Source organism: Natrix helvetica, assembly GCF_964273705.1.
Source record: "Natrix helvetica genome assembly, chromosome: 9".
Lineage (NCBI taxonomy): Eukaryota > Metazoa > Chordata > Lepidosauria > Squamata > Natricidae > Natrix > Natrix helvetica.
In genome coordinates this window covers 19,784,494-19,856,582 of record NC_138560.1, presented here as the reverse complement: position 1 = coordinate 19,856,582, position 72,089 = coordinate 19,784,494, and the positions used below count along the sequence as shown (strand labels likewise).

The 72,089-nt window shown below is 44.0% G+C and overlaps 2 protein-coding genes across 3 annotated transcripts in view; both read left to right on the top strand.

Annotated features, from left to right (window-relative positions):
- The first annotated feature begins 21,081 nt into the window (after window positions 1–21,081).
- Window positions 21,082–50,244, top strand: GJB3 (gap junction protein beta 3). The gene is made up of 2 exons (XM_081962800.1): window positions 21,082–21,273; window positions 47,178–50,244. Exon 2 carries the CDS (start codon window positions 47,212–47,214, stop codon window positions 48,013–48,015), a length of 804 nt encoding a protein of 267 aa, XP_081818926.1. The 5' UTR covers window positions 21,082–21,273; window positions 47,178–47,211; the 3' UTR covers window positions 48,016–50,244.
- A 20,354-nt stretch (window positions 50,245–70,598) lies between these two features.
- GJA4 (gap junction protein alpha 4) overlaps window positions 70,599–72,089 on the top strand; it is a 9,052-nt gene continuing 7,561 nt past the window's right edge. Inside the window, exons 1-2 of one of the 2 annotated variants that reach the window (XR_014176116.1) lie at window positions 70,599–70,836; window positions 70,941–71,013. The gene's annotated coding sequence lies outside the window, so the exon portion shown is untranslated. Of the gene's footprint in view, window positions 70,837–70,940; window positions 71,014–72,089 lie in introns of those variants that run through there. The other variant, XM_081961583.1, reaches the window with a different exon arrangement.

Genomic DNA, 72,089 nt, shown 5'->3' with positions numbered 1-72,089 from the left:
ACACCCCCCCCCCATGGTGTAAGAGGCTGAGTAGGCCATGCCCACCATGGCCACGCCCACTCAGCAACCGGGCAGAGAACTGGCTGCTAACATTTTTGAATCCCATCCCTGGTTTTAAAATATGTGAAACCAGCCTGTTTGTGGTTTGGAGGTTTGTGTAATTTTAGAAAATTGGTTAATTCAGTAACCAGGTTGAATACAGATGCCTGTTATTAAAACTGTTGTTGAAGTTTTGAAATAATACAGACAAACTCGCTGAAGCAAACCATCATATTAAGGTGAATCCAAGTCAGCTTCTGCACAGGAGTCTATTTTTAACATCGTAAAATAAAAAAAGAACCCTAGAAGTTATTTAGAACATGACCAGGAGGCAGCTGCAACTTCAATAAAAACGGTGTCTCATAACTTTTCATCCTTGCTAAAGCTTAATCCACCTCAAATGAACAGCATCTTTAAGAAAGAATGGTGCAAATAAATAATAAATAAATACCCTTTGTTTTAGGGTAAAGTTAGGTGAGATGTTAGGTTTTTAATATTGAAAATGTGCATTCATGCCAGTAAAGATGAGGTAAATGAGTTCAGGAAGACAAGTTGCAATGTCAGCCATCTGGAATATCAAAATCCAAATGTTGAATTTCTTAAGGGCCAAGTAAGGTCAAGCAAGGGAGGAATCTCAATGTCATAATTATAATCCACAGCAATCAAATCGTGTGATCTCTGAATTGATGCTAGCCAGCTCTGTCAATAACAATAATGATTAAAGATTTGTTCAGTTGCGTTAATCCATTTCTTCCTTCCTTTCCTTTTCGCCTTGCCCAGAAAACCAGATAGGAATCACATCCAGAAGAGCTCATTTCACTTTGTTGACAGAAATTTGCAAGTCTGAAAATACAAATCCCTCTCCATTTCCTTTACAGCTGAGAAACTAATGAGGGGGCATATCTTCTAAGTTTCTTGCCTTACCTACCATCCAGCTATGGGCTATGCCAGGGGTGTCCAAACTTTTTGCAAGAAGGGCCAGATTTGGTGAGGTGAAAATGTGTGGGGCCGATCATTCAGCCTGACATTCTTTGAACCCTTAACATTAAATGCGAATTAACTACCGTATTTTTCGGAGTATAAGACGCACCAAGATTTTGAAGAGGCAAATTTTTTAAAAAAAATGCACTCTCCCCAAAACGGCCCATTTTTCGTGAAAACGGGCCTTTTTTTTAAAGGGCATGAATAGCCCTTAAGAGGCTTCTAGAGTGCTCCTGGGGGCTGGGGGGGGGGGGGAAGTTGAGCAAAAAATGGCCCGTTTTTTGCTCATTTATGCCCTCCACAGCCCCCAGGAGCACTCTGAAAACCTCCTAAAGGCTATGCACAGCCATTTTGGTGAAGGGGGCAGAGTTTTGGGAGGCAAAAAATGCTGTATTCAGTGTATAAGATGCACCTAGATTTTTAGCCTCTTTTTTGAGGGGAAAAAGATGCATCTTTATACTCCGAAAATTACGGTATTTTATGAAAGACTAAACAAATAACTCGGTGGGGAGAAGAGGCTGCGGGCCGCTTGCAATTTGAAAAAGGGCCACATTTGGCCCCCGGGCCGCACTTTGGACATGCCTGGGCTATGCGGTCTTTTATCTCTTGGCCATGTCTTTCTCCAGTCTCCATGATCTGTCCCACTTCCCTTTCCTTCCTTTCCCTTCCCTTCCATTTCCTTTCCTTTCCATTCCATTCCATTCCTTTCCATTCCTCTCCTCTTCTTCCTTCCTTTCCTTTCCTCTCCGCTCTTCTCCTTTCCTTCCCTCCCTCTCCTTCCCTTTTCTACTTTATTTCATTTAATTTCAGATATCCCGATAGCTACCAAATTGAAAAATAGGCAATTCGCCTGGAGAGATTTTATAGCACCCTGAATTACTGCATGAAAGAGAACCAACCAAAGTGCATATTTTTTTTTAGGAAAAGAGGCCATACATTCTTGAACACAAGCAAGCTAAATTTGAAAATCAATATATGCTTCTAAAAATGGTAGTCAGAAAGATACAGTTATTTAAGAGGAAAGAAAGAAATGTACGTGAAAAAGGTGTACATCAAGGAAATGTTATATACATATATTTATATACTGTAAAGATGTTGATAGGGATTTTGACAGTTAGATATTAGTTCAGTACAGAATAACAGAGTTGGAAGGGATCTTGGAGGTCTTCTAGTCCAACCCTCTGCTCTAGCAGGAAACCCTATACCATTTCAGACAAATGGTTGTCCAATCTCTTCTTAAAAACCTTCAGTGTTGGAGCATTTACAACTTCTTGAGGCAAGCTGTTCCACTGATTAATTGTTTTGACTGTCAGGAAATTTCTCCTTAGTTCTAGGTAGGATCTCTCATTGATTAGTTCCCATCCATTGCCTTTTGTCCTGCCTTAAGGTGCTTTGGAGAATAGATTGATGCCCTCTTCTTTGTGGCAGTCCCTCAAATACTGGAACACTGCTATCATATCACCCCAGTCCTTCTTTTCATTAAACTAAAAGGTAAAGGTTCCCCTCGCACATCTGTGCTAGTCATTCCCGACTCTAAGGGGTGGTGCTCATCTCCATTTCAAAGCTGAAGAGCCAGTGCTGTCCAAAGACGTCTCCATGGTCATGTGGCCGGCATGACTAAATGCCGAAGGTGCACGGAACGCTGTTACTTTCCCACCAAAGGTGGTTCCTATTTTTCTACTTGCATTTTTACATGCTTTTGAACTGCTAGGTTGGCAGAAGCTGGGACAAGTAAAGGGAGCTCACTCCATTATGCGGCGCTAGGGATTCAACCCGCCGACCTGCCAACCTTTCTGATCGATAAGCTCAGGATCTTAGCCACTGAGCCACCGCATCCCTTTTCAATAAACTAAACATATCTAATTCCTGCAAGCTACAGAGGCTGATTACATTAGAAAACATCATGAACAAAAAGAACCATAGAAAATTAAGGCAAAATACTTCCTACTGCAGCAATGAAGCTTCATTTCAGAGGTTCATTTAGTAAGCCATCTCAGCAAATGTTTAGATCCAACCGATTAAGGTCCAGGCTTAATCAACAATTCAGATTGAATCTCAGAATCAGAAGCTTCCCATTTAATTCAATGATATGAATCAATTCAATGATTCAAACTGGAACCAATTCACCCCACCCTGATGACTAGTAATCTCAGCAGCCCAAAACATTATTGTTTTCCATGATGTATACTTGATTGATCTAGCGTAGACCTTGGTAAACATAATGCCTTTGGTTAATAAAGACTAGGTGTTCTTTTCTGGTATAATAATGAACCTAACCTGGAATTTATGGCTAGCGAAATTTTGTCTGAAACATTGCTAAGGTATTTAGGCCACCCATCCTTGTCCAATAGAAGAAGTTCTGGATCTCCAGAGGTAGGTATCAGTGAACTTTGTTTCCAGATGGTAATAGAGAAGGATGCCTAATACAAAGGCAAGCATTCACTCCTTCCTATAGCTTGTCCCTTCTTGCATCACACAGCTTCATGATCAAGTGCCTCCTACAGCTAACTTCTTTGCCAACTAATTTGACTACTGAATTTCCTTTGACATTTTTATTACATGACTTCAGCTTCATCTCTCGCTTTAATTGAGGTCAGTAAAGCATATACAGTCCTGCAAAGCAGCAGAAGGATTTGGGCTAACTGAGAAGCTGAGCTTGTCAATCAGAAAGGTGGGCAGGTCAGCGGTTCAAATCCCTAGCACCACGTAACGGAGTGAGCTCCCGTTAGTTGTCCCAGCTTCTGCCAACCTAGCAGTTCAAAAGCATGTAAAAATGCAAGTAGAAAAATAGGGACCACCTTTGGTGGGAAGGTAACAGCCTTCCGTGCACTTTTGGTGTTTAGTCATGCCGGCCACATGACCACGGAGACATCTTCGGACAACGCTGGCTTGTCAGCTTTGAAACGGAGATGAACACCGCCCCTAGAGTTGGGAATGACTAGCACGCATGTACGAGGGGAACCTTTACCTTTACCTATAAAAGATTTCCTATGCCAAATGCTAACATGACACTCCTTTTCATACTATTTTTGTGCTTCAGTCAAACGTCAGACGAAGAATGCCAGGTGAAATCCCAACTGGAAGAATATAGCTGAAGAAAACATATGCTAGACCAGTGTTACTCAACCTTGCCCATATGGGTGGACTTCAACTCTCAGAATTCTGGGAATTAGAAGTCCACCCATCTTAACATAGGCAAGGTTGAAAAACTGTATTCAGACAACCAACTCTAGAATACTGTCCCATCGTTTGGAAGGCTTATCATATATCAGACATTAGTACGAGCAAGCGAGTTCAGAAGGACTTTACAAGAAACATTTTGCATTCTCCTGTCCATCATAGAATAATACCCTAGGCTGTTAGGCTTCAAATTTTTGATTTGGAATAGCTTAGAACTATGACACTTGTGGTTACAATTAGGTATTGCATGCAATATTATGCATAGTAATGATTTGCCGGAAAATATATATTTTTTTTAGTTTTAACTGTAATGCCTGCGAATAATCGCTTTAAACTTAATGAAAACAGTTTTAAATGTGATTGTCAAAAATTCCATTTTTGTAATAGAGTTGTCAAAGTTTGCAATATTCTATCTGATTCAGTTGTCTCAGCTACTAACCTCATAGTTTTAACTCCAACTTAACTCCATCTGTGGACCTCACCCAGGGGTGGGTTCCTGCCAGTTCTAACCTCTTCTATAGAAGAGGTTCCACAAATCTACCGTGCCGTTTAGAGCCAGTTCCAGCTCCCCCCCCCCGCCCATCCGCACCATGCAATCCCCGCCTGCTGCTCACTGATTGGTTGGCTCACCAATCGCCCTGCCCGCCTCTAAGAGTCCTATCTAAACCTTAAAGTCTTAAAGCTGTCAAGTTTGAACATCCCTGGGGTTTTTTTTCTAAAGGGTTAGGGGTGCAAGGGTCTTGTAACTTGACAGCTTTAAGACTTGCACACTTCAATGCCAGAGTTCCTGAGCCAACATTTTGGTTGCTAAGCAAGAGCATTGTTAAATGAGTTTCACCATTTTACAAGTTGGCCACGCCCACCCAGTCACATGGCTGGTAAGCCACTCCCACCCAGTCACGTGGCCAGCAAGCCACTCCCACAAAGCAGGCCACACCTACAGAAGAGGTTCTAAAAAAAATTGAAACCCACCACTGACCTTACCCCATATCTAAGAGGTCTTTAACGGAGTAAGTGTGTAAGTGTACTAACATTCCTATCATCCCTGTCACATTTTGATTTCTTTCATTTTGCTTGTTCGAATTTGTAATTTTCATTTGACGATTAAACAATAATTTAAAGTGAATAAAATAAAATAATAAAAAATAAAATAAAATAATAAAAATAAAAATAAAATAATAAAAATAAAAAATAAAATAAAAAATAAAAAATAAAATAAATAAAATAAAATAAATAATAATAATAAAATAATAAAAAATAAAATAAAATAATAATAATAAAATAAATAAAATAAAATAAATAAAATAAAATAAAATAAAATAAATAATAATAATAATAATAATAAAATAAAATAAATAATAATAATAATAAAATAAAATATAATAAAATAAAAAATAATAAATAAAATAAAATAAAATAATAATAATAAAATAAATAAAATAAAATAAAATAAACTCCACTCTGAAGAATATTGTCCATAACTGATTGGTTCAAGGCTAATCATGGATTGTAGAATCATAAAATTGTTGAAAAGGCCTACTGTAAAGCCAATTGTCTTAATTTTTCAAAAAGCATCTAAGTTTAGCCTTCACAAAGAAAATACAGTGTTTTTCCATATGGATTTAATGACTAGGCCTTAGTTGAACTATCCTATGAACAATCACTTCTCCATGCCCTGAAAGCAGCTGTAGCAACTTTCCAGTAGGGTTTGCTTTCGAGGGCACTCAACCAGCTTTCTTTAAGGTAAAGGTTCCCCTCGCACATATGTGCTAGTCATTCCTGACTCTAGGGGGCGGTGCTCATTTCTGTTTCAAAGCCAAAGAGCCAACACTGTCCGAAGACGTCTCTGTGGTCATGTGGCCAGCATGACTAAACGCTGAAGGCGCAGGGAATGCTGTTACCTTCCCAACAAAGGTGGTTCCTATTTTCCTACTTGCATGCTTTCGAATTGCTAGGTTGGCAGAAGCTGGGACAAGTAACAGGAGCTCATTCCGTTATACAGAGCTAGGGATTTGAATCGTTGAACTGTCGACCTTTCTGATCGACAAGCTCAGTGTCTTAGCCACTGAGCCACTGCGTCCATGTGTTTATCTACTATCAAATTTCAATCAAGTTATTTCATGACTCCTTTCCCTTGAACTTCTTCTAAGGAAATGTTTGTCTTACAAAATCACACCGTTTTCAATTCTTCTACAAGTTCTCAGCAATTGATTTCCATTTCCTTGAAATTAATTTGCTCAGGCATTTAACGGATGATGTTTTATCTCCACCCTCCCTGCGATTAGCCATGAAAACTCTTGTTGTATCTTGAAGCCTTCTATTCATTGCCAAAAAGCTTATGTGGGACCCAGTAAATACCAAGATGCCAAGAAGAAAATAATTGTCCTCCAAATAGACCAGTTGCTGATTAGTTGCCCAGTCTGCAAGCCATCCAGCATTTTCTATGGACAGAACTGAACAGTATGTGACGAGATGAATGCCACAACAGCCACAAAAGTAATGGACGATCCAATGCATAATTGGAGTGTATGATAATTGGAGTGTATGATAACAGGGATTCGAACCGCCGAACTGCCAACCTTTTTGATCGACAAGCTCAGCATCTTAGCCACTGAGCGACCGCATCCCCTTTTGGTCTCATCCATTTTAGTGCATTATTTTTAGTTGGCAAGGATTGCATTTTTTTGTTGTGTGTGTGTGTGTGTTTTAACATATGGGAGAGCCAAGGGATTCTTTCCACCTTTTCCACCTTTTAAAAAGCACTAATAACTAACTTGGTGATTCCTTCAACTACCACAGAACTGGTTGGAAAGCTGTAGCCTCAGCAGAGAAAAGCATCGAATTAGTCTTTTGTTGTCTTTTGTTGTTTTGTTAGAAGCAAACATAGTTAGGCCTGGCTAGTAGTACCTAGATAAGAGGCAAGAGATTTTAGAACTGCAGACAAGATAGGGAAGGTTTTTTTCAGAAAAAGGATGGAAGGAAACCATGGACCCCCAAGTTTAATTTGCATCGCTTTATAAGGATAAAGTCACCTGGCAGCTACATTTCTGGAGGGAGATGGTCACACTTGTGAAGAAGGGTAGATGGAGAGTGTAGGACCCTGATGGTGAACTTATTGGACACGTGCCTGAAGTGCCATGCAGAGCCATGTCACCTGGCACACATGGCATTGCCCGTTCCCCTTCTGGGTTTCTGGTGTGCATGCATGTGCGATGATTAGCTTGCCTTTGTGCATGCGGCAGTGCCGGAAACTGGAAGAGCTGGTCTTCTGTTTTCTGGCATGAGCATGCACTCCGGCCAGCTGATCATCATGTGTGCATGCGCACCAGTAACCAAAGGACTGTCTGGCTGGGCCGCATGCAGATGCTGGAAACCAGATGTTCATTTTCCAGCATGTGCATGCCCCCCGAGCAGCTCCTCTTCCAGGTGGCAGCCCAAAAGTGGACGAGAAAATTCACCAACACTGGTGTAAGGTGAATGCTCTCCCTCTTTTGAACATGCTTGTGGCACCAAGAGCCAGTTTGGTGTTGCGATTAAGGCACAAGACTAGACATTAGGAGGTTGTGAGTTCTAGTCCTGCCTTTGACAGGACGCCAGCTGGGAGACCTTGGGCCAGTCCCCCCCCCCTCTCTCTCTCTCAGCTGGGAAGCAACCAAGGGCAAGCCATTTCTGAAAGACCTTGCCAAGGAAACTGAAGGGACTAATCCAGGCCAAGAGGCGAGGATGACTCAAAGACACCAAAATGGATAAGATGGCATCAACTTGCAGCGCAACACTTCACCTGTCACCTTGCTGACGTTGATATCCACCCACCTCAGATGCTGCTGTCACTGGGTGTCAAGCTGGATTGGGAGGTTGAGCTTCTTATCCTTCCGCAACTGGATAGTTTGCCAACGTTTAATAAATAACCTCTTCATAAGACAGTACCTATCAGTCATCCCTACCTTTTAAACAATCCTGTTTTAGCAACAACTTCAAGAATGGTTAGCTAGGTTACAGGTAAGATGGTGAAGACTCTCCCCCCCGCCCCATTCTCTTGGTGGAACCTCAGAATAGCATCATGCTTGTAGCAGTTTCTGCCATATACAGGTAGTCCTCGACTTACGACCACAATGGAGCCCAAATTTTCTGTTGCTAAGTGAAATATATGTTAAGTGAGGGTGCCCCATTTTACGACCTTTCTTGCCACAGTTGTTAAGTGAATCACTGTAGCTGTTAAATTAGTCATTGTTGTTAAGTAAGTCTGGCTTCCCCATTGACTTCGCTTGTCAGAAGGTCACGAAAGATGATCACGTGGTCCCAGGACACTGCAATACCATCATAAATATGAGTCAATTGCTCAGCATCTGAATTTTGGTCACATGATCATGGGGATGCTACAACGATCGTAAGTGTGAAAAGTGGTCATAAATCTCTTTTTTAAAGTGTCGTTATACCTTTGAATGATCACTAAGCGAACTGGTGTAAGTTAAGGACTACCTGTATATCAGTGGCAAAATTCTTTTTTTTTTTTTACTACCAGTGCTGTGGGCATGGCTTGGTGGGCGTGGCAGGGGAAGGATACTGCAAAATCTCCATTCCAGGGGAAGGATACTGCAAAATCCCCATTCCTGGGGAAAGGATACTGCAAAATCCCCATTCCTGGGGAAAGGATACTGCAAAATCCCCATTCCTGGGGGAAGAATACTGCAAAATCCCCATTCCTGGGGAAAGGATACTGCCAAATCCCCATTCCTGGGGAAAGGATACTGCCAAATCCCCATTCCTGGGGGAAGGATACTGCAAAATCTCCATTCCCACCCCACTCTGGGGCCAGCCAGATGTGGTACTTTCCGTTTCTCCGAACTGCTCAAAATTTCCGCTACCGGTTCTCCAGAACCTGCTGGATTTTACCCCTGCTCTGGACTATTGTGAAATCTGGTGCGGTCTGTTTCTACCTTGAATCAAAATCCATCTCACTGAAGTTTATTCTCTGCAGAGGTCCAATGAATTGACAAAGCATCGTAAGTAATATTGGCCACCATTTCTGGGTTCCGTGGCCATCTAAGTACAGCATTTAACAGCAAAACACTCATATTTTTAGCAATCTCTGTTCACAAGTATATGTTACTCACCTACATGCTCTGTAACCTGGGAAACTATTTCTACTTTAGGAAATGAATATCTCAAAGGCTCATTAAGGCTCAAAATTGTCAGAGAATAGCTCAAGCAAAGAAAATGAGTGAACCCAGACATCAATAGACGGTACTTACATAATTCAGATTTATAGGATTTGTTTATTTTTCACAAGGGCAAAGAGCTGCATTCCTCCATCTCACAAAAGCAGCCACAGAGAGGGTTGATTCATCTGTGGGCAGGTATGTTATTTCAAACAACAGAAATTGAAAAGACAGAGAAAAAAGAAAATAAAACATTTAACAAATGTAGAGTGAGTGGGAGGATATCTAAGGAAATAAGAGAGGACTTGACTCTGGACCAGCCGAATCTCAGTTGCTGATGGGAACAGGGAATTGTGGCAAGAAATACTGAACATTTTAAAGATGCAAAGAAGAAAAAAAGGTGGAAAAAGATAAGGCAGAAGCTCAAAAGGGATGGAATTGTAGCACTGAGAATTCCTAGCTAATATTCTTGAGGCGACTGGATGTTCTGTGGAGAGATGCTAAAAATTCTTTTGAACTGACTGGGTTAAGAGAAGAAAAGGAGTATTTGCTCTGATAGAAGAGACTATTTGTTAATTTTCATCAGGCTGCCAAGCAGTATTGATGCCAGGTAGAAAGAATGAAAAATAGCCTTTGATACCTGTGTATACCTTCTTATCCAAGAAGCTTCCTCAGTTATAATTCATTAATTATAATTTAAGACAAATATGACCTGGATTGCTGAGAACCAGTGTTTCTCACCCTTGGCAGCTTGAAGATGGGTCAATTCCCAGAATTCCCTAGCCGGCATACTGGTTGGGGAATTCTGGGAGTTGAAGTCTACCCATCTTCAAGCTGCCAAGGTTGAGAAACACTGCCGCAGACACATAACATTGGATAATTTCTCATCATTCCAAGGAAATCTCAGGTTGACCTCATCCTTAATCAAAGATCTGGGGGAAAAAGCAGGACAAGGAAGACAAAAACTGAAATCTGGATTCCAGGACACTTGCAAGTAGTTCTCAACTTACCACAACTTATTCAACTTATAACTTACCTCGCGCTAAATCAAAGATCTAGGTACAATGGGGAAAAAAAGCAGGACAAGGAAGACGAAAACTGAAATCTGGATTCCAGGACACTTGCAAGTAGTTCTCAACTTACCACAACTTATTCAACTTATAACTTACCTCGCGCTAAATCAAAGATCTAGGTACAATGGGGAAAAAAAGCAGGACAAGGAAGACGAAAACTGAAATCTGGATTCCAGGACACTTGCAAGTAGTTCTCAACTTACCACAACTTATTCAACTTATAACTTACCTCGCGCTAAATCAAAGATCTAGGTACAATGGGGAAAAAAAGCAGGACAAGGAAGACGAAAACTGAAATCTGGATTCCAGGACACTTGCAAGTAGTTCTCAACTTACCACAACTTATTCAACTTATAACTTACCTCGCGCTAAATCAAAGATCTAGGTACAATGGGGAAAAAAAGCAGGACAAGGAAGACGAAAACTGAAATCTGGATTCCAGGACACTTGCAAGTAGTTCTCAACTTACCACAACTTATTCAACTTATAACTTACCTCGCGCTAAATCAAAGATCTAGGTACAATGGGGAAAAAAAGCAGGACAAGGAAGACGAAAACTGAAATCTGGATTCCAGGACACTTGCAAGTAGTTCTCAACTTACCACAACTTATTCAACTTATAACTTGCCTCGCGCTAAATCAAAGATCTAGGTACAATGGGGGAAAAAAGCAGGACAAGGAAGACGAAAACTGAAATCTGGATTCCAGGACACTTGCAAGTAGTTCTCAACTTACCACAACTTATTCAACTTATAACTTGCCTCGCGCTAAATCAAAGATCTAGGTACAATGGGGAAAAAAAGCAGGACAAGGAAGACGAAAACTGAAATCTGGATTCCAGGACACTTGCAAGTAGTTCTCAACTTACCACAACTTACTCAACTTATAATTTACCACTTATAAATCCAGTTGTAAAAACTTAAGGTCAGAAGTCAAGGTGCCCATGAGACCAGAAGAGGTTTTATGATCTTTTTTTGTAGAGGTCATTAAATGAATGTGGGGATTGCTACTGCAAATCCATTCATTTGACTGGGGTTATTTTTTTCCAGAAACCGGCCAAAAAAATATTGCAGATCGTGGTCACATGACTGCAGAATGCTGCAACGGGTTGTAAAGGTGACTGGTTGCCAAGCACCCAACATGTAGTCTTGTAACCACGGAAGGGGTATGAAACCATTTATGATTGCCATAAGCTGTAAAACTCTCATTCCATGACCTTTCTAAATGCAAACGGTCATTAAGCAACTTGCATAAAGTTTTGACAAATTGTTCGGATGATACAGGCGTTCAGAGTTCGGCACAGGATAAAAAAAAACAAAAGATGGAAATGCAAAGAACTTTCAAAGAAAGTTCAGGCTACTCAACTCCATGTAGATGGATTTATTAAGACATGACTGGCAGCCAAAGTCATACTAAAGTCAAGCTATTCTCTGATTAAATCTAATAAATCAAATAAATAGTACCCCTGTGCCATCAAGATCCCTTTTCTCACTTTTGAAAGACTTTCTCTTGTGTGTTTGTAAACAAGGCAAAACCTGGCAACAGATAGGCATTGTCAGAAACTGGCATGTTTCTAAGAAATTCCATTTTAATTTCATTCATAGAGGGAATAAGTCAACAACAACAACAATGCCATCGTCATACCCAAAGGCTCTCCAAGATTTTTAGCTCACCTGGGTTGTTGTTTCTTTTCCTCCTTCCTTTTATTTTTCTTTTTTTTTTTTTTTGCAAACCTAAATAAATGTTCTCACCGAAGACATCTGGGCGACATCCAAGAAAAATAGCAGGTAAATACTACCCTGGAGCAGCAAAAAAACCCACATAACAAGTAATGTTATGAAACTAAAATGCAGCATGTTGTTTGAGAGTATTGTTTTCTGCTTCACCACACTTTTGAAACAGTTGGTTGGGTCTGCCAAGATGAAAGGAGTGGATTCAACTTTTAAAAAAATACTGTACTACTACTAATAATAATAAATTAATAAATTTGAATTTATTAGCCGCTCCCTTTCCAGGCAGGACTCAGGGCGGCGTACAATAGAACATATAAAACATATAAAACATAACACATGTGTACAAACACATAAACATACATATATACAAAGACATACATGCACGGAGGAGGTAACAAATTACAACATTTAGACAATTATAAAACCATTAACATACCCCAATAGTAAAAACCCAATGTACAATTAAAATTTAAAATTTAAAAAAGACAGTCAGGAGGAATATGAAAAAATTACGGTTGAGCCAGGCCAGATAATTGAAAGAGGTGGGTCTTCAACTGTGCACGGAAGGAGCGGAGATCGGAAATAATCCTGATGTCACGGGGGAGGTCATTCCACAGGGCTGGGCCCATCACAGAGAAGGCTCTGCTCCTGGGTGTCGCCCCCCGACACTGTTTGGCGGACGGCACCCGGAGAAGTCCCTCTCTGTGTGAGCGGATTGGTCGTAGGGATGTGTGGGGCAGGATGCGATCCTGCATGTAACTAGGTCCTGTGCCATGAAGCGCTTTAAAGATCATAATCAAAACCTTGAAACGCACTCGGTAGACCACAGGAAGCCAGTGCAGCTCGCGCAGGAGAGGTGTTACAGGGGAGTATCTAGTCCTCCCCATAATCACCCGTGCGGCCGCGTTCTGGACCAACTGCAGTCTCCGAGTGCATCTCAAGGGAAGCCCCATGTAGAGTATCATGTTTTGTTTTGCAGAGTAAACCTTTGTTTACTTTGTTTCATGTTAAGGAGTAAATGTCAGCACTTCCAAGTCATCCCCAATTTATCTTTGGTCTTTCACTGTTTGAATGATTCAGAATTTCTTTGCCATCTCAGCTTCTCAGCTGACTCTTTCATTATTGGTGATTTGCACAAGGGGGTACAAAGCCCACACTTGTAGCTTTGGATTGCAACTTTTTTTTTCCAAGAAGATTTGGAGCCTTAGTATTCTTTTTTACACACCTCTACAACCCCAAAGTGCATCTTGGGCAATGCATTACTAGTAATGTATTCTGTTTGCCCCAGGTGTTCAGGTCATCATCATACAATAATCCTTTATCTGTTCGTACGTCTGCTTTGTACTAATTCAACATGGACTTACAAGTAGAGGCAGAAACTTCAAAAGAGCAGAGAAAAACAATGACTCAAGTGAAAGGTGTTTTCTGGGGCGGGGGGAGACACCCAGCTTTTGATAATCTTGGAAAGACTTCTAGAAGAAGATAGAATAAGGAAAGGAAAGGTCCACATAGCTTCTTTTAAGATTTCTGGAACTGTTTGTGTTCCTATGTACAGGACAGGGGTGGGTTGCTGCCGGTTTTACTATTGGTTCACAACCCACATGCGCTGTTCAATGTAAATTGTTCTTTGTGCATGCGCAGAACAATTTAGAGTGAACTATGTATGTGCAGTCACTAAAAACCAAAATGGCAGTGGCCCAGTGGCAGTGAGAGAACTGGCTCAGGGGCGTGGCAGGCCTGAGTCGCTGCTGGTTCTGCGACTGCATGCACAGTCACTAAAAACCCAAATGGTGGCGGCCCAGTGGCAGCGAGGGAACCGACTCAGGGGCATGGCAGGCCTGGGTCGATGCTGATTCTGCGACTGCATGCACATTCACTAAAAACCCAAATGGTGGCGGCCCAGTGGCAGCGAGGGAACCGACTCAGGAGCATGGCAGGCCTGGGTCGATGCTGATTCTGCGACTGCATGCACATTCACTAAAAACGCAAATGGTGGCGGCCCAGTGGCAGCGAGGGAACCGACTCAGGAGCATGGCAGGCCTGGGTCGATGCTGATTCTGCAACTGCATGCACATTCACTAAAAACCCAAATGGTGGCAGCCCAGTGGCAGCGAGGGAACCGACTCAAGGGCATGGCAGGCCTGGGTTGCCGCCGGTTCTGCGACTGCATGCACATTCACTAAAAACCCAAATGGCAGCAGCCCAGTGGCAGCGAGGGAACCGACTCAGGGGCATGGCAGGCCTGGGTCGATGCTGATTCTGCGACTGCATGCACATTCACTAAAAACCCAAATGGTGGCAGCCCAGTGGCAGCGAGGGAACCAGCTCAGAGGTGTGGCAGGCCTGGGTCGCCGCCGGTTCTGCGACTGCATGCACATTCACTAAAAACCCAAATGGCAGTGGCCCAGCAGCAGCGAGGGAACCGGTTCGGGGGTGTGGCAGGCTGGTTCTGTGACCCAGGCTTGAATTACACTACCAGTTCAGCCAAACCAAGAGCAACCCACCTCTGATAGAGAAGTTGTGTCTCTACCTAGGGAGATATTGTAGGCCTTTGGTTTTTGCACAGATCTCTAGAAAGCCAGCAGGAAGATGCTTTTAGATTTCACTCCTTGACAGAGAAGAGAAAAGTAAAGAATAATGAGTGGAAGTTTGTTAAACAGAGATCCGATCTAGAAGTAAGGAGAGATTTTCTGACAGTGAGAACAAGTGATCAATGGAAAACATGCCTCCCAGAGTTGTGGGTGCTTCACAGTGGTGGGTTTCAAAAAAATTTAAAATCTATTCTGTAGGTGCGGCCTGTTTGTGGGAGTGGCTTGGCGGTCATGTGAGTGGGTGGGAGTGGCTTGGTGGTCATGTGACCAGGTAGAAGTGACTTGTCAGTCTTGTGACTGAGTGGGCATGACCAACTTGTAAAATATGGTGAAACTCACTTAACAACGCTCTTGCTTAGAAACCAAAATGTTGGCTCAGGAACTCTGGCATTGAAGTGTGCAAGTCTTAAAGCTGTCAAGTTACAAGACCCTTGCACCCCTAACCCTTTAGAAAAAAACCAGGGGTGTTCAAACTTGACAGCTTTAAGATTTGTGGACTTCAACTCCCAGAATTCCTCCTTCCCTCGCTCAGCTGCTATTGCCGGGGTGCCATCAGGACAAGTGAGGTTTTGGGTGGGACCTTCCCTCAACCTCCAGAGAGCCCGTGCTGGGAGAGAGGAAGTCTCAAGTAAAGGAGGCAGGCGTAGAAAGAAAGGAGGTGCGTGTAGCCAAGGGCAAAGGAGTCTGCAGCTTGCCTCCTTCACATATTCGGGCAATGGATGTGCTTTCTCGCACGCCTCCTTCACTGCTGCCCGCCCGCATTCAAACCAGGCCACCTCCTATCTCCCCATATGGATGCTCTGAAGGGGGAGGGAAGGTCTTTCCCAAGACCTGCTTCCCTTACCTCGTGGCACAGTTTTGGGATGGCGGGAATGGGATATTCTTTTTTTTTTCACCGGTACGGGGGCATAGCCTCAACTCCTGCCTTCCTGCCGCCTCCAGTCCAGCCCCTGCCAACCCACTGACCTTAGAACACTCTGCTGGATGGCCTCTTCTTTGTGTCCTGTTGCTGGCTGCAGCTGCATCCGGGCAGGTGCTGCGCCCCCAGAGTGGTCACATGGCAGTAATGCACGGGCTGCTGACCATCCCACGGCCCACCCGGTTTCTTCTGGAGGGGGCAGGAAGATGGGAAGCATTCCCCCCCACCTCCCCAGCTGCCTGCAGCCTCAGAACCTTGGCTGGGCAAGCAAAGGAAGTGGGTGGACGGGGCAAGCATGGTGTGGACAGGCAGGGCAAGTGAGCGGCAACCAGGTGGGCAGGGGGAATGAGCGAGGGGCAGGCTAAGGGAGGGAGCATTCTGGTACGGGGCCTCTGGGAGAAGGGCTATGGGAAGGCATGCTAAATTTCACCAACCAGTACCCCCATACCGGTATGTACCAGCTAAAACCCACCCCTGGTGCTTCATCACTGGAGGTTTTCAAAATAGCCTGGACAACCATTTGATTGATATGGTAAAAGGTCTCCTGTCTTGAGCAGAGGGTTGGACTAGAAGACCTCTGAGGTCCTTTCTTTAATTCTATGTTTTAAGAGCCCAAGAGACCACACCATGACCCAGCCATAAATTATAGCAAAACTGCCTATATATAATTGGCAATTAAATGCTGCAGAATCCACACGAAAGGATCAATAACAATAGCAACAGCACTTAGATTTATATACCGCTTCACAATGTTTTACAGCCCACTGTAAGCAGTTTACAGAGTCAGCCTATTGCCCCCCAACAATCTGGGTCCTCATTTTACCCACCATGGAAAGATGGAAGGCTGAGTCAACCCTGGGCCATGCCAGGATCGAACTGCTGGCAGTCCTCAGAATTAGCAGAATGCAACATGGCATTCTAAACACAGCACCACCATGGTAAGCAAAGTAGGTAGGCCCTTAGTTCATTATGTGTGTGGCAGGGACGTGCGGTCAGGGGAGGCAGGGGAGGCAGAGCCTCACCTCTCTTCATGAAATAATAGTATATTATTTAAAATAATATTTTAAGCCCACATTGCTTGAAGATGGCAGGTGAGATCCTGCCGAAACGTTGCAAAGACAATCTCAACCTTACACGGGAAAAGACCCGAATACAACAAAACCAGCATACCTACACCCGTGAAAATCTACGAAAACAAATATTATAATATTATATACATCCGTCCGGCCGCACCCGGGAGCTGCGGAGGCAGAAATGTTGTCGGCGCTCCCGGATGACGAAGGCACGAAAGCGACTGGGGAACGACGAGAACCTTCCTGCCTCTGCTGGATTTCGCGCGCTCTTCGCGACTGCAATATGCAGTCGCGAGGAGCGCGCAAAGTCCAGCAGAGGCAGGAAGGTTCTCGTCGTTCCCCAGTCGCTTTCGGGGACTGTGGAGCGCGAGCCGACGGAGCACGCTCAGGAAGGCGGGGAATGGGATCACGTGTGCTGGAGGCTGAGGCAGCCTGAGCCTCCAGCACACGTGGTCCCATTCCCCGCCTTCCTGATGAAGTCACCAGCCTCACCAGCCATAAACCTCACCGCACGTCACTGGTGTGTGGAGTTTAGACTGGCTTATTTGTGTGCTTGTTATTACTGGACTTCTACACAACCTCTCTGTTATAAGTAACCCTTAATGTTCCAGAAAGCCTTTAAGACCTGTTATTATCTTTAGGCACTGGGGTTGGGATGTTCTAGGACTGTGATGGTGAATCTACCAAGCAGAGCCCTCTCTGTGGGCACATGTACTATTGCCAGCTGCTCTTCTGGTTTCCAGCACACACATGCACACCAACCAGCTAATCTTTATGGGTGCCAGAGCACCAGAAAATGGCCTGAAAACAGCCAAAAACCAGACCATTTTTCAAGTCGTTTTCGGGACATTTTTCAGGCTGTTTTTCCAGCCTGAAAATGGCCCAGAAAACAGCCTGAAAACAACCTGAAAAACAGACAAAAATGGCCAAAACAAAAGCATGCACATGCCACTTGGGTTTCAGGTGCTCCAGGGGTACACACTTGCACACATGCACGCAGGTTCCAGTTTGGGCACTAGATACCGAAAAGGTTCACCATCACTGTTCTAGGAGCATCACAGATGTTTGCAAATTTGTGTTATAGTTCCTCAGTTGTCTTTGGTATTGGGTTAACTCTATGTTGAGATGGATAGGTGTACAACTTTCCATGTAAATGAATACAGGTAGTCCTCGATTTACAACAGTTCATTTAGTGACCGTTCAAGGAAAAGAAATGAGTATTTTTCACACTTACGACCATTGTAGCATCCCCATGGCCATATAATCAAAATTCAGATGTTTGACAACTGTTTCACATTTATGACAGCTGCAGTGTCTCTGGTCTCATGTTGCGACCTTCTGGTAAGTGAAGTCAACAGGGAAGTCAGATTCACTTAACAACCACGTTACCCGCTTAACAACTGTGGCAAGAAAGGTGACAAAAGGGGGCAACGCTCACTTAACGAATCGTGCTTAGCGACAAAAATGTTGGGCTCAATTGTGGTGTTAAGTCATCGATTACCTGGACAAGATTATACTTGAGGGTTTGCTATCCAACCCAACCCAGATAAATAATGGTAAATATTGCTGACTTGCTTCCTCATCAAAGAGAAACACAATGATCAAAAGTGGAATGTTGGGTCTGAATTAAAACTATCTTTAGCTGCATTCACACGCAAGATTTCACCTCATTAGTGATTGAACCCATTTTCTGGCATTGTAAAAAGAAGGGGGGGGTCATAATGTGGCCCAAAGTGCTAGGCTACCAAACACAACATCAACAACAAAAGAAAAACAAACTGCTTAAACTTCTCATGTTGGACTAATCAAGTTACTACTTCTATGTTTTTGATTTGGTGAGATGTGCTGTGTGAGCCCAGACATGCCCTACAGAGTGGGGCCAATTTGGTTGGGCAATGAGATTGTTTCAATGTTATCAAATATTTGCTCTTTTTAATCCCTTCTTTAAACTTACTCCTTTACTCACCTCCCTTGACCTTTCTCCGTCTCTGCTCATATTGGAAGACAACTTTTTCATTCATTGATTAGCTTCCTTGCAAGTTATATAACCTCCTTCTGTCCCCACCCCTCCCCACCTGAAGAGTTTAAGATGGCAAGTATTGTACCTTCTCTTCCCATCCTTTCACAAGAGCAATCCCTGGAAGTAGGTTGGGCTGAGGGAAAGAGACTGGCTTAAAGTCCTGTAGGAACGTTCAATGTTTGAAGGAAGACTAGACCCTAGTTTATATATTGCTGTTCCAGCTCTTCGCTACTTGACCAAATGAACTATTGGGCTGAGAAGGAAGGACTGGCCTAGAGTCACCCCAAGACCATCTACGGCTAAGGTGAGCTGGAAACTGGGTCTCCTCAGTTCTACTCCAAATCCTTTACCACTGCATCAGATTGGTAGCCGGTTCCACTAGATGTTCTGACCTAGACTTTCCTAGAAGCACGAAGCCAAGTCCTCGTCCCCATAAACCCCTTTTATTAAATTTACAGTGAATTCCTCTCCAGCAAAGTCCTGGCCCACAGTCTTTCAAGACAGTTCACAATTACCGCCCTTTATCAGGCTTGGAGAGTGGCCAGGCCAATATCATTCAGACGCCGCAATACTTGGCAAGAATGCAGGAATGAACTAACTGTCTCCTGCAAACTCCACTCCCCTTTTGCTCCTCTTTTATTCCCTATGGGAGGGGCCATTTACCATCCACCTGTGGCCTTACTCCCAAGTCAACCCTTGCTCCTTAGCTGTTCCCTTCATCTGGCAACTCTGCGCATGCGCACACTGGGAACAGGCCAGAGGTGGGTTGTTGCCGGGCCCTGCCCATCTACCCAGATACTTCTGGTGCATGGGCAAAAGCTCCTGCACATGCACAGAAGTGTCACATGTGTGAGAGAGCGAGAGAGCAGGAGCACGCCCAAACCTTTAGTAAAAAAATTAGCAACCAACCTTTGGAACAGGCTCCAGCTGTCTTCTGCCCCACTGATCTCTGACTCTGAAGGCAGCTGATAACCCCTCTCTGCCTCCGACACAGAGCCCTCATCAGAGCCTTCCCCAGACTCCAGGACTGGCCCAGTTTCCTCCCCAAGCTCCTCACTGTTTGACTCTGCTGCCAGCTCTGCCAGCCACTGGTGGACCACAACACTACCCTCCACTCCAGGTAGTCCTTGACTTATGACCAGTGCAAATGTTTTGTTGCTAAGTGCGACAATTGTTAAGTGAATTTTGCCACAGTTCTTCCCATAGTTGTTCAGTGAATGAGTGTAGTTGTCATATTGCTAACACGGTTGCTAAGTGAATCTGGCTTCCCCATTGACTTTACTTATCAGAAGATTGCAAAAGGGGATCACATGATCCCAGGACATGGCAACTGTCATAAATGCATGTCAATTGTCAAGTATCCACATTTTGATCAGATCACCAGGAGGGTGCTACAAGGGTTGAAAAGTGTGAAAAACCTGTCACGTCACTTTTTTCAGTGGCTTATTAACTTGGAAGGGTCCCTAAATGAATGGTTATCAGTCAAGCACTACCTATAATTCATTCTTTTCACATTGCGCCACAGCTGCCCAAGACCCGTTGATTTTGCTCCCTGTTTGTGTCATGGACTGAGAGATTTGCTTGGCGTGTACCAAATTTGAACAGGAAATTCAAATGGATTGAAGGAGCATTGATCTGGGGGGATCTGGGGGGGGGGGGGAAAGAAGGAGTTCTTGCTGGGCTCCCTTATGGCAATCAACCTCTGTGTCAAGCCAGCCTCCCTCAGCAACCAAGAAAGAAACCACTTAACTCCATTTTGCAGAATTAAGAGTACTTTTACTGGTTATGAAAAGATAGCAGCTAAGCAAAGCAAGATCTGAGGCAAAAGCGCGCGAAATCATGCATATCAATACGTGACCAAACACCCTCCCCCTAGTAACCCTCATCCCAGTGTGTCCAATCTGCAAATCCCTTAGGTGTCAAGTGAGTTCCATCTTCAAGGAGCATCATCATGTTGTTATGCAGGACAGTTGGCCTTGACCAACACCAAGCACTAATCTCCAGCATGTGCAGTAGACAGTGAGACCAAAACTCCCTTTTTACAATCTCTCCTGTACTTAAACTTCCCCTCCCAAATACCAGCCCCCTCCCATTCCTGTTTCAATGGCAGCCGAAAGCAAATAGCGAAACAGAGGCTGACACTCTGCCCAATATCTAAGACAGATAGAATCAGATTGGTTGTAAAACCAGCCAAATAAAAACATCTGACTTACCCCCCCCCCCACTTCACCACACAGAGAGAATTCCTTTCTCCTTGCACAACTCTAGAAAATTGAGACCACACCCTTATTGCTCACACAAAATAAGGCATCTCATTACAGTGCCCTGTGAGCTGGATTCCTCTGGTGCTTTTTTTTCATGCAGGACAAGGAGAAAGTTTCATGGCTTAAACTCTTCAGATTTCAGGAGAGCTGCCACAAAGAAGAAGAAATCTCTTCTTTTCTCCGGTGGTGGTGGGGAGGCTGGCCAACCTGAGGAAAGGCCAAAGAAGATCTGAAGAAGTTGGTGAGTAGAATTTCCCTTCTTACTGGGGGACGGGCGCGAGTGTCGGAAGATGGAGAGGTAGACTCTCTCAGTAGACTTTCTCATTAAAAATATATCTATATGTTTGGAAGTATTCGTGGTTTGCAACCAGGAGAGAGGGACCAGGTGTCGACGCTGTAACCCTGATCAGAGATTACGGGGAACAATTTCATAGTACAAAATGAATTAAACATGAGATGTAGGTATAACTTCAGTGGATAATAAGATCATATTGCTTGTTCGAGCAACTAGCAATCTGACTAGGCATTTTCAGCACCCAGTGGTTAAAGACTACCCATAACAGGTCCTTAATGCTACTTAGGACCCCAAGACGAAATAGTTTGATGGGTTCAGTGGCTGAACAGCAAATTAAAACAACTTGCTTCGTAGAGTTTGCTTCGATAAGAAACATCAGAAAAAAAGCAAGGTGCTTTAATGTCTGTAACCAGGAAGTGCCTCTCACTTCGTCCTGCTGATCTCCTTAAGCCCAGTCCGTGCTCAAGTGCCTTGTGAGCCTCAAAAACTGAGCTGAACAGGGGCTTGGAGGTTGGGGTTTAAGGGAGCAATGAAGGCAATTCAGTTGTTTCATCTTCTTGGCTTTTTACGGACTAGGAAGCCATTGAAGTTAAGCGCTTTAAAGAACTGAAGCTAAGCACAAAGTTAGTTCTTCCACCAAGAGGCAGAAGGAAAAGACGAAACATCTTGGTGTACAGAAATCAGGTTTAATTGTGCATCAGGCATCTAAATGGCAACTTGGCCATCCGTCTTTTGGTGTTGGGTGGCAATTATCAGGTTCTCCATACAGCAAATTGCCTTTTTTTAAAATTAGAAGCAGCAGTAGTAGTAAATGTAATGCTAGCCAGAATAAAAAGGATGCACAAAATACATGTATCACCTGATAGAAATGAAAGGCAGGCAGGCGGGCACGTAGAAAAATCAACCTTAATTGTGCAGTCATCTGAATGGTAACTTTTTCATCCATCCCATGGAGCTGAACGATGATTATCAAGCTCTCCCTTCAGCAAATTTCCTTCATTTTTAAAATTAGTTGTAGTAGCAGCAGTAGTAAATTTAATACTGGCACAGGGAGAAAAAAACAAAACGTGTGTGATCGGAGGACGATGAAAAGGAGGTAGGCAGGCATGGGGAAGCGGGAGTTAATTTTTTCTTCTCTCCTTTTGCAGCCAAAGTATATACTCTTGTAAATACCTTTGCTTTTGAAATGCACTGGCTTGTAAAAGGAGGTAGGAACCAGACAAAAGAGAGGAAAGAAAAAATAATAATAAAAGCAGTTCCTGGAGTAGGAAACGCAAAACGTGCTCTCCCAAAGCTTCTGCAGTTTGGTGAAGATAGGGCAGCTGGTTAGGAAAGGACGTTTAATAAACTTCACACGGGCAGAAAAGCGAGACGCTTCCTGCGAAGACCTGACTTGCTACAGGGAGCACCAGGGGGTGGACGGTGGTAAGGAGGAACGACTGAGAACTGTCAAATGGGGTGGTTGTTGGTTTAAGCGTTGGTCCTAGCCAAGGGTGGGGGAGCATTTGCAATGTAATTCGGTCACATTGTTTAGGTGGGAATCCAAAGCAGGGAGCCCGAGAGCTTACTACTGCTCCAAAGAAATTGCTTTTGCAAGTGTCAGAATTAACCCAGAGAGAGAAAATCAGGGCTCAGTCATTCCATAGGTGCAGGATTTAGAATTCTTTTTTGAATGCTTCCCTCAATTTAAATATATATATATATTCAAAACCTCCAGTGTTGGTGAACTCAAAACTTTATTGTTTTGGCTAAAGATTGTTAGCCCAAGTAGCTAACATAAAGAGAAGAAAATTCCAGGGAATTTCCAGGGAAACTCGTTTGCGCAAGTTCTTCATTTGCAAGGAGAGAGGCTGAAAATGAAAAGGTTACTTTAGCCTCCATTTGTGACGTCTGGGTAATATTTGCAATCATGGCAGTGACTCTCTGAAACTTTGAACGGAAGTCTCAGAGAAGCTGAGGGTGCCAGAGCTTAACCTATCACTTTGGAGGTACAAGGCGGGTACAGCACCACAGAGCTAAGGCCCTTCAATTATTCTTTCGTCTACGCCAGCAAATCTGGTGGCTGCTGCAGCATGTTGCATGGCTGGAAATGCTTCCCACAGCCATCCAGACAGTATCATTGCTGCAGGAAACTCCTCAATTTACAACCACAGTTGGGGCCAGAATTTCCATTGAGAAGCAAGATGGTGATTAAGTGAATCTCATCCAATTTTACAAAAAAAAATATTGCCATGGTTATTAAGTGAATCCCTGCAGTTGTTAAGTAAATCACATCAGGAGTGGTTTCCGGCTTCTTTTACTGCCGGCTCGCTCAGGGACATGCTTGGGGGCGTGCACGCTTGATGCGCACTATGTGTGCATGTGCAGTAGTTTAAAAATTGCTTTGGAGCATGCGTAAATGCAAAAAAGAAGACGGTGGCACCTATTCGATAGAACCGGTTGAGAGGCATGATTACTACCTACTCGTCCAAACTGGTCCAAACTAGTAGGAACCCACCTCTGAATCACATGATTCTTCAGCAAATATGGATTCCCACATTGACTTATACTTATTGGAAGCAACTGGGAAGGTCTCAAAGGGCGAACACATGACTCGAGGATTCGGGAAGGGATTCACTTACCTTCGCTACCAGTTCGCAAATGTGAGCATGCACAGAAGGTCGCGCATTACATTGGGGTGGGTGGGCAGAGCTTCCAGCAGCTTCCGCTACCGTTTCGCCCTAACCGGTATGAACCGGCTGAATACCACCTCTGCCAAGGATGCTGCAATGCTCATACATACATGCCAGTTGCCAAGCACCCTAATTTTGATCACATGATGGTGGGGATGCTGCAACTGCAAGGACCCATTGTAAATTACTTTATTTAGTGCGGTTACAACTTCGAATGGTTGCTAAATGAATGGTTGTAAGTTGAGGACTACTTAGGTTGGTCACAAGGATATGGGTGTTTGCTTCAGAACCTGACAAATGTTTTGGCATGCACAGTTGCCTCCACCTTGTCTTACTTCTTCAGCCACTGAGATTTTTGGGGAAATTATAATCCGACTTTTGTTAGGGCCATAATTCAGTGTGTTCAAGAAATTCTCAGCGTTGTCAAAAAAACAACAACCCCACATCAGATTTAATATTATTGTATTAAGTCTCCATGAAAACTCAACTGCTGGTGAGTTAGAACCAGAGGTGGGTTGCTACCAGTTCGGCCCAGTCCAGCCGAACCGGTAGTAAATTCAGCCTTGGGTTGCATAACTGGCAGCAACCCAGGCCTGCCACGCCCCTGAACCAGTTCCCTCGCTGCCGCTTGGCCGCCGTCATTTTGGATTTTAGTTTACTGTGCATGCACAGTTCACTATAAATTGTTCTGCACATGTGCGTAGAGCAATTTACAGTGAAAAGTGCATGCACGTGCAGCGCATGCACATAGCATGCCGATTGTGAACCCGCAGTAATGCTGGCAACAACCCACCCCTGGTTAGAACATAAAATATAGAATAATCGGGTTGGAAGGTGTTAAATTGGGTAATGGATAGACACACACATGCTTAACGGTAACAACAGCTCTTTATTAAGTACAACAAGTGAGAACAATCCAGCGAAGGTTGAGTCTGACAGCAGCCCTTTTATAGGGAGCTGTCAGACCCTTCGACCAATAGGATTAAACCTCTGTCCCCACCGGAACAGAGGACCTTGGTGGAAACCACTTTAGTTAGAACAAGTATATAACACCCCTCCCCTCTTGGATGGAACAATCCTACTTGTTACATAGTCACACAGGTAAGCGGGCTTTTGGGTAGCTCTGCCTGACCTGTGCAGTTCAGTAGGAGGGGTTTCCTTGGACAGGTCAGACGGACCTGTTTGCTCTACAGCTCCACTTGGTGGAAGCTCCTGGAACCTTTCACAGGCTGCAACTGGAGCTTCTAGAGCTGGTTTGCTCGGAGCTCGCTGTGGGCCTGCAACATAACCAGATAAGTTTCATGGTACCCTCAGGCTTGAGCTGGCCGTGGAAGGAGTGAGTGTTTGCTCCGTTTGGGTAGGGCTTTGGCTAACTCATGCAGGAGTTACCTCTGGTTGCCTAAGAGTGGAGTTGGAGAGGTGGCCATGGAGTTGGTCAATATGCCTTCTCCAATTCCTATTGTCCTCAAGCTCTAGGAGGTAAGAGCGAGGGCCGATGATGCCTATCACTGTGGCAGGAATCCACAGAGTTCCCCTGGCATAGTTGTGGGCATAAACTGAATCCCCTACGCTAAATGTCCGAATCTTGCTTGGGGAGTCGGGGGGCAATGAGGCAGAAAAATTGGAGTGTAGCTGGTCTAAGTGGGACCTTAGCCGGGGACCCATGAGAAGCTTGGATGGACTTCTCCCTGTAGTGGCACTGGGTATGATGTGCTGAATTAGCAAATAGTGCCAATCTCCCGCTCAGTGCCATCCTAGAGAGGGCATCTTTTGCAGATCTCACTATTCTTTCCACCTGATCATTGGAGGCCGGATGGAATGGCACGACCAGGGCATGCCTGATTCCCTGAGCTGCTAGGAAGATCTCAAATTGCATGGCCATGAATTGGGGTCCGTTGTCAGAGATCAAGACATTGGGCAGGCCATGCGTGGAGAAAAGTCTCCGTAGCACCTTGATGACCGCTTCTGCCATAGTGGAGGTCATCAGGACTACCTCTAACCATTTTGAGAAGGTGTCCACAACTACGGGGAATGTCTGGCCATGAACTGGGCCAGCAAAATCAATGTGCACCTGAGACCATGGTGCTTGAGGTTGCTCCCACTCCTTAGGGGGCACCTCTGAGGGAGCTGGTCTGGACTCCTGGCACGGTGTGCAGGTAGCCACCCATTCTTCGATCTCTCTGTCCATGTTAGGCCACCACACATAACTCCTAGCCAAAGACTTCATCCTGACAATTCCAGGATGCCCTACATGTAAAGCCTCTAATACTGCAATGTGCAATTTAGGTGGAACAACCACCCGGTCCCCCCACAATAAATAGCCATTAGCAACTGATAACTCATCACATTTGGTAAAATACATTTTGAAATCAACCCCAACAGGCCCCTTGGGCCACCCCCTCCACACCCAGTTCAAAATTTGTTTGATGGTGGAGTCCTTTGCAGAGTGACGGGCAACGTCACTGGACGAGACAGGCCCAGTCTCAAGGCAGTCAATGAGGAGGACTGGCGTCTTGGGGGTAGGGTCAGTGAGAAGTTCCGGCAGCGGGCAGCAGCTTAATGCGTCAGCTTGCCCCAAAGTGGAACCTGGTCAGTGGATAAGGCGGTAGGAGTAGGCAGCTAAGATGGTTCATCTGGTCATGCAAGGTAATAATTGACACTGGGGTATGTCAGTCCCCAGCCAGTAAGCCCAACAACGGCTTGTGGTCCGTAACCAGTTTGAAGTCCTGGCCATATAGATACTAATGGAACCTCTTTACTCTGGCCATTGCAGCCAAAGCCTCACGGTCCAGCTGGCTGTATTTCCGCTCTGCGACAGACAAGGTCCTGTAGTAAAATGCAATAGGGGCTTCGGTTATGTTGGGCATGCAGTGGCTGAGGACTGTGCCGACGGGAAGTGTCACAGGTCAGCACCAACGGCAGGGTCTGGCTGTATTGTACTATAAAGGAGTCCGCTGACAGGAGCATGTATGAGTCCCAGTGCTCGGTGACTGGGTCATACGGTGGGGCGTGCATGGCCATTTTGTGTTCTGAGGGTGTTTTGAAATCTGCCACTCAAAAATGGCTGTTTGAAGCCGCTCTGAGCTCCAGGCTGGATGTACTTGCTGGATTGCTATGCTCTTTTTGGTTTGCCTAGTTGCCTTCCAATCCCACCCTCGTCGCCAGTGTTAGATTGGGTAATGGATAGGCACACACAGGCAGGTTAACGGTAACAACAGCTCCTTATTAAGTACAACAAGTGAGAAAAATCCAGGTCAACCCCCTCTTCTTGGTAACAGCCCCTCAAGTACTGGAAAACTACCATATTTTTCAGAGTATAAGACGCACCTTTTTCCCTCAAAAAAGAGGCTGAAAATCTGGGCACGTCTTATACATTGAATATAGCATTTTTGGCCTTCCAAAACCCCGCCCCCTTCACCAAAATGGCCATGCATTGCCTTTAGGAGGGTAGGAATAGGGTCACTTTTTGCTCAATTTTGCCCCCACCCCCAGCCCCCAGGAGCACTCTATAAGCCTCCTAAAGCCTATCCATGCTCTTTTTTTGACAAAAAAACAGGCCCGTTTTGGGAGCTTTGCAGAGTGCAAAAACTTTTTTTTTAATTTGCCTCCTCAAAACCTTGGTGTGTCTTACACTCCGATGCATCTTATACTCCAAAAATATGGTAACTATCATGTCACCCCTAATTCTTCACTTCATTAGACTAGACATACCTATTGTTCATCCCCCAGACCCTAATCATCTTTGTTGCTCTTGGGGTCTTAACATTTTTTTTTGTATCATAGTGACCAGAAATGGATGCAGTATTCCAAGTGTGGTTTTCACCAGTGCAGTATAAATTGGCACTATTGCTTCATGTGGTATTGAAGCTACTTCTCTGTTGTTGCAACTAGGAATGCATTAGCTTTTTTGGCAGCCGCAGCACATTGCTGGCACATGCTTAAGTTGTGGTCTATTGAGAGACCTAGATACTCTCACAGTTATTCCTGCTGAGCCAGGTACCACCTATTCTATACTTGTGTCCAGTGGTGAAATTCATTTTTTTTATTACTGGTTCTGTAGCTGTGGCTTGGTGGCATAGCAGGGGAAGGATACTGCAAACTTCCCATTCCTTCCCCACTCCTGTGGCCAGCCAGAGGTTGTATTTGCCAGTTCTCCGAACTACTCAAAATTTCTACTACCGGTTCTCCAGAACTGGTCAGAACCTGCTGAATACCATCCCTGCCTGTGCACCTACCCATTCCCCCTACTTTGATATTATCTGTATCATTGACATGGCTCCATCCATGTAGGTTTATAGACAGAAACAATAGAAATAGTTTGCCATTCCCTTGTTCAAGGTTGCTTTTTCAACTTCCTAGTTTGGCATACAAATCTGTATATCCCAGATGGTTCCCTGCTTAAGAACTAATCAGAGGGATAACCATTTGTCTGAAGTGGTATAAGGTTTCCTCCAAAGCAGACTAGAAGACCTCGAAGGTCCCATCCAGTGGCGAGATTTAAAAAAATTACTACTGGTTCTGTGGGTGTGGCTTGGTGGGTGTAGCATGGCTTGGTGGGTCTGGCTTGCTGGGCATGGCAGGGATACTGCAAAATCCCCATTCCCTCCCCACTCCAGGGGAAGGATACTGCAAAATCCCCATTTCCTCCCGATCAGCTGGGACTCAGGAGGCAGAAAATAGATGGGGGCGGGGCCAGCCAGAGGTGGTATTTACCGGTTCTCCAAACTACTCAAAATTTCCACTACCAGTTCTCCAGAACTGGTCAGAACCTGCTGAATACCACCTCTGGTCCCTTCTAACTCTATTATACCACTCTAGGATCTCCTTTGTTTAGCTTCCAAAAACAGTGAACATTGGGTAGACATTCCACTGAGGTTTGTGGAACCCATACAACATCTTGGTTCAAACAACCTACTAATCCTAAATAAAAACATACAAGCCATGGTAGTTAGCTTCATACAACAAGCTAAACCTCAAATCAATTTGATCACACAATAGTTAAGTAAAAGAATTGAATCCAACAAGAGTCCATCATTGGAAGACAATTTGTAACCACTTTTCTCTGTTCACTAGATCTCAGTTTGGATTAACCAATCCAGCAATGGGATTAAGAAACATGGCAGGCGGGGTTCAAGTAGATAGTAACTAGGTTTATACATCACATCAAGCCATATCACCCTAACCATGATTTAAAGGCTAAAGCACAATCAGCTAGATTCACAAAACACACTAGGCTAAAGCCAACCAACACACCTAGATTGTAGCTAAGAACAACACCTAAAGCCAGCTCATTTCAGCAAGTAGTTTCTAAATATTCCAGCAGTAAAGAGGTTAATATCTTCCTTTTAATCTCAGGCATTAGACTGAGAGATCACCTGCAAAGCACTCATCCCTCCCACCCTGGGAACTCCCATTTCAGAACTTCTTGGAATGAAGATGTCAGAGTCCTGTTACAAACAGGCTTTGGAGAGAGTAGAAGACACATATCTCTTAAAACAAGCAAACTGTTTGCAGGTTCTAGAGCTTGGCGAAGTAATATGATGATGAGGGAGAACCACCGACGTCACTGAGCACCTTAATTCCAGAAGTGCATTATAGTTCAGGACCTCAGCCAGGTTTCCCCCTAACTTCTGCATCTGATCGTGTCTTTAAAGAAAGGCCAAGTGGCAACCCTTGACAAGAGCTGGGCTCCATTGCTGCACATTTGGGACCTTGCTGTTAAAAGCTGAGCCACCTTTAACCAATTTCGTTGCATTTATTTTGTACAATGACAACAAAGGCTATACTACAACCTTTGGCAGTTCTAAATATGGCTGCTTCAACCATACAGCAGGCAGAAGAACAACATGTTTTCTCCTTTTTATTTATTATATAAAATACCAAAGTACAAAAGCAAATAATAGGAAAAATAGGGGAGGGGAAAAGGAAGAAAACCGTAGAAAAGAAGGGAAAAAGAAAGAAAGGGCATTGACTTCCAACTCCCTTTGGTGCAGTACAGGGGTGGGTTGCAGTCGGCATTACTGCCTGCTTGCCAGATGCAGACTCCATCTGCATGCGCATTTGCCAAAAATGCAATTTAAAGTGTTCTGCGCATGAGTAGAACTGAAAACCAAGATGGCGCCACCGCCCATGGTGCCTGGGGAACCGCTTCGGGGAGGTTCCAGCAACCCAGGCCCCCAAACCACTACCGGTTCATTTGAACCGGTCCGAACCAGTACGAACCCACCACTGGTGCAGTAGAATAAGATAGTAATAACAAACCCCAACTTTTCACTTTTACGTAATAGTATAAAGTAGCCATTTCTATAACAACAGATCTATTTAATCCCCTGCCTCAAGCACAAAGTCCAGAAACGGTTTCCAAGCAGAAACAAAAGTAATTGTGTGTTTCCTTTTTAATTTTTCTCAATGTAGCCAATTTAGCCATCTCTGCAAACTCCCCTCAGCTTTTGCAACCCTTCATCCATTGTGGGGATTGTAGTCAGGTGGAAGAACAATGCACACGAGAGTTTTTTGCTCCAGGGGTCCCCTCCTGCGCCTCCATCTGCAGTTAGAGTCATTGTGGTTATCTCTACCTGCTTATTTCTGCAGTCGGTGCTACTGCTAAAGGCTTAGATCCAGCTGCTTTCTGCCTGGTTGGCATTCCTAGCTGACAAATGTATCTGTGCTACATATACATGCCCGGTGCTCCTCGGGCATTTTAGTCCAAACAAAATTTGAGCCAAGAAAATGAGTCATCAAGGAAGAGAAAGGCAGCATGGCTCTGCTTATAACTGTTTACCATTGGGTGGAAAAACCACTGGTTTCTTTTGCCCACGCTAACATTTTTGGTCAAATGCACCATAGTTATTTAATACCCGACACCACCTTCGATAATTAATGGCTCGTGAGATTCTGTGCAGGATAGCTGCCAAAGCCAAATGAAACCACCCACAAAAAAATGGGGACAAACATATTTGCACAACCGTATTTTTAATGCATCTATCCAAGATGCAAATATGTTCCGTATGGAGAATATAAAATGTAAAGTCTCCCAAAGGTATATTGAAATATAATGCATTAAAGGTGAGCTCATGAATCTATTATCCATCTGCTTAAAAACCCCTCGATTCACTTAAATATAATCAGCACTCTGAAAAATAATCTCCCCAGAAATGATTGAGTTTTACTCCAAGTATTCAAACCAGCAGGTATGATTGCATACTGCATTTAAAATATGAATTCCGGTTGCAGAAACTGAGATGAAGAATGCGACTAAGTGACTTTTGATATCAGATTGGTAGGGATTATGTTGCAGTGCCTAAGTTGTCTGTTAACAGCGTCAAGAAAAGTGCTGTACTTTTGACTACTAGAATAAGAGGGTGTAGACAGGGATCCCCAAGTTCTACAGCCTGTTGACCCTTCTATGAAGCTTCAGATCAGTGATGGGATTCCAAATCCTTTCCTGCCAGTTCTATGAGACAGTGCTTTGCGCGCACACGCAGCACTCAAAGATCGCCCTCAGTGTCAGCGCTGGTGAGATGAGCTATTTTTTTTAGCTCTACTTTTGTACACTGCTCAGAATCCATTGTTGGGCATCTAATAAATACCAATCTATCAATCAACCAATCAATCAGAGATGAGTACCGCCCCCTAAAGTCAGGAATGATTAGCACATATGTGAAAGGGGAATCTTCACCCTTGAAGATATTCACAACAATGATTCTTGGGCTAAGACAAAGAGGATGTCATGGGCTGTCGGAATAAGGAGAAAGGAGGGAGAGTTGCAGCCAGGACAACAGTCAGACAAGAGCCCATCTCAGTCCATAGAAAGAAATGGAACGAAGAAAACATTTCAGGAGTGATCCTCCCTAGTTCTCTGGAAAGGAATGTGGATGGAGAAGGCATATCACAAAGGATCTCAGAGTCCCCTTCTCAGTGAGATGATGGCATATCCATTTAATGAATCAGTCAATTGGTTCATTAACTGATTAACTAGTATCCTCCCTAGTTCTCTGGAAAGGAATGGGGGATAGAGAAGGCATCTCAGAAAGGATTCCAGAGTCACCTTATTACTAAGATGGAGACATATCAATCTAATATAACTAACTAGCTGATAACCTGGTATTGTCTAGGTATTTATTTAAAGGGGGAAAATGTCCAGATCAAATGCAATTTCTAATGTTGGATTTTCACCCTGACCAGACGGAGCCCCCTTGTGGAGTACTGTGAAGCTGTACAGTAGAAGCCATTTTATGGCAGTACTTTAGAAGCCATTTGAAGGCACAACAGGCTGTATCATAACAGAACACAAACCCTGAGGGGTATCAGGAGTGTCCTACCCCCACAGTATTTGTTTCCAGACTGTAAGTCAACTGTGTACCAAGTTTGGTTGAAATTGCTGGAGGCGTTCCAGAGTTATGCTGGAACACACACACACACACACACACATACACACAGCCATTTTTTTATATAGAGAGATTGGTTGATTAATTAGTTAATATCCATCCTAGTTCTTTGGAAAGGGGTGGGGATGGAGAAGGCATCTCAGAAAGGATCCCTGAGTCACAGCGTATCCATTTAATAAAAACAAACCAACATCCTCTCTTGGTCTCTGGAAGGCAAAGGCAAGGGAAGGGAGCTGTGTTTTCAGAATTGCAAGACTCTGTTACTGCAACCTTCCTATAACATGTGTTTATTCATGGTTTTGCTTTCCTATCTGGATGACTTCAAAGGACTGACAGAGAAGCTAAGGATAGAGAGCCATCAGTGGACTTCCTCAACTTAGTGTAGACTTAAATCAGGGTCATCTCAGTACTCAATCCACCATTTTAATCATATCATCCCCTTTATACAGCAAAGTTGGCAACCATGTGACCCACACTTACCCATGCCTAATTTTTTTCAGCCCTCACTTTTAGACCTCCAACGGGCAGAAACCAGATTCATTCTTTTCACCAGGCTGAACTGGGCAACATGCAAAATGCATAGCATTTGCCTCTGACTGATCAGGGTAGCCATCTAAAGCCTGCCTGCCTACAATACAGGCAGTCCTCGATTTACAACCGTTCATTTAGTGACTGTTCAAAGTTGCAACGGCATTGAAAACAGTGACATAGGAGCGGTTTTCATAGGATCTTTGCAGCATGCCCAGGATCATGTGATCAAAATTCAGACACTTAGCAACTGGTACATATTTATGGCTGTTGCAGTTTCCCGGGATGATGGGATCCCCTTTTGTGACCTTCTGACAAGCAAAGTCAATGCGGAAGCCAGATTCACTTAAAAGCCGGGTTACTAACAGTGGTGATATTCAGCCGGTTGGGACCGGTTTGGGTGAACCAGTAGCGGAAATTTTGAGTACTTCAGAGAACCAGCAAATACTACCTCTGGCTGGCCCCGCCCCCATCTATTCTCTGCCTGTTTGGGGACCAATGAACAATCTGAAGCAGAGGTGATATTCAGCTGGTTTGGACTGGTTCAGGTGACGCAGTAGCGAAGCTTTTGAGTAGTTTGGAGAACCGGCAAATATCATCTCTGGCTGGCCCCACCCTCCCGCCCCTGCCATTCCGTGTCCTGCATTCCCTTGTTTTTTAGCTCAGCTGCTTCGCGCAGCAGAGCGGATTGCCGTGCCTCAGCTGAGCTAAAAAAAAACAGCTCAGCTCGCCAGCGCTGACACCGCAGGCGGTCTTTGAGTGCTGGGTGCAAGCGCAAAGAGCTCTCTCGTAGAACCGGTAGGAAAAGATTTGGAATCCCACCGCTGGTTACTAACTGCAGGGATTCCTTTAATAACTGCAGCAAGAAAGGTCGTAAAATGGGGCGAAACTCACTGAACAAATGTCTCATTTAACAACAGAAATTTGGGGCTCAATTGTGGTCAAACGTTGAGGACTACCTGTATGGCTGGGTGATGCTATTAAACCGCTAGCAAAGCTGGCCTCCTAATTTTTTTTAAAGCAAAGCAAAGACACGCACACACACACACACACAAACAGCTTTTGCCTCCCAGAACACATGATGCGCCTTTTGACTTCCCAGCACATAAGACATAGTATTGTGCCGTAAGTGGAGCAGCCATGAAGTGGAAAGGAAAACATGGATCAGATTTATAAACTGCTGTATTGAAAAACTGAAGTTTGGCCAAGTTGGTGAGACGCCAGATCAGTTCCAGCAGAGAGAGCTATGAAGTGCAGCTGGCAAAGCAGGGACATTAAGAGCCCTATCAGGAATGCCTGCTGAAGTTGCCTCTCAAAGCCTTAAAAGAACAGTAAAGCCACGTCAAGGAGGACAAGGAGAAATAAAGAAAATGAGTCATGTTCAAGATCAGTAGTATTGGACAGATTCTTAGATTCTTCTGCCTGGCCAGCTAAACTACACAGCTGCCAACATTTTTACTCTCCTGCCTTGTTTTCTCTTTACACAGTGGCTACATTTCAGGCAGCAACAGCTGATCACTTCTTATGTTCTCTTTTCTTGCAGGGATGCCTGCAAAGTCTGATGAAAAAAAAGGTTTCATAAAAGGAAAGATGATTGATTTTGAGGAAGGAAGGAAGGTGGGAGGGAGCGAAGGAAGGGAAGGGAAGAAGGAGGGAAAGGAAGGGAAGAAGGAAGGAAGGAAGGAAGGAAGGAAGGAAGGAAGGAAGGAAGGAAGGAAGGGAAGGGAAGGGAAGGGAAGAGGGAAGGGAAGGAAGGAAGGGAAGAGAAAAGAAAGTAGGGGAAGGGAATTGAAGGAAGGGGGAAGGAAGGAAGGAAGGGAAGGAAGGAAGGAAGGGAAGGGAAGGAGGGGAGGGGAAGGGAAGGGAAGGAAGGGAAGGAAGGAAGGAAGGAAGGGAAGGAAGGGAAGGGAAGGGAAGAGGGAAGGGGAGGGAAAAGAAAGGAGGGGAATGGAATGGAAGGAAGGAGGGAAGGAAGGAAGGAAGGAAGGAAGGAAGGAAGGAAGGAAGGAAGGAAGGAAGGAAAGGAAGGAAGGGAAGGGAAGGAGGGGAAGGGAAGGGAAGGAAGGGATGGGGAGGGAAAAGAAAGGAGGGGAATGGAATGGAAGGAAGGAAGGAAGGGAAGGAAGGAAGGGAAGGAAGGGAAGGAAGGAAGGGAAGGAAGGAAGGAAGGAAGGAAGGAAGGAAGGAAGGAAGGAAGGAAGGAAGGAAGGGAAGGGGAGGAAGGAAGGAAAAAATCAAGATCAGAGAAAAAAGGAGAGAAAATTACTACTACTATTTCTATGATTACTTTTTTTGCTGCCATTTACTTTCCTCACTATTGAGGCCATGGCAAAGCAAAATTTCTAGAACCATTTGCGAAGTTTTTCACAGTAGCCCCAGAACGATTTAATCTTGTCTGTTTGAACCATGTTCAGACTTCTTTTTTTTTTTTCCTGGCCTAGACATTTCTTAGAATGCAATTTCGGGCGCTAGACTTCAATGCCAAGCAGGACCCAAACTTTCAAAAGTTTTACTTTATAGCCCTTGACTTTGATTGTCCTTTGAACTAAGTAACGTGGAACTTACGATTATATTATATGGTTCTTGGATTATGCAGAACCCGATTAACACATGGAGGAAAGAAATCCATGCAGATAGAAAACTAATCTGTTGGGGAGAAAGCTGCAGTTTGTCTGCTATCTTTCTCTGTGGAGGGATTGGTTGTATGGAAAACATGTCTTTGTTCATTTATGGGAATTCACAGTGGACTGATGCAAACCACTAGTTACAAGTTAGTTTATTACTTACAGAAGGGGATGAGAGAGAGGGGAGGCAAGATCGTCTTGTTTTTCCTGTTTCTTTTGAAGAGCATATATAAACCTCCCCTGGGTTAGTTTATTACTTGCAGAAGGAGGCCTGCTTAACGTCAACTCACAAGAGAATAAGCTGTTTCAGGGCTAAGGAAGGGAGAAAAGATTATATCAAAGGGAAGGTGAGGGAAGAATACCATTTTTGAAAGCTCTACTCTATGAAAGCAGAAAAAATAAAATGGGTTAGAAGTCCAAAAAGAAAAAAGTTCCGCCCCAATTCTATTATCTATTTCTTTCTTTCTTTCTCTCTTTCTTTCTTTCTTTCTTTCTCTTTCTTTCTTTCTCTTTCTTTCTTTCTTTCTTTCTTTCTTCCTTTCTTCCTCCCTTTCCTCCTTTCCTCCTTCCTTCCCTTTCCTCCTTTCCTCCTTCCTCCCTTTCCTACTTTCTTCCTTCCTTCCTTCCTTTCTTTCATTTCTTCCTTTGTTCCTTCCTTCCTTCCTTCCTTCCTTCTTTCTTTCTTTCTTTCTTTCTTCCTCTGTGTGTGTGTGTGTGTGTGTGTGTGTGTGTCCGTCCCTGCATAACTCTGGAACTCCTCCAGCAATTTCAACGAAAACTTGGTACACAGATGACTTACTCTCTGGAAACAAATACTGTGGGGGTAGGACACCCCTAACAGCCCTTGGGTGTGTGTTCTGTTAAGATACAGCCTGTTGTGCCTTAAAATGGCGTCTACTCTACTGTTGTAAAATGGCTTCTACTGTACAGCACAGTGGAGTTGCCATGCTAATGGCTTCATAGTACTCCACAAGGGGGCTCCTTCCGGTAAAAGGGAAAATGCAACATTAGAAATTATGTTTGGTCTGGATATTTTCCCCCTGTAAATAAATAACCGGGCAACGCCAGGTTATCAGCTAGTATGGTAATATAAAACAATTAGAACCTTAAAAACATCAAGTGCTAAATATTAAAACATTAAAAGTTAAGGAAAAGCCTAGATAAAGGGGACCAATATGTAAACAGGATGGAGGTGGGATCTTTTCCTTTCTATACAAGAGGTCAAGATGAACCAGCAATCTTGGCAGTTCTCCTTCATGTGCATACAGATAGTCCTCAATTTACAACCATTCATTTGGTGTTCAAAGTTGCAAGCACAATGAAAAAAGTGACTTACAACGGGTCCTTGCGCTTATGACCATTGCAGCAACCCCACGGTCATGAGATCAAAATTTGGGCACTTGGCAACTAGCTTGTAGTTACACAGTAGCAGCTTCTCAGAGACATGCGATTGCCGCTTGCAACCTTCTTACAAGCAAAGCCAATCACTGCAGTTGTTAAGTGAATCACACAGTTGTTAAATGAATCCCTCGTTTATTTTGATTGTCAGGAGCCAACTTGGAAGATCACCTACTCACGGGAGAATGCAACGGTCCTAAGCACAGGGCAGTTGTCAAGCAGCCCAATTTTTATCATGTGGTTCTAAGTGCGAGGACCAGTTCTAAGTCATTTTCTTTCAGTGCCGTTGTAACTATGAATGGCCATTAAACCAATGGTTGTAAGTTGAACGTCACTTCTGTGAAGCCACCAGGTGTTTGAGGTTAGGCAGAATGAATGAACTCATTCGGTGGATGAGTTCACACAACAAGCTGTACTAAAAAGGGATTGGATGATTCAAGTGTCTGCATGAGAACAGGGAATTCTGACCTGATGGGATTTTCTTGTATGAATTAAGCTAGCGTTTGTTGTTGTTAGTTGCGAAGTCGTGTCCGACCCATCGTGACCCCATGGACAATGTTCCTCCAGGTCTTCCTGTCCTCTACCATCCTCTGAAGCCCATTGAAGTTCATGCCTATGGCTTCAGTGACTTCATCCAGCCACCTTATTCTCTGCCGTCCCCTTCTTCTTTTGCTCTTTCCCAGCATGAGGCTCTTCTCCAGGGAGTCCTTCCTTCTCATTAGGTAGCCAAAGTCTTTGAGTTTCCTCTTCAGGATCTGGCCTTCTAAAGAGCAGTCAGGGTTGACCTACTCTAGGACTGACTGGTTGGATCGCCTTGCAGTCCAAGGGACTCACAGGAGCCTTCTCCATCACCATAGTTCAAAGGCCTCAATTCAAATAAATAAGCTATCATATCAAACCATAATTTGGTTTGTTTTGGAGGTAGATTACACATTTTGTTTTGTTAACAGGGTTTAAGATTCAGCAGGTTGCATCAAAGAGGCTTAGCCTTATTATAGTCATTATTCATTCTAACCCACCTCTTATAAGTGTATTAGCCCTAAAACAAGCCATTACGAGTTATTCAACAAACAATTATTTTAAAATTAACCTAACATCATGCATGGAGCCTAAGATTGTCTCTTGGTAGTCAGGAAATTTCTGAGCAGATAGACAAAATCCAGATAATCCATTTCTGGTTTAAATCTCAGGAAACATTGTTGTAATTTTGCGCAGTGTTATGTTGTTTTAGGAAACTTTTTTTTTAAACGTCTGTTGGGGGGGGGGAAATGGTAGGAAACCTACAGTCCAAATACAAGCAGCTCCACCTGTTGGATGGGTTCTTTGCAGATGCACAAAAAAGATCTAATTGCTCTTAAGCACCACAATTAGAGGAGAGAAAGCAAAATTGGACAGCTCCCAAAACACAAGCAGGATTTCCTAGCTAAGAACAGTTGCTATTCTGGCAAAACCAGAGTGAACTGAACTTTGGTACAGCAAATATATAAATAGTCCTCAGTTTATGACCACTATTGAACCCAAAATTTCCATGGCTGAGCAAGACAGCTGCTGAGTGAGTTTTACCCCATTTTACCACCTTCCTTGCCCCACTTATTACAGTAGGGGAGTTACTGCAGTTGTTAAGTGAGTAACATGTTGGTAAATGCATTTGGGTTCCCCATTGACTTTGCTTGTCAAAAGATCGCAAAAGGGGATCCCATGATCCAGGATCATTGCAACCTTCATAAATGCACCAGTTGCCAAGCGTCCAAATTTTGATCCCATGACCACAGGAACGCTGCTATGGACATAAATGTGGAAAATGGTCATAAGTCATTTTTTTAGTGCTGTTGTAACTTTGAACAGTCACTAAATTGGTGGTGAGTTGAGAACTACTTTTCTGTGGCTAGCCAGAACTTCAATGAGATGTTTGTTTCAGTGGTGGGATTCAAAAAAATTTACTACTGGTTCTGTGGGTGTGGCTTGATGGACGTGGCAAGGGAAGGATACTGCAAAATCTCCATTCCCTCCCCACTCCAGAGGAAGGATACTGCAAAATCTCCATTCCCTCCCCACTCCTGGGGGAAGGATACTGCAAAATCCCCATTCTCTCCCCACTCCTGGGGGAAAGATACTGCAAAATCTCCATTCCCTCCCCACTCTAGGGGAAGGATTCTGCAAAATCCCCATTCTCTCCCCACTCCTGGGGGAAAGATACTGCAAAATCTCCATTCCCTCCCCACTCCAGGGGAAGGATGCTGTAAACTCTCCATTCCCTCCCCACTCCTGGGGGAAGGATAATGCAAAATCCACATTCCCTCCCCACTCCTGGGGGAAGGATACTGCAAAATCCACATTCCCTCCCAATCAGCTGGGACTCGGGAGGCAGAGAATAGATGTGGGTGGGGCCAGCCAGAGGTGGCATTTGCCAGTTCTCCGAAATATTCAAAATTTCTGCTACCGGTTCTCCAGAACTGGTCTGAACCTGCTGAATACCACCTCAAACCCCTATTCAACATACAATTCCAAAAGACAATGGAAAAATTAAGCAGTTGGAGTTAGACTAAGATGTAGAAGAGAGCTTAGTTAGGTTCACAGATCATGCCACATCCTAGTTTGAGTTCACACACTTTTCTAACCATGCACAAGATTCTTAGCAGATAATTTGAGGTTTATGACAACTTGCCACAGCCGATTCACAGACCAATTTGCTGGCCACTTTGGTGTAGACAACTCGCAGCAGGACAACTCATCATGGCAAACTTTCTGCAGGAAAAGAGTTACACTAATATCGAAATAGAAACATGAAAAAATAGAAAATAGAATCCATAGAAATAATGGAATAGAATCCTGAAAGACAGGATGACAACGGAGGGACATAATGAAATGTGAATGGCAAAGATTAAAATAATTTTTGATTATTTTAAATAATTAAATTGAAGTGTCCTCCAGCAAGTTGTCCCATAGGGAAGTGGTTGCTCCAGTGGCTAAGACGCTGAGCTTGTCGATCGGAAAGGTCAGCTGTTTGGCGGTTCGAATCCCTAGCACCACCTAATGGAGTGAGCTCCTGTTACTTGTCCCAGTTTACCTAGCTGTTCGAAAGCACATAAAAATCAAATAGAAAAATAGGGATCACCTTTGGTGGGAAGGTAACAGTGTTCTGTACGCCTTCAGTGTTTAGTCATGCCGGCCACATGACCATGGAGACGTCTTCAGACACTGCTGGCTCTTCGGCTTTGAAATGGAGATGAGTACCATCCCCTAGAGTCAGGAATGACTAGCACATATGTGCGAGGGGAACTTTATCTTTTATCTTTTAAGTTGTCCCATGGTGAGTTGGCCATGGCACAAGTTATTCCACAATGAATTGACCATGGCAGGTGGACTCTGGCAAGTTGGCTGCAGCGAGTTGTTCCATTCCACCAAATCCGAACCTAGCCACTGTATCTTGCAAACTGTGCTTTATGACAAACGGGAGGCATATGCAATCTGTGGCCTGCAAGCTGCATGTGGTCCTGGACAGCTAGTAATGTGGTCCCACAAGATATAATAAAAGATTTTAAAAAATAAAAGAAATATATATATATATATATATATATATATATATATATATATATATATATATATATATATATATATACATACATACATACATACATACATACATACATACATACAATCTATTTATATATAAATGGCTGTAACTCTGGAACGCCTCAAGCAATTTCAAGCAAACTTGGTACACAGATGACTTACTCTCTGAAAAAAAATACTGTGGATGTAAGACACCCCTAACAACCCTTGGGGGGAGGTGTTCTGTTAAGATACAGCCTGTTGTGCCTTAAAATGGCTTCTACTGTACTGCCGTAAAATGGCTTCTGCTGTACAGCGCATTGGAGTTGCCATGGTAATGGCTTCACAGTACAAAAGGGCTCCCTCTGGTAAGGGGGAAAATCCAACATTAGAAATTATTTTTGATCCGGACATTTTTCCTCTATAAATAAATACCATGGCAACACTGGATTATCAACTAGTATGATATATTTTTATATGTGGCAATTCATCCTCCCTCAATGCAACCCACACAAACCGAAAGGTTGGACACCCGTGACTCAGTGTATTACGTATATCCAGAAAATTGCAGTTTGTTCAGCTAACTATGCTTGAACAAACCTTGACCCTGTTGCTTAGCTCAGTTTATGAACTAAATTTCTTTTTGGCAGGTTAAATCAACCACAGCTTAATAAAATATGTGAACCAATCTATAAAAGAATATTATGTTGCTTTCATCCATGAACAGCTTAGAAGCAGCCCATATTGGACACCCAATAAAATAATTGTGATAATACTAATGTTGTCACTTAACAAATCCAATTGAGTCAAGTGGCAGTGGCCACGAGGTCAAATTTATTGAATAAACAATATCTTACCTGGAATGGGTTTCATTGTTTTCCCTCTAAGACTTCTTTGGAAACCGAGAATTGACAGGCAAATTACAGTAATGATGAGCAGAAGTGCCAGTTGGACAAAGTTGCCAAGAAGTTAACTAGTTGAAATGGCCAATACAACACACCAATAATGAGGAGAAAGGGATCAGAGAAACTCAAACATTTATCAGAATAACAGAGTTGAAAGGGACCTTGTAGGTCATCTAATCCAGTGTTTCCCAACCTTGGCAACTTGAAGATGTCTGGACTTCAACTCCCAGAATTCCCCAGCCAGCATTCGCTGGCTGGGGAATTCTGGGAGTTGAAGTCCAGACATCTTCAAGTTGCCAAGGTTGGGAAACACTGATCTAATCCACCACCATCCCATGCCCAAGCAGCAGACACTACACCATTTCTGACAGATGGCAGTCAAATATTTTCCCCCCAAATATTCAGTGAGAACATTGCACAAGAATAGAGTAGAGTAGAGTAGAGTAGAGTAGAGTAGAGTAGAGTAGAGTAGAATAGAATAGAATAGAATAGAATAATTTATTGGTCAAGTGTGATTGGACACACAAGATATTGTGTACATAGGTTCTCAGTTTACATGCAAAGCAACAGAGTAATAATAATCATAATTTCAAAGTGATAATAATAATGATGATGACACCATTAAGAGAAGGCCGTGGAACAGATGAGAAAGATAAAAGTAATACATAAAAAGTAATTAAATCCCAAGCAAAACAAGGTGAAAGACTTGGAACGAGTCCTGAAACACAAGAAAATCCAAGACATAATTTTAAAACAAAGAGGTTGCTATGTAAGAAATGGCATTTGGCAGGGGAATGTAGAAGAGGCATTTGAACACCATGACTTATGAAGGAGGAGGAGCAGAAAGTAGAGGAAATGTCATTCAAGATGGGGCTGGAAACAGTGGGCTGGCATGTGTCACCCAGTTCTGACTTAGAGATGAGAAGTGAACTGGAGGAAGCAGGCTGACCGTTGATGGGTGTAACCCAGAGAGTGGGATGAAATCCGTAATGGCCAGAAGAACGGGACCTAGAGGAAAGAGTGGGTGGCGAAGGAGGGGAGATGGAGAGGCAAGAAAGAGGAAGTGGGGCAGAAGCAAATTTGAGCCTAAGCCTAGGATGGTTAAAAAGAACACACTTTTATTTATTTTTTAATTTATTTGTCAACTTTATTGGCCACCCATCTTACCGCAGGGAACATCTGGGCGATTTACAATATTGAAAGACAGAACTATAAGTATAAAATACTGCAAAAATATAAAAATATAGAAGCTAAAAGATGGGGAGGAAAGGAGTAGGATGAGCAGGGGGGGAGGTGCAGAGGTGGTATTCGGCAGGTTCTGACCAGTTCTGGAGAACCGGAGGTGGGAATTTTTGAGTAGTTCAGAGACCCGGTAAATACCACCTCTGGCTGGCCCCGCCCCCATCTATTCTCTGCCTCCTGAGCCCCAGCTGATTGGGAGGAAATGGGAATTTTGCAGTAACCTTTCCCTGGAGTGGGGAGGGAATGGAGATTTTACAGTATCCTTCCCCTGCAACGCCCACCAAGCCATATCCACCAAGCCACGCCCACAGTACCAGTAGTAAAAAAATTTGAATCCCACCACTGGGGAGGTGGGATGCCATATGAACCTATCAGCCACTTTCAACATGAAATTCCTCCTTTGGAGCCCCAAATAAACAGCCAGAGCCAAAACATGGCTATGTGGCCTTGCCTGGGGGACACAGAAGCCCACACAACCATGAGCCTGGATGGCCTCATAAGAATCCCCCCCCCCCAATGCCTTTATTAACAACGGCTAATACCCCATCCCACCCCAGGTGGAATTTTTCACCTTTTGAAATTTTATCATGTTATTTTTATAATTGTAAATCTTTTAACTTTTAAGTTAATTCTGATTTTTAATGTTAATTTTATTGATTTTATTGTACATCATTCTCCAACCAAGGGAGCAAGCATAGAAAACTGTCTCTTCCTAAGAATTTTGAGCCATCCAATTTTGAGCTTTGTGTTTTTCATCACCAGCCTTCTCCAAACTGGTGCCTTCCAGTTTTACTGGCCTGTACCAGGCTATGCAAAATTGGGGAGGCTGAAGCTGATGAGTAATAGGTAAGATGGATGGGTGGGTGGGTGGGTGATGGATGATGGATGATGGATGATGGATGATGGATTGATGGACGATGGACGATGGATTGATGGGTGTTGGGTGATGGGTGATGGACGATGGATTGATGGGTGTTGGGTGATGGGTGATGGATGATGGATTGATAGATTGATGGGTGATGGGTGATGGATTGATGGGTGATGGATGATGGATTGATGGGTGATGAATGATGGATTGATGGGTGATGGATGATGGATTGATGGGTGATGGGTGATGAATGATGGATTGATGGATGATGGATGATGGATTGATGTGTGATGGATGATGGATTGTGGATTGATAGATTGATGGGTGATGGATTGATGGGTGATGGATGATGGATTGATGGGTGATGAATGATGGATTGATGGGTGATGGATGATGGATTGATGGGTGATGGGTGATGAATGATGGATTGATGGATGATGGATGATGGATTGATGTGTGATGGATGATGGACGGTGGATTGATAGATTGATGGGTGATGGATTGATGGGTGATGGATGATGGATTGATGGGTGATGGGTAATGGATGATGGATGATGGATTGATAGATTGATGGGTGATGGATTGATGGATTGATGGATGGATGGATGGATGGATGATGGACGATGGATGAAGGATGGATGGATAGATGGATATATGCCATCAAGTTGTCAACAACCACATAGATTTTTTTTTCTATGATCTGTCCCTAATCTAGTCTTTCAGGTCTTCTTTGCATTGTCTCTCCATGTGCTTTTTTGGTAATAGTTTACCATTGTCTTCCCCTGGATAGTATGAATTGATGGCTTTGCCATTGCCCCTAAAGTGATAATCCTCTTCCAGCATCTTCCTGTGTTGCTGCTGCTCAATATAGATACCTGCTTCCTGGGCAGATGGGATGACCTTCACACCTTGGATGACCCTGCTGGGAATGTAATGCTCCTGACATACACTTACATCATTCTTTGCTTATCCCTCCCAGGAAAACCAACATCAACCACCTACCACCCAACCACAATGGGGCAGCAGAGCAGGACTTGGGATGAGTCGGTGAGGCCAGAGCAAAATTCAATTTGACTTCCCTGACACGTCATTAAAATGCACTTTCTTCACAAGCATGTTGTGCATTTTCCTCTTTGCCCAATGGGCAACAACTTTTAAAAAGACTGAGAACCACCCACTTGTCCTGAATGATTGTTTATCCTTGATGGGGGATATCTGATGCAAGTTCTCAACTAAACCTGCCTTTTTTAAGGTCTATCTTGTTAAAGTTTGGGACAAAAATTAGAACCATATTTTCTGACTGTATTTTGTCTGAACTGATTATGGTAAGCTGTCTTTGAATGAGTTAAGAGACATTATTTTTTAAAAAATAAGCAGATGGCAGTCAGGAAAGCAATCACATCCTCAGAATGTGAAATCCTAAAGCATTTCATTCTTTACCCGAGCATCCAAAGAGCAGTCATTTAGACTTGTTGTTATTGTTAGTTGCAAACTCATGTCCGACCAATCGTGACCCCATGGACAACATGCCTCCAGGCCTTCCTGTCCTCTACCATCCTCTGGAGTCCATTTAAGCTCACACCTACTGCTTCGGGAACTCCATCCAGCCACCTCATTCTCTGTCGTCCCTTTCTTCTTTTGCCCTCAATCTTTTCCAGCATCAGGCTCTTCTCCAGGGAGTCTTTCCTTCTCATTAGGTGGCCTTTTGTTGTTGCTGTTTAGTTGCAAAGTCATGTCTGATTGCAACCACAACGTTCCTCCAGGCCTTCCTATCCTCTACCATCCTCTGGAGTCCATTTAACCTCATGCACCGCCCCGAGTCCCTTTCTGGGAGAGGGGTGGTCTAAAAATCTAATAAATAAATAAATAAATAAATGCCGACTACTTCGATGACTCCATCGTCCCAGTCTTCTTTTGCCCTCAATTGTTCCTACCATTAAGCTCTTCTCCAGGGAGTCCTTCCTTCTCATTAGGTGGCCAAAGTATTTGAGTTTCCTCTTCAGGATCTGGCCTTCTAAAGAGCAGTCAGTGTTGATCTCCTCTAGGACTGACCGGTTGGATGGCCTTGCAGTCCAAAGGACTCGCAGGTGTCTTCTCCAGCATCATAGTTCAAAGGCCTCAATTCTTTGGTGCTCAGTCTTCCTTATGGTCCAACCTTCACAGCCATCCATTGCAACTGGGAAAACCATAGCCTTGACTTTTGTGGGCAGGCTGATGTCTCTGCTTTTTAGTATGCTGTCTAGATTTGCCATAGCTTTCCTCCCCAGGAAAAAGTGTCTTTTAATTTCTTGGCTGCAGTCCCCATCTGTGGTGATCTTGGAGCCCAGGAAAATAAAATCTGTCACTACCTCCATTTCTTCCCCATCTATTTGCCAGGAATTGAGAGGGCCAGATGCTATGATCTTAGTTTTCTTAATGTTGAGTTTCAAGCCAATGTTTGCACTTTCCTTTTTCACTGCTTATCTCCAATAAATTATTTCAAGGATATGCCGGGAAACCACTAAGCTGTGAGTCAACTAAACATAATAACTGAATAATGAGTTATCTCCAGGCCTGGTGAATAAATATTGTGGCATTGATATTTTCAGCCAGAGCAAACTATCTGCCTGAAATAAAAGCAGAGGAGAAAAGTGACTGAGATAATTTTAAGTGAATGTGATTTATTTGTAGGCTTGTTGGTTTGGAATGAATGAATCAGAGGTGGGTTCCTCGCGGTACGGTACGGTGCACCAGAAGAGGTAGTAAAAATCTGGCATACTGGATAGGACTGGTAGTAATGGTGGCTTTGCCACGCCCCCAAACCTGTTGTCCCATCAGAAGCTTCGTCAGAAGCTTTTTTAAAAGTTTTTTTTTTCCCTGCCAGTTCAGGCAAGGGGAAAAGGTTTTAAAAAGTAAAAGAGAGAGTGGGGAGGAGGGAGGGAGGGAGGGAGGGGAGAGAGAAAGAAAAGGAAAGAAAGAAGGAAACTCACTTTTCAGCTGGGAGATTCAGCAAAGGAGAAAAATAAATGTCCTATTGATGCAGAAATGACTTCCACAGTTCATTCCTACATAATTCTGATGGAAATTTTACAAAATTACCCATTGATAGAGTCCTGGACAGCGGTATTTTGAAAGGCAACATAACAGAACTGGAAGGGACTGTGGAGGTCTTCTAGCTAACCCCCTGCTCAAGCAGGAAACCCTACACCATTTCAAAGAAATGGTTGTCCAATCTTAAAAAAATCCTCCAGTGTCGGAAACATTCACAACTTCTGGAGGCACGTCATTCCACTGATTAATTATTCTTATTGTCAGGAAAGTGAAATGGGCTTCTGCATGTTGGACCAAACTTAGCAGGAGAGACCAACTTGCACCCTCTTTGGTACCCTCCACCTTTGGTGCCCCAAACAGTGTGAATATACCATTCAGCCAAATTTTGGCCAGAAGAAAAGCAGAGCAATAGTTCATGCATGTCTGTCAACTATTAAATATCAATTGCCTTTTCTTCCTGCTCTGCTCCAAGCACTTCTTTGAGCCCCACCTTCTTTCTGTGGTCATAGGTACTCCTCTGAGCAACGCCCTAAATGATATTATGTTGTGTTGTATTTTAAGCATTAAAAAGTTACCTAGCAACAACTTACCTATTTACCCTGCTAGTAAACCTGTTTAACTATATGCTTCTGTTGACTTTCCAGGTGCTCGTGAGCTGAGCCTCCAACTCCTATCACCATGGACTGGAAGACGTTACAGGGCCTGTTGAGTGGCGTGAACAAATACTCCACTGCTTTTGGCCGCATCTGGCTCTCTGTGGTCTTTGTTTTCCGTGTCCTTGTTTATGTGGTAGCTGCTGAGCGGGTGTGGGGAGACGAGCAGAAGGATTTCGACTGCAATCACCGGCAACCTGGTTGCACCAATGTTTGCTACGATCATTTTTTCCCCATCTCCCATATCCGTCTCTGGGCCCTGCAGCTGATTTTTGTCACCTGTCCATCCCTGCTTGTCATCATGCACGTGGCCTACCGTGAGGATAGGGAAAGGAAGAACCGGGAAAAAAATGGGGAAAACTGTCCCAAACTGTATAGCAACACCGGAAGGAAACATGGTGGTCTTTGGTGGACTTACCTCCTGACCCTCTTCTTCAAGCTGGGTATTGAGATCGTCTTCCTCTATCTGCTCCACAGAATTTGGGACAGTTTTGACCTGCCACGCCTGGTCAAGTGTGATCTGAAACCTTGCCCCAATACAATTGATTGCTACATTGCTAGGCCGACTGAAAAGAAGATTTTCACATACTTCATGGTAGGGGCATCCGCTCTTTGCATTGTCCTTACCGTGTGTGAGATCTTCTACCTCATCTTCAAGAGAGTGATCCGCTCCATGAACAAATGGAAGAAGAACAAGAAGTCCTTGACCTACAGCAAGGCCTCCACATGTCAGTGCCACTTAAAGATGGAACACGGACAGGATGGGAAATTAAAGAACTCCCCTTTGGAAGGCCTCAGGGCTTCTGCGCCTAACCTGACTTTAATCTGAGAGGGAGAAGAAGCAAATCCAAAATGGCCCCATGCCCGGACACATGAATGGTTTTTCAAACATGAACTGGGGGGGGGGGAGGACTTTCATTGAATCACTAAGCAAATTTTCCACAAGGGAAGGGCCACAAGGATTGAAGGGGAGCTGACAGGAACACTGCCATGTTTATTCAGGGCTAAAGTCAAGTCCATCTGTTTACACGTTATAACTAAGCTAAGCATGCACACTTCATATGCTCTGGCAATCTGTGTTAGCTTGTTCTCCAAACCCTTCCACATTCTCAGGTTTATGCTTTCTATTTTTCTAAAGTCTCTCAGAAGGTAGACAAACATCTGCACCCAATATGTTGCCGTCTTAGGACAGCCTAGGACAGCCAAAATCTATGACCCTTGATTTCTTCAACTGGTTTATTTAGTTGTCGTAGAGTTGTTTATAGAGTGTTAGTCACTGAATTGCTTGAGAAGGAGGGGAGTAAATTAATTAAGGAAATTCAGTAAACATGGATAATTTAACCTAAAAATCCTCCCTTCTCTTGCAGGCCACAGTTCTCTGAAATAACAAATGCCAATGCAATCTACAAAGTAGTCTAAAGCAGGGATCACCAACGTTTTGGACCTCAGGGATGACTAAATTCATAATTTTAAACCCCACGGACCACTAATATGATCTGCCTAATGACTGGGTGGGTGGGCGTGGCTAGGTGGTCATGTGACTGGGTGGGTGTGACCAACTCAATGTCACTCACATCAAGGGGTGCCTCACCAGCCTCTTCTCGCCCCTTCCCTCCCAGCCCCTCCTCGCCTGCCCACCCAGGCTCCTCAGGGCCCCAACAGGAAGCAATTGTTGGAGCTAAGCAGCCACCACGAGAAAGAGTGGGCAAAACAGCTGGCTCAGCAGAAGCACCTCACTGAGGACTACGAGCATAGGCTTTCCAAGCAGAGGGAAGACCTGCAGGAGTGCAAGGCCAGGTACTAGTGCCCACTGAGGCTGAGCTGGTCAGCCAGTTCCAGGCCATGATGCAGTCCCACTAAAACAAGGCCCTCCAGCTGTTCACCACTAGCGGCACTTCCCTCCAGCCTTCACCCAAAGTCCCACACCAGGAAGCTGAAAAGAGTCCCCAAGTGGGAATTCCTGCTCTCCTCCAACTCACACAAAAAGACCCCAGACTCTCTGCAGTAAACACAAATGTTTGTTGCATGTATCCAGCCCAGGGACCATAGTTTGAGAATCTCTGATTTAGTGCAGTATAAAAAATGCAAATAATTTTTTTGCAGACCACCAAAATTTGCCTGCGGGCCACCAGTAGTCCACGGACCACCAGTTGGTGACCACTGGTCTAAACAGAACACCCTGAAAGGTTGTGTTAGCTGAATTTCCTCTCCTGAATTTCACCTGGAGGAAATCCACTATGAATTTGGAGTTCATTTTTGAGGCATTCCTAGGGAAGCAAAGTCTTGCTAGCTAGGCAAAATTTTGCAGGACAGAAGAGAGAAACTGCTTACACCATTCCTATCCCATTTATAGTTGAGCTTGAGTCTTGATGACAGTACCCACTTTTCAATAGAAAGTGCTTTAACAAAGCATTGTTTATATGATAATTATTTACTGGACAACAACAAAGACATTGATTTAAAAAGGAATGAGACAGTATTTTCTTCTCAAAAGCCTTCTAGCCAGGACATGGCCTTCTACTCTCAGGAAAAGACAGAGATATCATGACATGGAAAGCTAAATTTCGTATAGATAGAAGGGATGATGAGGGCATAAAAAAGAGGGAAGAGCATCCTTGGTTTTTCTTCTTCCTGAATTTTCTCCTACTTTTTATTCATTATTTTGATGAAACTTTCCCCAATTCTCCACTCCACTGGTCTCTCATCCTGTCTGAAACAGAGAAATTCTCACTGAAATCAAGTGTGATGTAACATTTGAAAGTATTCTGGAAGGATTAGTCCAGAGAAAATGGGAGAACATGTCTTAAGAAGAGAAATAGAGGGAAACATTATTCGAAATCAATATTTACTGCTCAATTTAGCCAAAAGGAACAAATCAAGCAACAGAAAATATTTTGCTGTTAACAAAAATGTTTAAGCTATTTTGAGACATCTATGGATCTCATGACTATAGAATCTTATGACTACAGGATTTTTTGTAAATAGATTGTGAGTTTTCACTGGGTTCCATGTAGACTGTCTTCCATGCAGAGCAGGAATTAAAATCATGTTTAAAGTATTTATTTGGCTGATGCTTTTGTTGCTGCGGGAAATAAAATCCACCATGGACAAAATTTAGGCAGGGCTCATGACTCATTTTGGATCAGTTAGCAACAGAGAGTAGACAAAAGTTCCTTTCTTTTATTAGTTTTTCCTACAGATGTTTTTATTAACTGGTCTCTGCAAATTTTGTCATCTTCACCAACCATTTCTCCATTATAAGAGAAGCGGCAGGCGTTCCAATTATTTCTGACACTGACCTGACACTTCCAACTTATCCAAGCAGAAATAGCAAAGAAGTTGCTGGAAAGATAAACAAAAAAATATCTTTGGAATGGCAGGTTTGTTCAGTTTATCTCTTTAACCTTAAGTTTCTTTCATTTCATTTTTGATGATAAAGAGGAGGATAATTCTAGAGAATAATTATTATAAATTTACCACATTTCAATCAGCTACATTTTTGCAAGCTCGTTTTCACTTGCAAACACTTGCAATCTTTACACTGCATTGGTAAAACCACACTTGGAATATTGCATCTATTTCAATCAACTACATTTTTGCAAGCTCGTTTTCACTCGCAAGCACTTTCAATCTTTACACTGCATTGGTAAAACCACACTTGGAATATTGCGTCTAGTTTGGGTCACCACAATACAACAAATATGTTGAGACTCTAGAAAGAGTGCAAAGAAGAACAATAAAAATAATTAGGAGACTGGAGGCTAAAGCATACAATGAACAGTTGTAGGAACTGGGTATGTCTGATCTAACAAAGAGAACTAGGAGTGACATGATAGCAATCTTCCAATATTGGAGGGGCTGTCTCAGAGAAGAAGGAATCAACATATTCTCCAAAGCATGTGAGGGCAGGACAGGAAGTAACAGATGGAAGCTTATCAAAGAGGGATCCAACCTAGAATTAAGGAGAAGTTTCTTAATTGACACTGAGAACAATTTAATTAGTGGAACGTCTTACCTTCAGAAGTTGGGTGCTCCATCACCGGAGGTTTTTAAGATGAGATTGGATAACCATTTTTCCATAATGGGTAGGTCCTCCTGCTTGAGCAGTGGGTTGGACTAGAAGACCTCCCAGGTCCATTCCAACTCTGTTATTCTGCATTCTATTCTGTAGTCTATTATCAACATAGAAAGGTATAAAAAAATACAAGTTTTAAAGAATACTTTAAGAAGTAGATACTATAAATAAAAATATAAACAGCAAAATACAGGCAGATAGCCAGCAAATGCAAAATATCAGGAGTAACATATTCCAGGACAACCATTTGAAAGTTCCCATAGTTTAAACTTTAAGATGTAATGCATGTAGTCTAGTACATATTGTACTATATCCAATTTTAATCAAAATGTGTCTCTATCCAACTTTAAAAAACATTTGGATAATATAATTGAAGTCATTAAAGAAAGGAGAAAGAAAAACTACGTGATACACAATACATTAAAACAGCACTGTAAATGATATACTGATAATACTGTATGTCAAATAAGACTATAAACTCTAAAACCCGAATTTTGAATGTGGCCCAATTGCATGGACAAAAATTGTAGTGTAAATCTGGTTTTCAGACAGAATTGAATAATCTACTTTACAAAATTTCTCCAGACATCAAAGTCTACATTCTTCCACAGGGAAAGATCTTTCCCAATTTTTTTTAAAAAAATAAAATCCTTTTATTATAAAGTTATTAGCTTACACAATGCCAACACAGTATATTTTAAAGAAATGTATGGCCTAGGGAAGTTTAGTAAGGGGGAAAAAAACTCTCAGGAAATTGGATTCTGAATTTTAACATTTGTTCCATTCTACAACAGCCTGTTGTCCATAATTGTTGGGCTTCACAGCATTGCTATCACATATGGGGAAAAAATCCAGTCCATTCATTATATTTCCAGATAATCATCATCATACAATTTATTGATATTGCTGTACCAGGAGACGCCAGAGTTGAAGAAAAAGAACTGGAAAAAACCACGAAATATCGCGACCTGGCCATCGAAACTACACAGCTATGGATGAAGCATGTAACAGTGATATCCATTGTCATCGGGGCACTTGGCACCATGTCCAAGAATTTTGCAAAACACATAAAGAAATTGCAGCTTTCTGCAATAACACCAGCGGAACTGCAAAAAACTGTGCTACTAGGAACATCATATATTTGAAGAAGATATCTGGTTGATACCTAAGACATTGGCAGAAACCCGTATCAACCACTAGCACCAGTCAATAGTATTTGTGACACATTTTTAAATGTTCAGTTGACTGAGTTTCATGTTTAATGAATAAAAGAAATAATAATAATAAAGAAATCAAGACCAGAGTGATATACCAACGATCAAATATGGTATGGAAACTGTAAATCTTAGAAGATAAAAACCCTTTGGTTACAACATTGCTTCTGGAAATGTGAAGAAGTTACTTATATTAATATGTGAACTGAAGAAATTTATTTACTTCTTTATTTATATCCCATCTTTTTTATATATAAATAACTCAAGGCGGCACACATATATAACATTCCCTCTTCTTCTTTCTAGTTTCCTCATAGGAGAAAAATCCCTGTGAAGGCTGGGAAGCGGGGCTGGCGCTGGCCCAATGTCACCCAACCAGCTGTCATACCTAAGACAAGACTAGAACTCATCACTCCCGGTGATTGGCCCAAAACCACCTAGCCAGCTTTCATGCCTAAAACGGGACTAGAACTCATCACCTCCTGGTGATTGGCCCAATATCACCCAGCCAGCCTTCATGCCTAGGGTGGGACTAGAACTCATCATCTCCTGGTGATTGGCCCAAGTCACCCAGCTGGCTTCCATGCCTAAAATGGGACTAGAACTCACAGTCTCCTACTTACAGATTAACAGAGTTGGAAGGTACCTTGTAGGTCATCTAGTCCAACCCCCACCCCCAAATCACCCAGCTGGCTTCCATGCCTAACATGGGATTAGAACTCACAAGTCTCCTGGTTTATAGCCTGAAGCCTCCATCACTAGGCCAAACTGGCTCCTTCTCCCCAATTTCTATCCTACCCTTCTTCGAATTAATGCCTCTTGAGATCAGTGAGACCATCTGATCCTTCCTGAAATCTGGAAACATCAATTGGAACAATATCACCTTTCCTTCCAACTCTTTTCTCTCCACTCTCTCTCCTTGCCTAAATCATGTCCTGGCAATGCTAACTACCTTGCAGATGAGTCTTCAAGGATAAGCAAAGATTATTCAGCAGCTAAAAAATTTCTTGAACACACCCAAGTGTGATAACTGGGTATTCATGCATTGGCCCAAGTCTTTATCGGCAAAACTATGTACTGTCTTCTTCTCCATTTGTAATTAGAGTTTGAATCATAATATATGGGTAGGCAACCACATCAAACCAATGAGTCAGTCGATGAGGAATCCCATTAAATGCACATTACGAGAGAAATGTTACCCATCTGAATAAACTACCTCTGAACTTCCTCAAGTTGTATACCTTTTACTCAAGGATGTAGCCCAGAGCCTCCCTAGATTCCCGACACCAAATTGTGATCATTAATGGAACAGAAGAGGAAACGCTGTTAAGAACATGGGGAGGAATCATTTAAACTGTCACTTAGTTGACTTTTAATATCTATTTAGCCTTTGACCAAGCTGTCTCCTCTTCTGGCCCCACTTAAACTAAATGCAGCTCTCAGCTCGTGAAAAATGATTAATTTCTGGCAGTTTTATCCAGAGCTTTCATTGTCATTGACTCAAGGAACAGGAGAATTTTGGCCCATTCAAGTTTGCCTCTCCCTCCCTTGCTCTTTCATTCCACTTCCTCAAGTGCCAGCCCGCAGCAGGAAATCCACTCTTACTCACAACGCTTAATAACTATTGTAAACAAAAGCAGATTTCCACCTCATTTCTTCTTCAAGGGGCCTTCAAAGCAGCTAACCAAGAAGTTATGCTTGCCACCCACTCTGACCTCCCCTTCTCCTGACTCACAAGAAACACATTTCTTGGCTGGAATGTCAGCATTTCGGTATCTAATGCTCAGTCATGTCTGGTTCTACACAATGGCTTACACATCAGTTGACTGGCCGTAGAGCTGATCAAAGCAAAGATAAACATGCCCTCAAGTTGCGTTCAACCCCTTGATGAGTTCAGGGACCCAACTGTACACTTTCCATGGTAGCAAGGAAAAAGTGACTTGCCATTGTCTTTTCCCCGGATATTTTTCAGCCTAACCCTAGCCTCCCTGTTATTTTTTAAAAACGTAACTTCCTGGAACCTTGGATCCAGAGTCTAGTAATTTAAAAAATGGCTGTGTTTGACTGATTATTTACTTTTTTCACTCCATCAACTTCTGGCAGAATGCAGCAGTTTGACAGAAAACAACATACAGGTGATTCTCACCTTATGACCACGACTGAGCTCAAAATTTCTATTGCTAAGTGAGACATTTATTACGTGAGTTTTGCCCCATTTTAAGAACTTCCGTGCCATCGTTATTAAGTGAATCCACCACATGACCCCGGGACACTGCAACAGTCATAAATATGAAACAGTTGCGGTCATAAGTCACTTTTTATAAGTACTGAATGGTCACTAAGCAAAGAGTTGTAAGTCAAGGACTACTTGTACCTGCCTATCATCTCAGGATGGAAGGAAAGCACATTAACATAGGTGGTATTCAGCCAGTTCTGACCAGTTCTGGACAACCGGTAGCGGAACTTTTGAGTAGTTTGGAGAACCAGCAAATACCACCTCTGACTGGCCCCACCCCCATCTATTCTCTGCCTCCCGAGTCCCAGCTCATTCGCTGGGTCTTCTTCTACTGCCCTGCACAGAGGTATGGAACGGGAGAGCAGGTTAGTGCAATGGGGTGGAGAGGGAATGGAGATTTTACAGTATCCTTCCCATGGAGTGGGGAGGGAATGGAGATTTTACAGAATCCTTCCCCCAGGAATGGGGAGGGAATGGAGATTTTACAGTATCTTTCCCCCAGGAGTGGGGAGGGAATGGACATTTTGCAGTATCCTTCCCCCAGGAGTGGAGAGGGAATGGAGATTTTACAGTATCCTTCCCATGGAGTGGGGAGGGAATTGAGATTTTACAGTATCTTTCCCCCAGGAGTGGGGAGGGAATGGAGATTTTACAGAATTCTTCCCCCAGGAGCGGGGAGGGAATGGAGATTTTACAGAATCCTTCCCCCAGGAGCGGGGAGGGAATGGAGATTTTACAGCATCTTTCCCCCAGGAGCGGGGAGGGAATGGGGATTTTACAGTATCCTTCCCCCAGGAGTGGGGAGGGAATGGAGATTTTACAGAATCCTTCCCCCAGGAGCGGGGAGGGAATGGAGATTTTACAGTATCTTTCCCCCAGGAATGGGGAGGGAATGGGGATTTTACAGAATCCTTCCCCCAGGAGTGGGGAGGGAATGGAGATTTTACAGTATCTTTCCCCCAGGAGTGGGGAGGGAATGGAGATTTTGCAGTATCCTTTCCCTGGAGTGGGGAGGGAATGGCCAATTTGCAGTATCCTTCCCCCAGGAGTGGGGAGGGAATGGAGATTTTACAGAAGCCTTCCCCCAGGAGCGGGGAGGGAATGGAGATTTTGCAGCATCCTTGCCCCAGGAGTTGGGAGGAAATGGGCATTTTGCAGCATCCTTGCCCTGGAGTGGGGAGGGAATGGAGATTTTGCAGTATCCTTCCCCTGGAGTGGGGAGGGAATGGGCATTTTGCAGCATCCTTCCCCAAGGAGTGGGAAGGGAATGGGCATTTTGCAGCATCCTTCCCCCAGGAGTGGGGTGGAATGCAGATTTTACAGTATCCTTGACCTGGAGTGGGGAGGGAATGGAGATTTTGCAGTATCCTTCCCATGGAGTGGGGAAGGAATGGAGATTTTACAGAATCCTTCCCCCAGGAGTGGGGAGGGAATTGAGATTTTACAGTATCTTTCCCCCAGGAGTGGGGAGGGAATGGACATTTTGCAGTATCCTTCCCCCAGGAGTGGGGAGGGAATGGAGATTTTACAGAATTCTTCCCCCAGGAGCGGGGAGGGAATGGAGATTTTACAGCATCTTTCCCCCAGGAGCGGGGAGGGAATGGGGATTTTACAGTATCCTTCCCCCAGGAGCGGGGAGGGAATGGAGATTTTACAGAATTCTTCCCCCAGGAGCGGGGAGGGAATGGAGATTTTACAGTATCTTTCCCCCAGGAATGGGGAGGGAATGGGGATTTTACAGAATCCTTCCCCCAGGAGTGGGGAGGGAATGGAGATTTTACAGTATCTTTCCCCCAGGAGTGGGGAGGGAATGGAGATTTTGCAGTATCCTTTCCCTGGAGTGGGGAGGGAATGGCCAATTTGCAGCACCCTTCCCCAAGGAGTGGGGAAGGAATGGACATTTTGCAGTATCCTTCCCCCAGGAGTGGGGAGGGAATGGAGATTTTACAGAAGCCTTCCCCCAGGAGAGGGGAGGGAATGGAGATTTTGCAGCATCCTTGCCCCAGGAGTTGGGAGGAAATGGGCATTTTGCAGCATCCTTGCCCTGGAGTGGGGAGGGAATGGAGATTTTGCAGTATCCTTCCCCTGGAGTGGGGAGGGAATGGGCATTTTGCAGCATCCTTCCCCAAGGAGTGGGAAGGGAATGGGCATTTTGCAGCATCCTTCCCCCAGGAGTGGGGTGGAATGCAGATTTTACAGTATCCTTGACCTGGAGTGGGGAGGGAATGGAGATTTTGCAGTATCCTTTCCCTGGAGTGGGGAGGGAATGGGCATTTTGCAGCATCCTTCCCCAAGGAGTGGGGAGGGAATGGAGATTTTGCAGCATCCTTCCCCCAGGAGTGGGGGATGCAGATTTTACAGTATCCTTGCCCTGGAGTGGGGAGGGAATGGAGGTTTTGCAGTATCCTTCCACTGCCATGCCCACCAAGCCAAGCCAAGCCATGCCCACAGAACTAGTAATAAATTAATTTGAATCCCACCACTGATAGATGCAAGAGAGCATTTAGTCTAAGTAAGCATGTATTCCTAGATTTGAAGGGCTGGAGACCCTCTGAAATTTGAACATTCTCATTTTCTCTTTCCTTCCTTTTTTTTCTTTTTCACATTTTCTTTGCTATATTTTTTCCCTTTGGCTATTTCTTATTAAGCAAGTAAAATCTTTTTAATAAATCTATTTTGTTTTTTTTAAAAGATCCTCTAAAAAAAGAAACATATAAATTATCTCAGCTTCTCTATCCTCAAGGTGAACATTTAATGGTTCGACTCTCTTTTTAATCTCTTTTCTTTTTAAAGAGAAGGTTAATAATCTCACCTTTTCTCCAAAAAGAAGGAAGAGGATGAAGAGACCAAGCTTCAATATTCTGGCCTTTTGAGTTTAAAAAATATGTTATTAGAATCGCAGGCAAAACTAAAAACGTAGAAAAGGAAGTAAAATGTGGAGAAAGGAAATATACTAGCTTTATCTGATCCTTTCTGGTATACCGGGGCTGCATAAATTTAGATAAAACTCCTTCTATTGTAATTGCAGCTTATTTAAATGGTGGCAGATGAAAATATTTGACATTGAAATAAGAATGGAAAGAAAACCAGGATCCAAAACTGCCATTAATAGCTTTTAAAGAAAGTTACCAGAAAGAAAAAACTGAACAATGGTTATAGTTTTGTTTCCAAATGGCCACTTGAAGATGTGCGATTTCAACTCTCAGAATTCATGCTAGCTCAGGAAGAAGTCCACACAGGGGTGAAATCCAGCAGGTTCTGACAGGTTCTGGAGAACCGGTAGCAGAAATTTTGAGTAGTTCGGAGAACCAGCAAATGCCATCTCTGGCTGGCCCCGCCCCTATCTATTCTCTGCCTCCCGAGTCTCAGCTGATTGGGAGGGAATGGGGATTTTGCAGCATCCTTCCCCTGCCATGCCCACCATGCCACACCCACCAAGCCACGCCCACAGAAGTGATAGTAAAAATATTTGAATTTCACCACTGAGACCACACTTCTTCAAGTTGAACCAACATTGAGAAACACCAGCTCCTTTCATTGTGCTAAGCCAAAAGAGGCCACGTCTGGATAACCGCTGGATACATTTCAGAAAATGAGAGTAATAAATCAGTGGGACAGTGTCTTCCAGAAGTTGTGGGTGCTGCACCACTGGAGCTTTCTACGAAGAGATTGGACAGCCATTTGTCTGGAATGGAATAGGGCAGGGATGGTGAACCTTTTTTTGCCTCGGGTGCCAAAAGCATGCATGTGCCCACCCCCATAATTTAATGCCCCCCATGCTGTGCCCCCTTGCGCATGTGTGTGTGACATACACATGCACACACACACCTGACTTCCAGTGGGCCTGGTAGGTCCATTTTTCACCTTCCCCCAGGCTCCAGAGGCTTTCTAGGAACCTGGGGAGGGCGAAAAACAGCCCAACACGCAAAGCAGAAGTTCGGGAATGGACTTCCGGGTTGCCCATTGGGCCATTTTTCTCCCTCCGGAGACTTCAGGAGGCTTCCAGAGGGCAAAAAATGCCCCAAAATCAGCTGACCAGGATGTGCACTGGAGCTGACAGGGCAACGCCTCCTGTGCCCTCAGAAATGGTTCCGCGTGCCACCTGTGGCACGGGTACCATAGGTTCTCCATCACAGGAATAGAGTCTCCTGCTTGAGCATTGTGCTGGACTACAAGACCTCTAAAGTCCCTTCCAACTCTGTCATTCTTGTGAATGAAGGCAAATATATGTATCCCAGAATAACGTTGCAGGATCTAATCTGAGTCAGTCACTGGGACCAGAGATTCATTCTTCCAAGCTTTTGCACTCATGCTGTGGAGCCCATTCTCAGGGAACTTCTCAACCTCAAGCACGAGTCCACATGCTTTTACTTGCAACTGTAACTACAATAACAATAACGAAATGTTAATGGATAATGTTTAATGATTTTATACGTGTTGGCATTGGTGAAAGCAATTGGATATAAGCCTGAGGTTTACAGAAACAGCTAATGAATGCCAGTATGCGGTTGTGTCTTTAAATATAAATGATTCTAGATAAAAGCACGTTTAAACAATAATAGTTAAATGAGAATGATGGTACATTGATGGTAAAATACATAAAGATCTTTGATTTAAAATGTATAATCCAATATGAATGAAGTATAAAGAATGATTGTGGTAGTAATGCACGAAATTTATTTGTAACCAATCGACGCGCTTTCTACAAGATGTAATCAAGAATGATTTTTTTTGTGTGTTTTTTGTTTAATTAAAACAATAAAAAAATTTCAAAAAAAAAGCACGAGTCCAAGTGAGAAAACTTGGAAGAAAACACCTCTGGTCCCAGTCACCGACTCAGATTGGATTGAGTTATTCTCTATTGTGATGACTAAGGGACTGGAGCCTAAAACGTATGAAGAACGGTTGCTGAAATTGAATACGTCTAATCCGATGAAAAGAAGGACTAGGGGAGACATGATAGCAGTACTAATATTTTAGGAACTGCCACAAAGAAGAGGGAGTCAAGCTATTCTCCAAAGCACCTGAAGGCAGGGCAAAAAGCAATGGATGGAAATATAAATTCAACACAAAAATAGTTTGTCAGGAAAGCAACTGCCTGTGAAGGCTCCTGGATTGGGGCTGAAAGGTGAAAGCGGAGGCAGTAGGCTCCATCCCATAATTGGGTGGACCAGATTGCCCTGATAGACCAGTCTGGAGGTGGGGGGGACCATTCAATGGATAGAAACAAATCAAGGAGAGAAGCAACTTAGAACTAAGGAGAAATTTCCTGACAGAACAATTAATCAGTGGAACAGCTTGCCTCCAGAAGTTGTGAATGCTCCAACACTGGAAGTTTTTAAGAAGATGTTGGATAACGATTTGTCTGAAGTGGTGTAGGGTTTTCTGCCTAAGCAGGGGATTGGACTAGAACAGGAGTCAGCAAACTGAGGCTCTGGAGCCGCATGTGGCTCTTTCCTCCCTCTGCTGCGACTCCGTCACCGGTCGGCACCACAATTTTGAGAGAAGCTTCCAGGGGGGATGCGCCAGTGCGCCAGGAGAAGACTCTATGGCAAGGAGAGGGTTTTCCAGTTGTCTCCACAATTGAAAGGACTTTCGGTTATGACAGGTAGAGGAAAAAGTATGCCGCGCTAGGAGAAGACTCTATGGTGGGGGGAACTGAACTTCCGGTCAGCTCCAGAATTGAACAGGGGGCTTCCGGTTAGGACCTTTGTGGCTCCCAGTGTTTTTTTTCTGTAGGAAATGGGTGCAAATGGCTCTTTGAATGTTTAAGTTTGCCGACCCCTGGACTAGAAGACCTCCAAGGTCCCTTCCAACTCTATTCTTCTCTTTTACTTCTTTCTTCAATTGTTATTGGGGATGGAGTTTCAATGAAGCAAAACAGAGGCTGCTTTGACTATAACTGAAAAGGAAGAAGGCCTCACTGAAAATCCTGTGGATCAAATGCATCAAATTGATGAGCCGGATTAGGTATATTGGCTGAAGGTTTCTCACAATTTAATTGACCTTTTTTCATATTACAGCTTACCTCAACGTTAGGGTTACCAGATACCTGGCAAAAGGAGGAAGGTGTTCTCCATTTTGTGCTTCTGTTCGCCATCTGGGAAGCATAGCGTTAAAATCAAATATTGTCCAGCTTTCTGAGTTTTTATTACTACTGTTTTGGACTGACTTCTCAGCATAATTAACAGATAACTAGTATGTTAATCACTAGCATTGGTTCGTGAAAATGAAGGTTACCCCCAAAATATGTTGGAAACAGAGGTGGGTTCCTGCCAGTTCTAACCTCTTCTATAGAAGAGGTTCCACAAATCTACCGTGCCATTTAGAACCTGTTCCAGCTCCCTCCCCCCGCCCATCCCCACATCATCAAGATGAAGAGCGAGAGGAGGAATTCTGGGAGTTGAAGACCACAAGTCTTAAAGCTGTCAAGTTTGAACACCCCTGGGGTTCTTTTTCTAAAGGGTTAGGCGTGCAAGGGTCTTGTAACTTGACAGCTTTAAGACTTGCACATTTCAATGCCAGAGTTCCTGAGCCAACATGACTGGAGGAGGAATTCTGGGAGTTGAAGTCCACAAGTCTTAAAGCTGTCAAGTTTGAACACCCCTGGGGTTTTTTTTTTCTAAAGGGCTAGGGGTGCGAGGGTCTTGTAACTTGACAGCTTTAAGACTTGTGTGCTTCAAATTCTGAGCCAACATTTTGGTTGCTAAGCAAGAGTGTTGTTAAGTGAGTTTCACCACATTTTACAAGTTGGTCATGTCCACCCAGTCACATGACTGCCAAGCCACTCCCACTCAGTCACATGGCCGGCAAGCCACTCCCACAAAGCAGGCCACACCAACAGAAGAGGTTCTAAAAAAATTAGAAACCCACCATTGGTTGGAAATATGAACAAGGGACACATGATTTTATACTCTAATGTCCCAAAGGTGCTTTTTTCTAAAGGAAACGGCACTTTCTTTGGTTTTTTCCTTGAAGACATTTTGCTTCTCATCCAATCAGCTTCTTCAGTTCAACCACGACCTGGATGACTGAGAATCTTTTATTCATGTGATCTTAGCACCATCTTCTGGCCACAAATAATTTAAAAATGACTTTGCTTAACATTTTTTTAAATCTGAATCTCTGCAAAACAGTCAACTGGCAAAAAATGAATAGATTTTTCAAGCTTTTTGGATGATTATGAAAATAGTGTAGCAGTGATGGTGATGAAGATGATGATGATGAATTTGCAATTAAGTAACATTGAGATAAAAGCTTTTTCGTTATTTGGACTCCTGTTTCCTTGACAAGAAAAAAGGAGGTGAACTTCCAAGCAATTTGGTCTAATTTCCTTCAGTTGCTCCGTGTGTGTGTGTGTGTGTGTGCTTTTCTAGATTTTCTTTCTCTTTCCCCTTTTTTCATTTATTTGTTATTTTTACATATTTATGTGTTCTATAGGGGGTTTGCAGTTTTCCTTTTGTTTAGTTAAATCAACATTAGATTACCCAGTGCAGCCCAGCTGCATTGGACTATGTGTCCCATCATCCCCTGATATGTATCATGCTACTTGAACTAATAAATGTTGAAGTCCAAACCATCAACCTATTCTATTTTAGATTACATTAGTTAAGTTTTCAGACATAAGTAAGTTGCATATTTCAAGGTGCAAACCCAGTCCGTTGGCTTGACAAACCATGGTTAGATATGGCATATAAAGCCAGTTGTGATCATTCAGCAAATCACAGTTAAAACATACTATAATATACCCAAACATATGCACTTACCTTATCATCTTCAACATGTCCTGAAGGAATTCATATTTATAGTTTGATCTGGTGAAGGACATTCTTTCTCCTTTCCTTTCCAAAGGCAATAAGAAAAAATATAAAAGTAGCTGAGTGGGGTTATTTTAACGAAGAAATTAAAATGAATAAAATCCAGTGGATGGTACTATTGAGAAGATATAGGTAGTCCTCACGTTATGACCATAATGGAATCTGCCCAACATGGTCATAAAGCAAGTCAGTCACATGTTGTTGTTGTTGTTGTTGTTAGTTGCGAAGTCATGTCCGACCCATCTCGACCCCCATGGACAATGTTCCTCCAGGCCTTCCTGTCCTCTACCGTCCTCTGGAGTCCATTTAGGTTCATGCCGACTTCTTCAGTGACTCCATCCAGCCACTTCATTCTCTACCATCCCCTTCTTCTTTTGCCCTTCATCGTTCCCAGCATGAGGCTCTTCTCCAGGAAGTCCTTCCTTCTCATTAGGTGGCCAAAGTATCTGAGTTTCCCCTTCAGGATCTGGCCTTCTAAAGAGCAGTCAGGTTTGATCTCCTCTAGGACTGACCAGTTGGATCACCTTGCAGTAGTCTTGCAGGAGTCTTTTCCAGCACCAATTTTATGAATTTTGGAGGACTACCTGTACTGCTAATTATACATCTTATGCAATATAAAAAGGCTTTAGCTTGGCTGATTTTCAGCAATCTGGTGCAGTTGCACATCTTCTCCAAAAGATGGCGGCACTCCCTTTGAAATAGTCCAATAATGCAGCAGTTTCTCCTAAGAAACAGGGATAAAAGCAGCGCAAAAACCTTTTTCCAAGCAGAGGCTGAAAAATAAACCAAAGGAGGAGTGGGGACCAGGGAAATCCCTGGAAATTTCTCAGAAAAGTACCTCTGGGGGGGGGGGGGAATTCTATCATAGATATGTTAATTAGAGAGCCAGTTTGGTGTAGGAGTTAATGCATCCGGTCAGAAACTGGGAGACAGTGAGTTCTAGTCTCGCCTTAGGCACACAAAGCCAACTGGGTGATATTGGGACAGCCACACTGTCTCGACCCTAGGAAGAAGGCAATGGCAAACTTTGGCTTCTGAAAAACCTTGCCAAGAAAACTTCAGAGACTTCAGGGAAGTAGATACAATTGAATGCAGCTTCAAACATTTTAGCAGCGGGGTCTCTGCCCCATTGCTGGGTGGGCGTGGGCGTGGCCAGGAGGCCTAATCAGCCTCCTGCACCATGGCGGGGCGGGGTTCGCCCTCTCCAGGCTCCAGAGGCCTTCCAGGGGCCGGAAAAGGGGCAGTTTTTGGGCTTCCGGAACATCTGGGAGGTCCATTTTTCGCCCTTCCTGGGCTCCAGAGGCTTTCCTTGAACCTCGGGGAGGGAGAAAATGGCCTCCCCTGGTCTCCGGAGGTCCTCTGGAGGCCGGAAATGAGTCCGTTCCAGAATTTCTGGGGGGGGGGTCTGTTTTTCGCCCTCCCCGAGCCTCCGTGTGGGCCCTGAATTTACCTGGCATCCAAAACATGTCGTGTGGAGACTTTGGGGAGGGGAGGGGAGGGGAGGGGTGGGCAGGGCCAGCCAGGGGTGGGATTTGTGTGTTTGCCGAACTGGACAGATCCTTAGCTAGAGGATGGCCCGAACCTGTGCGAACCCCCAGCAGCCCATTCCTGATTGAACGGGAGAAAGAAAAAGATTGAATGGCTAAATAAACAGCCTCCCAGATGCATTGGTAGGATACTTTTCAACATTCTTGGCCAGCCATCTATTGGCTGGCGGAAGATTCTGGAAATTTGTGGCTCCAAAATCTGAAGAGTTCCAGATCCAGGAGGGCCGGAATGGAGCTTACCTTTTGGCTCAGGTTGCAAGCCAGCTTTCACCCACAGCATAAATTTTGAGGCTGAGCATTATTCCGACTTGCTCCATGATTCACAATCAGGGGTCACGACCCAACGCCATGACTTATAGCCGAGGTTATGATAAGGTATCAGTCTCTTCCTTCGATTGGCTCTGAACTGCTATAAATGGGCATCCAGCTGCCCTCATCCCAGGAACATTTTTCTTCTATAAACATAACTTTATTCATGACTTGCAAGCTATGCAAGAGGCAAAGGCTTTCCAGGAACGTCTCCAAGATGGAAGAAACCTCCCTGCATGCAGTCAGCGTGTGAGGAGAAAGTTTGCTAAGACTGAGGAGGATGTTGTGGTTGAGGTAAGTTGCACGTGAAGGGAGCTTCTTTCCAAGGTGTGGGAACTCAAAGCTGTTTCTTCCAGCAGCACAAATCATTTGACACAATCCCCTGGGTGTCCCTCTCTGCCAAGAAAATATCATTCAGCCCTGAGAAATATTTCTTTTCGGTGGTGGGAGGTGTTAAATAGTCACTCCCAGCTCAGATGGTAAGAAAAACCCTTTGGAAAGAATTCAGGGGATTTTTGTTCAAGAAGGAATGGATGCTGCTTTGATAAAACAGAGAGACAGAGAGAGACAGAGAGAGAGAGAACTTAGCATCCAACAAAATGGTAGTTTATAAGAAAGCCACCTATCTCATGTGGTCTCCTGCATATTCTTGGAAGATTAAAAAAAGTACTAGAGGTTGAGATCCATTGCTTTCTTTGAAGGAATGCTTAAGGAGAGAGAGACAGACAGACAGACAGACAGACAGACAGACAGACAGAAAGTGACACACAGAGAGAGAGAGAGACTGACGGAGACAGAGAGAGACAGACAAAGACAGAGAGACAGAGAGACTGACAGACAGAGAAACTGACAGATAGACAGACAGACAGAGTGAGACAGAGACAGAGAGAGACACAGAGAGAGACACAGAGAGAGAGACAGAGAGAGAGACTGAGAGAGACTGACAGAGAGAGAGTGTGACAAAGAGACAGAGACAGACAGACAAAGTGAGACACAGAGAGTGACAGAGAGACAGGGACAGATAGACAGAGAGAGAGAGAGAGAGAGAGACTGACAGACAGAAAGTGACAGAGACAGAGAGACACAGAGAGACAGACAGAGAGAGACAGAGAGACAGAGGCAGAGAGACAGAGGCAGAGGCAGAGAGCGAGAGAGAGACAGACAGACAGACAGAGTGAGACAGAGAGAGAGGGGGGAGACTGGCAGACAGAGTGAGACACACAGAGAGAGAGAGACTAACAGACAGAGTGAGACAGAGAGAAACAGACAGACAGAGAGAGAGACAGACAGAGACAGACAGACAGACAGACAGAGACAGACAGAAACACAGACAAAGACACAGAGACAGAGACAGAGAGAGACTGACAGACGAGACAGAGAGAGATAGAGTGAGACAGAGAGACAGAGACAGAGACAGAGAGTGACAGAGAGACAGAGGCAGACAGACATAGTGAGACAGAGAGAGAGAAACTGACAGAGAGAGACCAAGAGAGAGAGAGACAATGAGATAGAGAGAAAGAGACAGACAGACAGACAGAAAGAGAGAGAGAGACTGACAGACAGTGAGACAGATTGAGAGACAGACACAGAGTGAGACAGAGACAGACAGAGACAGAGACAGAGAGACAGTGAGACAGAGAGAGAGACAGAGTGAGACAGAGAGAGACAGAGACAGACAGACAGACAGAGAGAGACACAGAGAGAGAGACAGAGAGACAGAAAGAGACAGACAGAGTGAGACAGAGACAGAGAGAGACACAGAGAGAGACACAGAGAGAGAGACAGAGAGAGAGACTGAGAGAGACTGACAGAGAGAGAGTGTGACAAAGAGACAGAGACAGACAGACAAAGTGAGACACAGAGAGTGACAGAGAGACAGGGACAGATAGACAGAGAGAGAGAGAGAGAGAGAGACTGACAGACAGAAAGTGACAGAGACAGAGAGACACAGAGAGACAGACAGAGAGAGACAGAGAGACAGAGGCAGAGAGACAGAGGCAGAGGCAGAGAGCGAGAGAGAGACAGACAGACAGACAGAGTGAGACAGAGAGAGAGGGGGGAGACTGACAGACAGAGTGAGACACAGAGAGAGAGAGAGACTAACAGACAGAGTGAGACAGAGAGAAACAGACAGACAGAGAGAGAGACAGACAGAGACAGACAGACAGACAGACAGAGACAGACAGAAACACAGACAAAGACACAGAGACAGAGACAGAGAGAGACTGACAGACGAGACAGAGAGAGATAGAGTGAGACAGAGAGACAGAGACAGAGACAGAGAGTGACAGAGAGACAGAGGCAGACAGACATAGTGAGACAGAGAGAGAGAAACTGACAGAGAGAGACCAAGAGAGAGAGAGACAATGAGATAGAGAGAAAGAGACAGACAGACAGACAGACAGAAAGAGAGAGAGAGACTGACAGACAGTGAGACAGATTGAGAGACAGACACAGAGTGAGACAGAGACAGACAGAGACAGAGACAGAGAGACAGTGAGACAGAGAGAGAGACAGAGTGAGACAGAGAGAGACAGAGACAGACAGACAGACAGAGAGAGACACAGAGAGAGAGACAGAGAGACAGAAAGAGACAGACAGAGTGAGACAGAGAGAGAGAGACTGACAGACAGAGAGAGACAGACAGACAGACACAGACAGACAGACACAGAGAGAGAGAGACTGACAGACAGAGTGAGACAGAGACAGAAAGAGACAGAGAGACAGTGAGACACAGAGAGAGAGAGACAGAGTAAGACAGAGAGAGAGACAGAGTGAGACAGAGTCAGGGAGAGACAGACAGAGAGAGAGAGAGAGAGAGAGAGAGAGAGACAGAGAGAGACAAATAGACAGAGTGAGACAGACAGAGACAGAGACAGAGACAGATCTGTCTAGATTTGCCATAGCTTTCCTCCCCAGGAGCAATATAATTAATATAATTATTTTTAAATTTTTATTAATTATAAATACTAATACTACCTGTACACCGACAGGGAATATCTCTTCCTGGAAGGTCAGCCTGCCTTCTTCTTTGCTTCAGTCTCCTTCTGGTTATGCGTCTCGGCCAGTTGCAACACCCTGGATCAAGAAGCAGAAGCTCATGAGTGGAATGATCCACTTGCTTTTAAGTCCTACAAATACGTGCCAACTTGTGCAAATGCAGGCAATCCTTGACTTAGGACCACAGCTGAGCCCAAAATGTCCATTGTTAAGCAAGACAATTAAGTGAGTTTTGCCCCATTTTATTACCTTCTTGCTATAGTTGTTCAGTGAATCACTGCAGTTGTTAAGTTAGTAACACAATTGTGAAGTGAATCCGGTTTCCTCATGGACTTCGCTTGTCAGAAGGTCGCAAAAGGGGATCACAGGTCACTGCAACAGTCATAAATATGAACCAGTTGCCAATTATCTGAATTTTGATCATGTGGCCACAGGGATGCTGCAACAGTCATAAGTATGAAAAACAGTCATTTTTTTCAGTGCCGCTCTAACTTTGAACGGTCACTAAATGGATGGTTGTATGTCAAGGACTGTATCATACTTGTCCTCCTATTCCTGAAACAGGAACTGCAGCCTATCCTATCCTATTCCTTATTCTATTCTAATTCATTCCATTCCATTCTATTCCTCATTCCTTATTCTATTCTATTCTGTTCTATTCTATTCCTTATTCTAACTTATCCTATTCTATTCTATCCTGTCCTGTTCTATTCTATCCTATTCCTTATTCTATTCCATTCCATTCTATTCCTCATTCCTTATTCTATCCTATCTTATCCTATCCTATTCCTTATTCTATTCCATTCTACTCTATTCTATTCTACTCTACTCTATTCCATTCCATTCTATTCCGCATTTCTTATTCTATTCTATTCCTTATTCCAGCGATGGCGAACCTTTTTTGGCTCGCGTGCCACAAGTGGGGGGAGCGCGGAGGGGTCGTGTGCGGGCGTGCCGCACCCATAATGCAACGTGCGATCCCCCAGTGCGCATGCGCGCACAACGCACGCCCCCCCCATTTTTACATGCTTTTTTCACCCTCCCCAGGCTCCAGAGGCTTTATAGGAGCCTGGGGAGGGCGAAAAGAGCCTCCCCCACCCCCCCAGAGGGCCTCCAGAGGCTTCAGGGACCATCCGGAGGCTTCCCTGAAGCCTTTGGAATGCTTAGGGTCGTTTTAAGCGCTCCGAAGGCGTCAGGGAAGCCTCCGGACGGTCCCTGAAGCCTTCCGGTTTGCTCGGAGGGTGGTTTTAAGCGCTCCGAAGGCGTCAGGGAAGCCTCCGGATGGTCCCTGAAGCCTTCGGAACGCTTAAAACGACCCTCCGAGCAACCCGGAAGTCACTTCAGGTTTGCTCGGAGGGTGGTTTTAAGCATTCCGAAGGCTTCAGGGAAGCCTCCGGATGGTCCCTGAAGCCTCCGGCGGGGGGGGGGCGGGGGAGGCTCTTTTCGCCCTCCCCAGGCTCCTATAAAGCCTCTGGAGCCTGGGGAAGGCGAAAAATAGCTTTTAAAAAGGTGAATTCAGCTGGCCAGCGCACGCATGCGCGCTGGCCAGCTGACAGAGCAGCACCTCGCATGCCCTGACAAATGGCTCCGTGTGCCACTTGTGGCACGCGTGCCATAGGTTCGCCATCACTGCCTTATTCTATCCTATCCTATCCTATCCTATCCTATTCTATCCTATTCTATCCTATTCCTGACTCTATTCCTGATTCTATTCCATTCCATTCTATTCCTCATTCCTTATTCTATTCTATTCTATTCTATCCTATTCCTTATTCTATTCCTTATTCTATTCCATTCCATTCCTCATTCCTTACTCTAGTCTATTCTATTCCTATTCCTATTCCATTCTACTCTACAATGTCCTTATTCTCTGAATTCTACTTTCTGTGATCAGTTGATCGGAGCCTGATAATTAATCCTCTACCTTTGTCAATCTCAACCGTGTTTTCACCTTCTCATCATATTCACTGACCTCCTCCCTCTGCAGGTAACTAACATTGGCCTGATAAGAATAGAGGGTGGAGCCAAAGGGAGCATTGCGCTGCATTTCAAGGAACCCAGAAGTCCATTTTTCAAACTTAAGAAGGCCATTTTTTCTCCTTTTTTGACCACTTTTCCCATCGGGATGGCTGCTTCTTCCGGCCGATTGTCAACGTCATATAGGTGGTATTGATTTCTGCTTGGAATTCCTCACTCCCTTCCCAAAGGATTGCAGGGATTCCCTGCCTGAGCCCCACCACCATCACCACTACACACACACACACACACACACACACACACACACACACATTTTCCTGCTCCTGATTCCCACGCTTTGCAAGGTGCTGGTAAATTCTTCCTGTGCAGGATTTCCCTTCTATTGCTCTTGGCCTGCATGGCTGCCTCAACACAGGCACCAATTGTTATTTCAGTCTCCGCTGTTTTCCTCCACTTCCTTTTTTCCTCAGCCAGGCTCCGGAGAAATATTCTCCCACCACCATTGCAATCCTGCTGCGGCTACTACGACTGTTTAGGAAATCAAAAGCTTTCTCTCCTCTCTCTTCTGTGGCTCTGTTGCCCTAACATGTTGAACTGGGTTTAATCTTAACCGCTTGATGGGAGGAACCTCGCATAAGGCCTTGAGTTGAGCTTGTCGGTCAGAAAGGTCGGCAGTTTGGCGGTTCGAATCCCTAGTACAGGTCTCCTGCATGAGCAAGGGATTGGACTAGATGGCCTCCAAGGTCCCTTCCAACTCTGTTACTGTTTACACTTTACTACCCCAGTGGACTAAGTTCATATAAGACACTAAGTTCCCAGCCTTCAGATTCCCTCAACAAACTCTAAAGCAGTGTTTGCTTGTTTTAAACTTGGCACTTTTAAGGCGGATGGACTTCAACTGGCTGGGGAATTCTGGGAGTAGAAGTCCACCCATCTTAAAGGTGCCAAGGTGGGGGCGGGGGGGAGGAGCCGCTTTAGAAGGTGATGCAAATTCACTGCTGCATCTTTCATGGACCTGCTTCCTGTGGGTTGTGTGAACACACAGCCTGCGTGGAGTGAGCTGCTGTTTTAAGTTCTTTCAGCCAGGAGGCAAGTGAAGTCACCTTTAGCTCTTCCTTCTTTCCACAAACCTAATCAGCTGTGACTTTTTAAAGGGGGGGAAAAAAAACCCAGAATATTCAACAAATTGCACTGCTAGGCCAAGCCCTTTCTCCTCCTTTTCCCTGACTCATTTCCTCTAACTCCTCCCCCCTCTGTTAACTCATCCAAGGATTATTATAATAAACTTTCCCCTTCTTTGCTCTTCATAACAGTCTCCGAGTGCTCGGAATTCCAGGGGTATTTGTTATATATTCCCATTCTACATCTGAGCTCGGCCGCAGTTTCTCTTCGGGAGCAGAACTGATATCCAGAAAATTAAGCCAAAAAACGCCTAATGTGGACTTTTAAATCAGGAAAATCCTTTTGATTTGCGGGTGAGTAAAAGACTGTCTTCAAATTTGTTAAATATCCCTAAACTTGAACGCTCCTGGAGGTGGTGCTTTGATTTAAGGAATAATAGTCAATCTGATTTTCACAGTTTGTCTCCTTCAACTCCTTCAAAGTTATTCCCTCTTGGCACCACAGCCCTTGTTCCGTTTTAAGATTTAAGATAAGGATTTATGGTATTTTTCTCTTGTTTGACTTTCTCTACCAGGCTGTCATATGTAGGGAATCCAAGGCATTCTGTCATCCTTTCCTGCTTGCCTTACAGCAAGCGTAGCTGTTTAACTTTCCCTAGACTCAATCCGAATAGAGTTGGAAGGGACCTTGGAGGTCTTCTAGTCCAGCCCCCTGCTCAAGCAGGAGGCCCTACACCATTTCAGACAAGTGGCTTTCCAGTGTTTTTTTTTAAAGCCTCCAGTGATGAAGCAGTCTCTTCTGAGAGAGGGGCGGTCTAGAAATTGAATAAAGTTAAAGTTAAAGTTAACTTCTGGAGGCAAGCTGTTCCACCGATTAATTGTTCTCACTGTTAGAAAGTTTCTCCTTCATTCCAAATTGCTGCTCTCCTTGATTGTTTCTTCTTACTTTCTGGTGCTTTGGAAAATAAGTTGACAGCCCTCTCCCCTCTTCTCTGTGGCAGCCGTTCAAATACTGGAATATTGCTATCATGTCACCCCTAGTCCTTCTTTTCCCTCGACTAGCCAGACCCAATCCCTGCCATCATTCTTCCTATGTGTTAGTCTCCAGGCCTTTAATCCTCTTAGTTGCTTTTCTCTGCACTTTTCCCAGTCTCAACATCTCAACAGACTCCACGTTGGGCTGGCTGGATCTTTAAAAGAAAGTTACTAGTCCTCATTGACTTATGAGAGAAGAGCTAGGACTCCTGCTCGGAGGAATTCTTTTAAGACCAAGCATGATCAAGTATGGAGTTCCTGATTTGTTGGGTCTTGATGATCCTAGTTGTGCTTGCATTTATTTATTTATTTATTTATTTATTTTATTTTGTCAAGCATGAATTATCTGTTATCTAATTCATGCTTGACGAAATAAATGAATACAAATAAATAAATAAATACAAGCACAACTAGGATCATCAAAACTAGTCTATTTTTTAATTACCGGTTCTGTGGGCGTGGCTTGGTGGGCGTGGTGTGGCTTGATGGGCGTGGCAAGGGAAGGATACTGCAAAATCCCCATTCCCTCCCGATCAGCTGGGTCTCGGGAGGCAGAGAATAGATGGGGGCGA

Bases quoted from the DNA above. Each gene is read 5' to 3' on its own strand.
- GJB3 (XM_081962800.1), top strand. From the start codon at position 47,212: ATGGACTGGAAGACGTTACAGGGCCTGTTGAGTGGCGTGAACAAATAC.